The 72089-nt window shown below is 39.1% G+C and overlaps 1 protein-coding gene across 2 annotated transcripts; it reads right to left on the bottom strand.

Annotated features, from left to right (window-relative positions):
* Positions 1–27230: 27230 nt before the first annotated feature.
* Positions 27231–57168, bottom strand: LOC127029701 (uncharacterized). Of its 2 annotated transcripts, none has more exons than XM_050915476.1 (3): positions 57096–57168; positions 28299–28862; positions 27231–27757 (listed from the first exon to the last, which is right to left on the bottom strand). In XM_050915476.1, exons 1-2 carry the CDS (start codon positions 57152–57154, stop codon positions 28301–28303), a joined length of 621 nt encoding a protein of 206 aa, XP_050771433.1. In that variant the 5' UTR covers positions 57155–57168; the 3' UTR covers positions 27231–27757; positions 28299–28300. The 2 variants fall into 2 exon arrangements, with proteins under 2 accessions (XP_050771433.1, XP_050771432.1); XM_050915475.1 differs by having other exon boundaries at positions 28299–28937.
* Positions 57169–72089: the final 14921 nt, after the last annotated feature.

The following is a 72089-nucleotide window of genomic DNA, read 5'->3' on the forward strand; positions in this document are numbered from 1 at the left end:
TGTTTTCTTCTATTAAAACAATAGAGCTGCAGCATTTTTGTGACCTGTTTGTCTCAGCAGAAACAAATGTATTCATAGGGACTAAGGAGACAGTATTTTGTGAACTATCAGCAGCAGTAGGTCCTTCATATTAGGTACCAATACTAGCCAAGCATTTATCTAGATAATGAAATAAACAGTTCAGTCCAATCTAATAGCATCATTCACATACTAGCTGAAGGCTACAGTTCTCATAACTCATAATTTATTGTTCATAGGATTTGAAGAATTTGTTGAGTAAAAATTTTTTTTTTTTAAAAATCCCATCCCCCATGAAGAATGTGATTAAATTAGGAAAGTATTTAGATGACAGTGATTTTGATCTTTCTGAAGATCAGAGAGATGCTTTCTAATGCCGGAAAAAATTACCCTCTCTGCAGAGTTAGTTAGAATATTTAGTGGAAATTAATATCTCCTGGATATTATTCTCAAAGACATTGCTGTTATCAATTTACAAGCTGACACGCAAATAACGGATTTGTTATAAAAAACAGCAGGAAGAAAAACAATGTGTGTGTGTGAGGGGAGATTACACAGCCAATTTTTGCTGGTAAGTAAAAGTCTTTATGGAATAAAACATTACAAGAAAGGATTCACACAGGGAGGGGAAAATTGTTTTAAGACTAGTATAGGGCAAGAGTAATATATCAGCTATTCTCTGTCAGTGTTTGTACCGTAAAAGAAAATTGAGGATTGTGTGGAACTCCTGATGCAGGGCATGCACAGGGCTGGCAAGATCAAGATACCTGTCCATATAGGCAGCCATAAAAATTGGCCCTGTTTATCTCTGTAGCTTTTTTCCACAGAAATACATGTGAACAGATAAGATTCGACTCCCACAATTTCCTCCCTCATGAAGAGCTACTGTGTTTTTTTCCTTATGAAACATTTTCCCACCTTCCGCTTCCAAATTCAAATGACTAAATGTTATCCTAAATCACACTCTTCCCAGGCTCTGTGTCCACAGAATACACTATTCGATCACTTTCTGCCTAGATTTACATGGATCAATACACGTGCACAAGTTAGATTCAGGACATGAACTCTTTGGAACAGGAACCACCTCTGAACGTTGTATTCCTACCAGGGCTTCTGGGACTAGTTTTCGGTTGGGTGCTAGCTATAATCAAAAGTAGTGAAGACTATACTGGCATACATTTAAATCCCAGACTCGTGAGGAAAATTTGAGCAAGTACATGAATGAGACCAATGATTTAACCAGTAAAGATATATAGCATATCAGAGTGAGCTACTGTGTGAATTTTTTCCCCAGATTTACTACAAGGCATGAGCAAGAAGGTTCAAACACTGACCTGTAAGAATCGTATTAGCACTCGATTACAGTCACCTCTTTAACACAGCCATAAAGTAGATTTACCTATGAAGACTGACTTTAACCTAAAGGTGAATAAGGAATATAAAAGTGTTAATTTACTAGTTTTATTTAAAAAAAAAAAAAAAAAAAAAAAAAGAGTTGCCAAACTGATAGCATTATCTTCTAAGCAGAAGTGTCTGGTCTGATTCTGATCTCACCATATAAATGAGAAGCGCCCCCACAGAAGGCAAGAGAGCTATAAAATCAACGTAAGGAAGGTCAGATTGAGACCCTCCTCATTTACCTTTAAGGGTTATTTGGTCAAGGCACTTGTGGTATTCCGGATCGATCGTCAGTTAGTTGTGACATTCTGTGCCTCACCGAAAACGTGTGCTGAATGAACACTGGAAGGTTGACAGCTTAATATCTGGCAGCAGTTAGAGAAAAGTCAGGCCATATTTTTCATTTCCAAAAGCAATAAACAAAGGGCCATTCCAACTGCTAGGAATCATTTCAGAAGATTCCCTTCACATGAGAACCTGGCAGGGTCACAGCACCAGAACCTTTGCCTCAATGAGGGGTGGGAGATGGGGGTTGTTTGTTTGTTTGAGGAGGTTTTTTAATTGGTTTGGGGTTTTTTGGTGGTGGTGGGTTTTTTTACAATAGTACTTACTCATCAAAGTACAGCAGAGAAAAGAAACCAATAATAAAAGTGGGAGACATAAGTGGGTGACAGGGTTTCTGGCTTGCTTCTTCCTTCCCTCCCTTCCAGCCTCATTTGTCTTGTACATTTAATTTCAGAGTACACATTTTTGCATTATATTGGCTCCTTACCTAAACGTCAAGTTTGAGTTTCAATCACCAACCTTGCCAAGGGTAAGAGTGAAACTATCTTTGTACTGAGACTTGTGTCATCTCTTCCATTGCAGTAGTGGGAAATGACAGCTCAGTTTCTGGATCCTGCTTTGCCTTCCTGCACTAAACTCAGTCCTGAGAAACTCCCACCACTAGAACTTAGAGAAAGACAATTTCCTTTTCCAGGTTATCCTTCTGACAGTGCTACTTTTAAAACCTATAAAATATCTTCTAGCAAATCCTCACTTTGAAGTGTAATTCCTTTATTGTCAATAACATGGCTGCAAGTCAACAATGTTAAAAAATCAACATAACCCTGAATAAATAGCAGATCTCTCCCAAAGAAGATTTCTGTTACAGTCAAGATACAGAAATGGGAACTATTTCTTACCATCCTGTTGATCCCAACCTGGCTACTTATCTTTACCCAAAGTACAAATTTGTATGATTAAGGAAACAAAAATCTGCTACAACACAGTCAATGTGCAAAACCGGGGCTCCCTCAGCAGGCAAATATATGTGAATTAGTTTGAATCTACCATATCAGGCTTTACGTCTCACATTTCGGTAGGGCAGGAACTGTAAGAACCATGTTGGCCTAAGCTTTTGCCCACATTGCCTAACACCCCTTGCTTATCGCCTCTGTTCTATGAATGCAGCTGCATGTGTTTCTGCTCCTCAGCCTGGCTGTTCCAGCACAGCCTGGGAAATTACAGTCCTCATGCAAATCTTCCTAAAGCCTTGTTTCTTCTGAAGCTCATGCCTGAGCATCAGCAACAGTAATATTATATTAAAACCACAAAATGTAAAATGTCCTCCTCCCTGAAACATATTTCTCCATCTCTTGCGCTTTCTGTGTATCCCACCTCTTCAGTGCAAGGCAGGGATTGTCTGTTATGTTTTGTCTCAAAATGTGCTCAGCACAAATTTTTTAATGCTTAACCGAACCTAATCTTTTGGATAAGTGAGAATTTAGCATACAGTCATGGATCAGTACAGTACCCTTTTACTCTAACTGAAAGATTTTCATTTCAGCACATTTCTGTATAATAACAAACTCTGTCTGTCTAGAGCTTGCTTATCAGACTGAGGTTTGACCAGATATCTAATAATTGAATCAGAAAGGTCAATTACATTTCCTGAGATCACTCTTCATGAAGACAAAACAAGGAAGTAGGAAGTAGAGCATTTGATTCATTTTATTACACTTCAAATCTGACTGCTGTGGGTCACTTGTAGGGAAATTATTATAAAATAGCAGTTGTTTTGCCTTGTCAGGGAAAACAGTAAACTGCTGGGGCAGCTATACTGAGCTGCGTAATGGCACTTCTGCAATGAGCAGGCTTACAACCTTATCAACAGATTTAGAGTTTGAATGCAGCCTAAGAAATCCAAGATCCAAGGCTTCTGCCTAAAAAACATGAGGTCACTGACTGATCTGGGCTTCACTCATTCCAGAAGGGAAAATTTCTTATCGTGCTCTCCCCTCTAAGGAGAGGTGTATAAATGAAGATCAGCCACCAAAAGGAGTCAGATACAGATCAACAACCAAAAGTTTGGATGTTTATATGAAATAGTAGAGGTCTTGAATCAGCAGTGTTGATGATATTTTATCTCCATGGGCACTGTTTAAAATTTTGAAATGTACACAGGAACTAGAAAGAAAATACATTTAAAAAAAATAAAAACAAACCTCATCCATAATCAATATCAGTTCTTTTCTCTAATTATTTCACAGATGAAATCAGACGTGCTAGATGACCAGAATGTTCTTTTTTTTCCCCATACATTTGTCATGACAAAATTTATTTTTTTTAGCAGAAAATAAGTTTAAAAACTTCACAAAATGCCTAAAGTTACAGATACTCATAAAAAATACATTACTTCTGTTTCATCAACTGCAACTGCCAGTGAAGATTTGCTCAATTTAAGCTAAAGCCTAATCAGAGTGCAGATATGTCAGCCTACACAATTTAATAGGGAGACAGAAACAGAAAGCACTAGCCAAAACTTCCTTTACCTACTTGTAGAGAAGGGAGGGTATATATTACTGCCTGGTCTGCCCTGGAGATGAATGTGGTCCCCGGAAGCTGCATTTGACTGAGTAAAGCCAATGAGTTAAAAAACTGTGCACAAGATTCAGTGGTTACAGTTGCCTATAGATGCTTATAGCTTCATCAACAGAGAGGCATGATCGAGTTTTTTGGCTAAGAAACGTGCAAACCCTTTGAACATAGGCAGTACAGGATTTCGGTTACAAACCCCCAAAGCAAGAGGTTTTCATATGCTCCTGGAGTTCATTATGAAGGTGAGAAGTATGTACATCATTACTATGAAAGATGTTAAAATGACAAAAGGCAAACAGGACATCTATATGAAAGGACAGCAGTGGCCAAATTTTGTAGTAGGTAGTTTACAAATTACTTGCACAATGTACTTGTAGAACACAATGAATCAGCGATAGGAGTGAGGACAGACCAAAAAAATCCTGGATTCCTTATCCTTTGCTATAACTATTCAACTACTCTCCTCTGTGTTCAAGACAACAATTCCTGCCAGGTCAGTCACGATGTTTCACACACCCTTGCTTGAAAAACATTTCTCAGATAAATATTTTCTTTTATAGTGTATTACATTCTCCTTAAGAGATCAATAAACCATAATTATACCTGTAATGTCTTTGCCCAGATTGTTTAACACCTGAAAGTGCACTGTACTGTTTTAAGATTTGGGGCTGTGTGGGAGAAGAGTGGGGAGACCAAATGTTTGCTTGGTTTTGGTTTTTTGGGGTTTTGTTTCATTTGGTTTGTTGTTCTTTTTTCATTTAGTTTGTCACAGAAAGTCTTGTGATTGATTGGGGATTAATAATTGTGACATCAAGTTGACTGTAATACACTCCTTTTCCAGGAATGTCATGTTTATTGCCTCGAGTGAGCTGCATCAAATTGAAAGTCCAAAAAAATTATGTGCCAAACGTTCCTGTGGGCGCAATTCGTCACCCGCCCTTTTCCAAGCCACTGACATGCAATTAAAATAGCATCATATAAATAGATAGGGAAAGTTTGAGAATATTTTAATTCCTCAGAGAAGAGCAGCTTGGACAATACAGTAAATTACTTTTTATTACCCTTCTGTTTTGTGCTATCATCTTTGGGTAGGACAGCATACTGAAGAAAAACACAAATTTGTGAAGTTTGGTAACAGAAACTATCTCACTTTTTTTTTCTGACGTCTGAAGAAAAAACAACTAGATTTTTCAGAAACTCTAATTTATGTTGTTCTATTGAATGCAATGAATAAAACTATTTCTTTTGATGCCAAAATCTAGATTTAGAACATAATGTCAGGCTTGATTTTTAGTTTACCTTTACTTTGCTTGAGTAACTATAACACAGAAGTCTAAAATAAGCCCTGTGCAAAGCTCCACGCTTCTCAAAGAAGGTTGAAACAGAAAAGATTTTTCAAAATGTATAACATTTTTAAAATTATAAATATAAGAATATGAAGAGACTTATTTCTCTTCAAGTTAAAAAATACCTACTTTCTAATTTTTTTGCCTTGCAAAGTAAAGCAAGAGGGTAAGAGATACTGTGATCCTTCTCAGATTAGCAAAACCTTGGAAGAGAATTTGAAATTCTGTCTGAAAGTAAGAAAATACTTTGCTGAAAATTTTCAGGTTATTCTAAATTCACCCTAAGATTCTTTTAGCACAACAAGAAAGTTGCCTGTGAATAACCTTGTTAGAAAAATGTCCATTTTCTTCTCACCTGCAAGCGTGGCTCACGATAGGTACCAGGATGTCAGAACCCCATAAGTCACAGTTCAAAAGTTGCTTCAGCCACCACTTTGTTTCTAGTGACCCCCAAATTTAATTTGTTAGGTGATAAGACCCGCAGATGATGCTGGATGTGGTAACATTTTAACACCTGCTCATCAAGCTTTGTGCAGTAACTTGTCTCATACAATGGGAATTTAGCAACCCAACAGGTTAAGTTTTCTGGCATCTGCTTAAATCAGCCAGGGGCATTAGACCTCTATATATTCCTTCTGGGTCATGTAGTTGTCTCTTACTCAGAGCTGGTTTTTGCAAGACCATCTTGAAAAAAAAAAATTTTATTCCATATACAGTGTTCACTGCAACGTTTTCCTTTCTGATGGTGGTTCTTTTGCTAGTAACTACATCAGAAAATTTTTAATACCACTTTTGTATAAAATTTGCAACATGAGTATTGTGCATGCCTTTTGTTAAAGCAGATTCTGCTGTTCTCTGCAGACAAGTTATACTATGCACTTCCCAGGAAACAGAAATATCATGTAAGGTTATTAAGTCAGTTTTTATAAGAAGTGAATTGCAGCTTCCGATATAAACCCTCCAACTGTTCAAACTAAAGGTAAATGCTAAAACTTAATGGCTGTTTTCAAAGACCTTATTTAAAAAAATATATATATAAATTACATCTCCTTAAGTATACAGGCACCGATATAGCAAATAATTGAGCTAAACCAATGCATTATTTATGTGATAAAGCTTTGCATCACTGCAGCAAACTCAAAGAAAATACAGTATTTAGCTACCTAGCCAGAGGGTGTAGGTCACACCAAAGTGATTGCTAGGGACTGTAAGGAGGGCAAAGCAACTAGAGTGGAATAGTATGCAAGCACATAGCAAAACCAAACTGTGCCAAGCAGTGACTACTCTTAAGACAAGTAGACTGATGTCAATACCTGCATGAGCAGACTGCCCTGCATAGGATTGCAAAGGATTGTAACTGAGAGGTTGTCTTGTACTGACCAGGCAAATAGCTGATGTTCAGGATGAGAAGAGCCCACACCAGCCTGCTAAAGCAACACCTCCCCACTGCACACAGCAACAACCAGACAACCCAGAAGGCAGGCGTCATCCCCCATCTCCTTCGAGGCTGTTCTCTTATGGGGTGACTTGCTGCTCCGTGGACACTTGGAAAAAAACATTTTTGCCCAAGAGCATCGGGCATAGAAGCGGGCACAAGCGAGCAAAACCACGCTGCGTATTCTCTCCATTCAATCCGGCTGTAAACTTTCAGAGGAGAGAGATTCCTGTAACTGAGCAAAACTTCCCCAGTCTTCAGCAGAGGGGCCTATTTTTAAGTTTACCAGAGCTAAAAGCAGACACCTCACCCACAGGAGATTGATGCTTACAGCCAGATTCAGGGTAGAGAGGGAACAAAGTGCCCACACTATAGAGCCTTCCAGTTACAAAGATAGAAAGAGGGCAGGGGAAGGGCGGTGCTGAAAGGGACTAAATGTTTCTAATAAAACTGCATAGAAATACTGTGGTTTAGCTGAAAATATGTTGCCTTAAAAGTCCAATTTTACTATCATTGAGCTGCTACTTAAACATTACATGCTGACTGCCTTAATGGTAGGAATGTCTCTGTTTAGCAAACCGTGTTCCTAGGGGAAGTGTAGAATCTTTTTTATTTGCTTCTATATTTAGATTTCTGGATAATGCCTATCAGAAAGCCTTTAAAAGCAAAAGACCTGGCTAAACATATCATGCATAGGTCATGACAAGCTCACAGACAGCTAAGAAAATTTTATCTTCTATGCATAATTCATTCTGTTTTTCCTGCAAAGGCCAACATTGAATAGGTGCTCAGGAGGTGTGAACTGAGTGGAAATTTATACACCTATTTTTTCAATTTTTGTGGACAAAACCCCACAAAACAGCGTAGCTTACCCCATTAAAAAGAAAAAAAAGAATCCCAAATCCTTTTTAGACTTTTTGCATTTTACCACTGAAAGAAAACAAGATTACAAGGACTGTCTTATATTTACTATTATGCTGGGGAAAACTGATAGATACTAGAAAAATGTCTTTGATTTATGGGCATTTGGAGACAACTGAAAGTGGTCATTTTGTGAACTGACCATCATGCCAGCTACAAGGAATAAATTAAAACATGGTTATTACAGAATAAGATAGCTGAAACAATAAAAACACACAAACAAAACCAATATAAGTATGCCTAAAGAGTGGAACCCTACTTATTTTTTCCCCCAAGGTAAAGTTTCTGGTTACAAGACCACACTATTTTTAACATAGCCTACAAAACAAGCAGGCTGAAGTCTTGATGGATTACAAGAGCAGCACTAGTGTGCCAAACAAAGACCAATTTATCCCAATAGCCTGCCTTTGACAGTAGCCAAAAGTGGATGCTTAAAAGACGTAAGGAAAGGGCAAGGTACATATCAATAGTTCCTTAAAATACTCCTCCACCAATTTGTGGTTAGGCATTTTTCATAGACATCAGAGGATTTCTCTGTTATGAATTTGTCCAGTCTCTCCTTAAATTCATGTTAACTTTTAGCACCAACAACATCCTGGGGCAAGGAGTTCCACAGATTAAATAAATACCATTAGTGATTAATTTTTATTCTGAACCTGGCACTTGTTAGCTGCTTTGGATTAATCAGTTTCTCTGCATGAGAAAAGGACAGGCAAGACCCAATGTCTGCTGACTGCTTGAATTAATAGGGATCAGACCTTACATGAAAAAAAGATCCTCTACACTAAGCCTTTTTTTGCCCATGCTTTCAAAGGGGGCAAGGAGAAGAGAACATAGACACCTTCTCAAACATATTTTATAATAACAAGAGACAAGAAATAAAGCTGTAGTTGGCAAACCTGACAGCTCTGGCTCTCCTGTCATCTGTTCTGGTTTCAGCATTCCTAGAACACTCTCCACATTGAACACATCTATACAGACAGTGCATTAATGAATCAGGCTATATCAGGCAGTCAGAACTTAAAGTCTATAAAGCATTACCTATCAAAGTCAACCTATTTAATTACATCTAAAAATTAAATTAAATTCCATGTGTTGTAAATACGAGAAATGTGCTTCACATTCATACTTATCAGCAAAGCTAGAACAACGATTGCTGTTAATAATCATTTCACTATTTTCACTAAGTCATCATAATAAATCTCAACACGGGTTTCTGCTTACTTCGTGACAGCATTTGAGCAACTGTGCTTTTCTAACCAAGAGTAGAAGAAGCTGCAACATGAATCACAAAGCCATGAAAGTCCCTGCCTCTCTGAGGCATTAATGGGAGAAATTAGCTCCTTTAGCCTCAGTGATAAATCTGTGTCTGCTGGCACAAATCTGTGAAAGTTCATTTCAAAGTCTCATGAGTCAGGATTCGTGTCAGAAGTACTTGAGCAGTCACCTGATCAAGGAACAGACAAAACTTCTCATGTGACTTGTTCAACCCATCACAGCTAATCAACAAACCTCAAAGCAGCAACTATCAATCATAAAATGCTGTCAATAATCACTTTAAGAGAGTGCCCCAAATGCATAATTAAACTATACACCTGAAATAATTGTCTGACAAATTATTCTGTATTCAGATATTGACTTGTCATGATTTGATGCAACCTATTGATGTAGTTCTGTCACCACATAAGTGGGTGGCAGCAAGACAGAGTGTGAATATTTCATTGCACAAGGCACTAAACCTGAAAGGAGTAAAATTTTGTTAACAAAATGCATCAAGACAAAAGTTCAAAATACTTGTTCTTTGAAATCAGAACTTTTTTTTAATAAGCAGACCATTTTTTGGAAATTTTTTGAAGTTTCAGTGTAGAATTTTTAATCAAAGTATTGTCAGAAGTAACCATGAACTGTGGGGAAGCAAAATATAAAAATGAGTTCAGGGTAGGTTCCCGAGCTAGTCCAACCCTCTGTCTCCCCTCCTTCCCTCAAATTCCCAGAGAGACTTTAAAGTCTCATTTTCATCCTGATTAATAAAATGCCAAAGTCTCTAAAGTAAAAAAATCTCAAGTTTTTGTTGTTGCCCTAATTAAAGTCTGTTACCCTTTGGTTTATGAGATCAAGGTCCCTATCTCAAACTCTGTGATGCACATCACTTATTTTCAACACCTCGTTTCTCAACAAACATGGAGGTTTGTTGACAACGAAGAACGTTTGGAGACATGGTTGTCGGTATCTGCAGCAAGCTAAGGTAACTAGAAAAAAAAGAAAAGGGGAAGGGGAGGGAAACCTGTACTTGAATAATCAACCACTTCTAAGGGTGACTGAAATTTCCAACTGGTATATCCATGATAATGTATGCTAGAGATGAAATATATGAGTCACTAATGATTAATTCATATTGCAAATGAAAGTCACAGATACAAGTGGTATGGCACTCAAAGAGCTGCCAGTCCTTATAAAGAATAACAAATACAAGCACCAAAACTAGAGAAAAATGTTGTACCTCTGAATATCCCACAGTGCCACACAGTAAACTCTCTCTGCTTATCAGGATTGAATTTCAAACTCAGTTTATCCCACAGCATAAGATCAGATTTTATCTTACCTAATAAGAAACAACATCAGTGATCATAGTATCAGCCCTTTTAAAAATGGAGGCACTTGTGTCTGTGTGACCTCTTGCAGGAGTGAATGCTACAGGCTAAAACATGTTTTGAAAAGATGATGACTTCCTTGTTTGGATCCTAATTTGAGCTAATATTAACCTCTATGATCAACATGGCATGTACTCATAAGTAACCACCTTACCTTAAATATAAAATAACATTATTCATTCTATCTCACTTCATTTGTTTAGAAACAGCACACACTAATAAAACAAATAGGGCTCAGTAAACTGTTTTTACTCTACAGTCAAACTGATTCAAAGTTTTGAATTCAATAGTAAAGTTGCTCCTTTCAGGCTGAAATGGTCACAGAACTCGTGGTTGCTTGAACTTGCAGGCTCAGGAACTTCTCAGGACATAGACAATTTCTGCTGCCATATGTGAATACGTATAGCACTTTTATAAGTACAAACTGAAACATTTTTCTTTTTTATAAGTACAAACAGACCTTTTTTTTTCAAAACCATTTGTACTTTTGCTTTGTACTTTACCTTAACTAACAGTTAAAGGCTACATTTATATGTTGTCTCTGAACTTGGGCTTGTCAGACAGGTTAACAGATGCTTGACAGACTGACAGACATGGTTTTGCACATCCTTTCTGAACAAAATATTTTTTATTTTGTTTTGACTTTTTTGAGAAGGGCAGAGCATTGATCAGCCAGAGGACTTCCTGGAGCATTGAGAGTTTCCAAGTTTCTTACCCTAAAGATGGATTGAAATGTAAAACTGTCCAAAGGCTGGGTTTATATTTGCAAGCAGTTCTCTTTATGCTCCACCACTTTCATCTGAATAACTTTTGGGCAAGTAAGCTAACCTTCCTGTACTCCAGCTCTTAGTTCTGTAAATTAAGGGCATCATAATTTGACCACCTTAATTGTCCTTACAAAGGACAGAATAAACTTACAGAAGCACAAGGTTATTTATCTCAATAGAAGTCCTGGTAGTTAGAGAGCTACTAACTGAGTGACGTTCATGCCCTTGACCTTATGGGTGTACTTGTTCTACTGCTCCAACTAATAAGTTTCACCCATGAAGGTATGTGATCATAAGTATTCAAGTTAGCTACATGCTACAAAGCTAAAATCTTTACATAGTGAATTTGAAAGGACAAGGTAATATCCAATGACACTGTTACCAAAAGACTTAGACAATTTGATGAAGGGCCCCTTTGTGTAAACTTTGTACAGATAGAGCAAGCAGGCTTGCATACCAGAGATGAGCGAGTCTGCGTACCAAGGACAAGTAGGCCTACATACCAAAGTTTAGCAAGTAACAATACGCAATAAAAGGGCAAGATGTTCCTCAATGTTGGTATTGTACCCCCCGGCTCTGCTGACTGAATTACAAAATGAGCCAAACCCGGAGAAGTCCTTCATAACTAGGGGAAAGGTAAAAGCGGCAGGGGGAAGCACGACCACCGACTCAATTCAAGACCGAAGAAACTTGCCCCCCCACACCCGTAAGGAGCATGCGTGCTAATCTACATCACAAGCTGAGTTAATTTAAATACGACTGACCAGTAATGAATGAAATGTTTATCACTAGTCAATGAGTAAACTTAGGTGTGTTTTTACTAATTGTTACCAATTAGATAACTGGATATAAACCCTGTAATTTTCGTATGCAGCATGCACGTTAGGTGGAGCGATCCCTCGTGCATCCAGTGCTGTAATAAAGAGAATGCCTGCTTCTTAATGCCACATTGGTGTTAAGAGGTTTATTCCTGATTTCAGTGACAACACTATACACTGGGCTAGCTGGTCAGATAGAAAAGGAAATCCTGTGCTTTTCAGTTTGTACCATATACAAGATACAACTTATATCGATTTCCTGTTGAATCACTTCTGAACTTTTACTTTTTTTTTCAAATTATTTAACTTCCTCCTCTTATTGTTAAATTAACATACATCTTCCACTAGTATAGAATAAACACCTTTCCAAATATTCACCACTCTAAGGCAGCAAAGTAACAAAAAAAGACCTGAATTCTCCCCACCCTACAGAGATACCCCCAGGATTCTTCCACAAATCCAGTGTTTCTTGGGGTTTTTTGACTTACTAATTTTCCAATAAGACAGTCCATACATTATCTGCATTGCAAACTTTGCAAAGTATGTGCAAATAACCTGTTACTTCAGTTATTCTGACCATAGATCAGTTTGTGTCTATTCAAGTTTTAAAATATTGCCAGAATTTTATTTCTATACTCTGTCTATGCTAGTCTTCAAACATGAGATGAGAGCAATCTCACCTCTCTTAGAGATGCTTACGTTGTAGCTAACTCACCTGAGCTAGTCTTTTTAGTCCCCCTTTTTCACCATCTGAGAGGAATAAGCACTTATGGAACGAATTTTAGAATGAACAATGGAGCAACTAGTCCTGGAAACCCTGTTCAAAACACAGAAAGGACAAAAAGGTGACTTGGAGTAGTCAGCATAGATACGAATGGGAAATCATGCTTGACCGACCCAACAGCCTTCTACAATGAAGTGACTAGCTTGGTGGATGAGGTGGGAGCAGTGGGTGTGGTTTACCTCATATTTTAGTAAAGCTTTTGACACTGTCTCCAATAACACCCTCATAGACAAGCTGACAAAGTATGTGTTAAGATTAAGTGCACAGTGACATGGATTGAAAAAATGGCTGAATGGCCCCAGCACAGCTGTTGTGATCAGTGGCACCAGCTGCAGGCCCATCACTAGTGGCCTAGCCCAGGGGTCCATACCAGGGCCAATGCTGATTAGCATCTTCATTAACAACTTGGACACTGGGATAGACCGCACCCTCAGCCAGTTCAGAGATGACACAAAACTGGGTGCAGTTGCTGATACAGCAGAGAGTTGTGCTGCCATTCAGAGGGACCTCACGAGGCTGGAGAACTCAGCTGAAAGGAGTCTCATGAAGTTCAAAGAGAAATGTGAAGTCTGGCACCTGGGGAGGAATAACATCCCAGGCACCAGTACATGCTGTGAGCTGACCAGCTGGAAGAGCAGCTCTGCAGAGGAGGACTTGCGGTTCTGCTGGACACCAAGTTGACCATGAACCAGCAGTGTGCCCTCACGGCAACGGCAGCCAACAGCCTCCTGGGCTGTATGAGGCATATCACTGCCAGCAAGTTGAGGTAGGTAATCCTTCCCCTCTGCTCAGCACTGGTGAGGCCACAACCAGAGTGCTGGGCTTCCCATCACAAGACAGTTGTGGGCTAACTGAAGCAAGTCCAGTGCAGGGCCTCAAAAACTACTGAGGGTTTGGAGCATCTCTCCAAAGGTTGAGAGAACTGGGATGTTCAGCCTAGAGAAAAGAAGGCTCAGGGGAGATCTTATAAATAAATACTTGATGGGAGGGAACGAAGAGGAGGGAGCCAGACTGACACTCAGTGGTGCGTAGTGACAGAACGAGAGTCAATGGCACAAAACTGAAACACATGAAATTTCATCAGAACATAAGAAAACATTTATTGTGAGGGTGGTTAAGCACTGGAACAGGTTGCAGAGTCTCCACCTGTGGAGATATCCAAAGCCTGACTGGACACGGTTCTGGACAACCTGCTCTATTTGACTCTGCTTGAGCAAAGGGGTTAGAGTAGATGATCTCCAGATATCCTTTCCAACCTAAACTATACTGTGAATTGAGCCTTAAGGGGTGGGGAAATCAAGTACAAGAATTACAAACAAGCAAGCAAATCAGGATTGGCAAAACCTTGAAGTGTTACCAAAAAACCTTGTAAGTTTGAATAGAACTTCAAAGTAGTTGAAATGACAAGGATGATAAAACACGTTAGCTGTAGATAATTATAATTCAGAGTAATTAGACATAATTAGCAAAAGTACTTTTTAGAAGTGTGTATTGTACCCACATTTGTTTTTCTATTTATTATAATCTCAGACAAAATTAAAAATATTTTGCTGGGCATTTAAGTATTGTTCTGACCAAAGTCTGCCACAGGATCAAGAAGTCAACTATTTTGAAATTATTTTTTCAAATTAGTTTCTTCCCTGTTGGAGAATCTGGGGACACAAATTGCATAACACCACAAGTACGACTTAGGACAGGTCAGACAGAATCTTCATTAGCTTTGATCGTAGTGACAGAACATTCAGACAGCATTTTCCCCTCTGCTCCCCTGTTCTCTGCCAAGTGATTGCAGAGACCCAACCTATATACTGTTTTGGAAAAAAAAAAAAAAAAAAAAAGAGGCGAGGAAACAATCATTTCAATGTTAAAGCCAGGTATCCACCTCTGGGAAGGATGGACTCCTTAAGTAGCTTGCTAACTGCCACGCTTCTAAGAAGTAATAAAACAGTAAGTAGGGTAACAATATGGAGAGATGGCTCTTGGTGGAGCCCATAGGAGTGGCACATCCAGTATTACCTTAGCACAGAAGTGGGCAGCTGGAAACAATCACAGACTGTTAGCTTTCAGTCAAAAGGAATGTTCCTTTAGTTAGGATAAACTTCTTAGCCAGACCTTTCAAATCTTAAATATTAACAATTTTACCACCACAACCCCAATGAACTAATAGAGTAATACAGGAGAGAGAAAAGCAGTAGAGTATATGCAATATATTAGACACACACAAGCTATGACTGATTCTTCTTTATGTGTCCCTGGCAAATAAGTCCTCAGTTGCTTCATTTGCTTTAAATGACAGCTGTGCAGATGGATGCTTGTAAATAGTAATAAGGCTAGAAAGAAAATAGGGCTGAAGGAAGCAGGTAGTGTTTATGGTAGAAGCAACAAAAACCAGCTTGTTCTTTACAAGACAGGAGCAATTCAACCATCTTCTGAAGGGCCGCTTGCAGGTGGATGATAGAAATGAGTTATTTGCTGCTCAAGGAATAAATTAATTGAAAGGAAACAAGACAAGATGCTCAGAGATAAAGGAAACAGTACCTTTGCTAGGCCAAAATGCCACGTTCTAGTTCACCATTATGCCAGAAATGTATCTCCACACTCTTCTTTCCAACAAAATGTGGGTTTGATTTGCTTTTGTGAAGTTTCTACAGCTCAACACACTAATCCCTTTCCTTCCTCATCTAACAAAGGATCAAGCCAAGAAATCTAAAGTAGATCATTTTGGAAGGAAAAAAAAAGTTCTATCATCTAGAATATAAATTTTTTTGTTTTGTTGCAGAAAAAACTTGTTTGATCACATATGTGCCCAAAATTCAAATATTCAAATGAGTTTAAATAGGTTTTTTATTCAGTACTGTGTATCTTGCTATGGTCTATACCAAGTATCAAGCAAAGCTACTTCAACATATAATTTATTATCCAAAATGTCCATTTAAGTTAGTCCATCTTTGGACTAGTGACAAAAAAGGAGTTTTACCTAGACCTTCATTTGCAGTTTGGTGAAGAATAAGCAAGACAAATTGTGCTTGGACGTAATGAAGCAAAGAGCTTCTGTTAGTTCAGTTTGGGCAGAAACCAGAGTCTGCCTATTTTGCTTACTCTTTATGTACCAGTGTACCGTATTACAAGACAGTGTGTCTGCAGGTTTTCCAATCTTGCTGAACAATGATAGCAATAAAATGGCAAATGAAGACAGTGTTTGAAGGGTTCACCATCCTTTCAGTTGTGGCCTGCCCAAACATCTGAAACACTCCAATACCAATGGATTTACCTCTAAAGATGACAAACCAATGACAACATTGTCGCACTTTATCCAGAGACAACTAGGAACAATTACAAACTTTGATTACAAGCATGCAATGGTCTCCTACTTCTAAAGAGCAGAATAAAGAAATCTTCAATACATCTGGGCAGGTAACTGAAGCTGAGCAACCAACATAAAATACAACAAAAGTACTTTTTCCCCAGGCTTGTTTCGCAGTGTAAAAGAGGCTTATGTAATCATCACATCTTTCGGTATTCATCCCTTTCTCTTAAAAGACTTTGGAAATCCTTGTGTATTTTCAACTAAACTTGGCAGAGACATTGCAAAGATTTCAAAGATATTTAAAAAAAAGATTTATGAAAACAGGCTGCAAGTAGAGGCAAGACTAAAGTAAGTGCTTACAGGGAAGAAAGCTATAGCAGTAAACTCAATCTCATTACTAGGCACTATAGAGTACATGGAGAGCCACAACAAATCAAGCTCCATAAGTTCTGTGGTTCAAGAATTTTAGTCTTTGTGTGACTGTATGAAAATTAGGAAAGAGTGGTGAAAGTAGGTGGTCACCTGCTGGGAGCTAAAAGGCAATGCTGTGCTCTTGTGCATCGCTTTGAATCTATACAGCGAAGTTATTGAAGTGCTTCATTATCTTGATAGTGAAGACAAATGTAGTTACTCAATAACTAAAAAAGACACGAGAAGGAAACTCCCCTAGAGAAACTGTTAGATATTTGGCACAGGACAACTTTCATATGAATAAGAAAGAAAAAACCATAAGCTAATTATTACAACAGTATGCAAGCTCATCCCATTACACAAAAAGAAGCCTCCAAGAGATTTTGTGGAAAAAACAAAATGAAGAAAGAAGACATCTGTAACGTGACTTAGCCACTAATTGTCCGCAGTTCCTAACATTCCCCCCAAGCCTGGACAGGTGAACCACACATCGGGGGCTTGGTCTGTACTAGAAAGTACACCTTGTCAGAGCAGAGTGAAAACAGAAATCCCTCTGCTCATGTCCATGTAAAGGTACTCTAGGAGCACCCACAATGGTGATCAGTGGGCAGCTGCTACAGATATCCTTGCTTACTGGATGCTCCTGAGTTAAAAAAAAAAAGTTTTAATCAACCCTATAGGCCTCACCTAGAGGTGATTTGCACTATGTTACATTTGGCCCAATGCATGGACAAAATCTTCTTCCTCATAACAAATACAAAATATTTTGTGTCTCCTTAGCAATAAAAGCAAAACAAATATTATGAGAAAAGATTAGTAAAATTCACCCTTTATAGGAGTACTTTAATGAATTCTGCTTATAATATGCATCACAGAAAAATATCATCCGTATACAGCTAAGTAAGGTTATCCAACAACATTTCCAGAAGAAATGGGTCACCAAAATATTGAAGCAGATATCTATATTGGTAAAAGATCATCAAAAGAAGCATACAAAGTGACAAAATGCCTGTTGCTAATGGTATTTTATACTCCTAAGGAAAATAAATCAGTAGTCCTTAGTAATGAGATCAAACTATCCAATGCACTTCAAGCTATTGGGGGGGTGGGGAAGTTCATGAGAAACATTTTCTCACTGAAATAGCAAGAAAACATCTTCTATAATGTATGTGTTCAACTATCCAAAAGCATTTTAGAGTCCTGTTGTCAAGGCAGGGAGAGAAAGTATATACAGAGGCACAAAGGCCAATCTTGCAATTTCCATGTAGGTTTTGAATTCAGATATGAAGCCTGTTCTTCATTGTGCTATACAGTTTTCCATTGATTTTGAACATAGGTTTTTGGTGTGGGTTTTTCCCTGTAACTACATCTTCAGTTTAATCATCTAAATAACTAACTGTTTCAGAATTTGAAGGTGCTTAAAAATTATAAGAATTAAACTTTGAATTCCTCTACCACTTTTCTGGTTACTTAGCTTCCTCATATCTAAAAAAAAATTATTTCTATGTAATGTTAATGCTTCACACGGTTTTGTAAACTTCATACAGATCTTAACCCACAGAACTAAAATGCTTCATTGAATAAGTGATAATAATAAACTTTAAAATTTGACATGAAAGCAGAAGTGCATATTTTGAAAATTAATTAACTTTCTTAACATAAGCACACTAATAGAAACTACAGTTCTATTACCTCACACACTATGCATTTCTTAAACTTTTTAACATAGCCTTTTTAACCACTAAACAAGCCTACATTCTGTGACAGAAAGGAGTACTTCTGTCCGGAAGGTAGCTATGTTTTAAAGCATAATCTTAAATGTATCTGTGGTTATACCACAGAAGGGAAAAAAACAATTTTCCAATAGTATAAAAAAGTAAAATAAATATTTAAAATATTAAGGGCAATAGAATACAATCTGAAATTAACATAGCAAGAAATACCAAACCCAACCTCCAGGTGAAACCAGTCTTCTGAATGCATCAGTAGCAGTTGAACTGGTGAAGCAGGCAACTGGAACACCACAAGATGGAACAGGAAATGAAATTGCATGTGAAGCTAAAGTGCCCAAACTATTAAATATTTCCAACTATTAACTTAGAGCTGGTTCATCCAAATCAATTTGCAAACTGTTCACTTTTTCGGATTTAAGAACCCTTCAAATTAAAAGTTGATGGCAAAAGTGTCCTTGAAGACCGATTCCCATTTAACATTCTGTAGCTATTCAGACGGAGTGATAAGATTACGTTTAGCTGCAGGTGGGTGCACTGAAAGATGAGGTTTACAATTGTGGCTTGGTATTAATCTGGTTATTTATTACATCCCCAAAAGCAACAGGGTAAAGAAATAGATATCATGTATACAGTGTATTACTACAACAGTTTAAAAATTTGATTTTAATTTATTTTAGAAGAATTCAAAATTAGGAAACTTGTTATTATGATTCTCTATCTCCAACAAAACATCTACAGAGCATTTTTTCTGTGCTTATAGTTTCTCTTTGTTTTCTCTAAACAAGAGAATTTAGAAGTTGTAACAGTGAATATTATTTTGCTGCTGCTTAAAGGTCAGAGGCTCCTTACTGACATGACCATGTTAGGTCTCAGAAACGGTCTGGACTTTTCTTGGCCTGGGATGTCTTTTGCCTGTTCAGCTGTGATAACAATTAGCTACCAATCAGGCAACTCTCACTCAAGTTTAATTCAGTTTTGATTTGGTTTACAGTGATAACAGGCAGTTATTCTGTGTGGACTCCAGAAGAAAATGAAATGTGGAAAAATATACCTGCTGTGCATCAACATTTTTGATGCTTATGAGTAGTTTCTACAGTTACTGATTTAAAAAGAAAAAAGTTTTCTTAAGTTCTTCAGTGTTGAAAGGCTTCCCAATGCTTTTGTTCCATTAACATTTAGACAGAAATAATTTGCTTTACACATTCCTTTGACTCTTACGATGATGAAATGGAAGACATTTTTTCAAATTGATGCATTTTCATCAGCTACTATCAAACAAAACAAGTATTTGATGCCAGTATATTTTTACTTAGAAAGACAAATAGGTGACTGGGTTCAAACTAAATCCTTTGATAACACAGAACATGCACAACAGCACTCGGAAATTTGGCCACAAGTTCACTTCTGAAGCACACGGCCAAACATGATGTCCATCACTGTTTGCCTTTGGTTACCTTCTCTCTCCTCCTCCTCTCACTGACACTATGACATGACTAGGAAACCTTCAGCATTCTGAAACATTTGCTCCATTAGTCAGTTTTCCACAGTATTTGCACTTTAACACCTGAACACCCTTGCTAGGATCATTTTTCTTTATATTTTTGTATCTATTATTTTAAGTTACCTTTCTGAACACCACTGAATTACATTCCTTCTATTCTGATGCTACGATATGCCCTATTTAATACCTTAGTTTTGCGAGCTACGCAAGATAAGATACAGGCAAACCCACATATTTTAAAAAAAAAAAATATAAGCAGAAGTACATGGTTTCACACCCAAACGTCATTCTTTTTACCTAAATTTTTTTACAAGAGTAGAATACATGAAAAAATGAATTTAAACAAAAAAATACCAGACCAATTACAAACAATCCGAAGTCAAATGGTTTATCTTGTAGCAAGACATTAGCTTTACTGGTGTCACCAATGCAGTTTTGGCATCATTACTCTGGAACCTGCCTGATGCCAGGGGTGACTCCGCAGCGTTTGTGCGCTGGGCATTCCCCTGCACTGCTGGACAGCCGCTCAAGCGGCGTTTGGGGCACGTTAGGTGGTGCAAAAGAAGATCAGCACATGTGCAGCAAGTCCAGCAAGTCCCAGACTTTCCAGCTTCACTTCTCACACAGGGAAATCTGTGCTTGTGCAGTTGCCTTGCTGCTCTTAATACCAGGTAAAAAGAAGACATACACAAGAGTGTAACTCTCCCACATGGCAGACACATAGGAGTACTGCTTTTGAACCAACTGTTGGCAGCAATCCTAACCTGCTTCCTCAGGAAAGCAATACCTCCTTAGCAGTCTGAGGAGTTACACAAAAAAAAAAAAAATCACAACAGGTTACGTAACTCCAATCCCTCCTGTCTCAGGACTTTTATGATTTTACATTTTTGCATGCCTACAAAATGAAAAAGCCAACTGTAAATGAAAGTTTTCTTCCCTGTCATTGAGCAAACCAAGAAATGGAGCCTATCTTGCGATTCTAAGATAAGCCAGAAATTGAGCTTTTCCCAAAGTGTTCTCACAGAGAGGCAGCCTGGTAACCATGCCTTAGATTTCCCCCAGCTGTAAAATAGCTTTTTTATTGTCACAGGAGCATGCTACATACCAAAAAGTGAGTACCAGGGAAAAAAACCATTAATTAAAAAAAAATAAAATCAGTTTTATGAGTAAGTGTTAGGTAAGGTACATCACATATCAGAAGTTTTAGTCCATTTGCTGATAGATTAATAATAGAGGAAGGCTAAAATATTGAACAGCATAGAGTATGGCAAAAGACCTCCACACTTAGAAGTAGGGGAGAAAAAGCACAGAGATAATAAAGATCTTCACTCTGGGAAATTTATGCTGGCAGGCAACCGTTTCATGCTTGTAAACTGCTTTGAATGGGCTGACAGACAGCACAAGTCACATCACTTAAATAGCCTAGCTGTGCATTTCATCTAGCATGGGGTTACTGAGAAGCAGCGGCCTAGATCCTTCTTCTAGGAAGTCTTCTACTAAAAGCAGGTCTGACAGTTAACTAGAACACCAGCTTAGCAGATCTAAGGTAAGACGAAGAATATTATTACTAGATAGACTTCTGTTAATATTTTCATTAGAAATAGGTGAGTCTGCTCACCACCGGAAAACATATATTTTTAGTTATTACATAAATAAATTAATAGGTAAGGAAGAACTGATGGATTCATACTATGGCAGAAAAATTATAGTGAACTTCATCCTCAATTGGGCAGCACTACTTAAATCAAGACGCTTTTCATAACAGATCCCTTGTACTCTCAGGACATGACAGGATCACCAGAGCACACCACCATCCCAGCAGGGCAGGCACGGTATGCTGGGAGTAGAGGTGGCACCAGCCCATAGATTCGCATCCTGGAAACAGAGTTCCCAGCAATTCATCTGTGGTCCTTTTGGAGCAGCAGCAACAGATATGAACCACAGTATCTCTCTTATGTAGAGAAGGTCACTCATGCATGTCATCCTCACCTTATGCATATTAATCCATCCTCACACTGTTTCTTTAATTCCAAGGAAGAGTTACAGGAAAAAACCCAAACAAAACAACAACCAAAAAATCCAACACAAGCTTAAAGTCTAATGAATTCTCAGATCTGAAAACAGCCTGCAAGGTCTGCAAAACCTCAGACTCCATGAGATTTAAACCATTGCTGAAATCAGTTAGCTTAATTTATGATGCACTGTGTAGCCAGCATCCTAATTAAACAGCAACTTCCTATAATCCCAGTAAAAAACAAAGCGCAGCAGGTGACATTAGGTCACCAGCCCATACTTAAATATGGGCCTTCCCAGGTTTTTTTAGTTATGCTGATTTTTCAGAAGTCAATTAAGTGGGGTAAAATGGATATAGATTGAAAAAAAAATATTGTTTACCATATTCACTGCCCAGAAAGCTTTAGACAGATACTAAAATTGTTATCTAAAAAATAAAAATAATTTTAGAGGAAAAAGAAAAATTCACTATCCCCAAGCTTTTGTTTTCACCTTTATGACTTTGGAAGGCCTAAAACAAGGCAAATAGGTTAAACAACTGCAGCTTCTTAAAATAAAAATCGTCTTTAATAATTCCTACAGATACTCCTTATTAAAAGGACGATTTTACAACTAAAGAGGCAATTTTGTAATTGCAAAACAGTATTATTTAGTTTGATGGAAGAGCTAATGAAACATCCTTAAAAGATCCTGAAGTGAAATTTTACACAAAGTTCCTCTTCCACCTTCTCAGTTGGGCTCTAGATTGATCTTAACTTTGAAAAACTGCCTTCATAGTGCAGAGAAAGAATTAGACTACTGAACTAAAAATTGGTGTAATCGATTCAATTCTAAAATTATAGCCAGATAATTCTACTCATACTACTACATAAAAACTGAAGACGACATTATTTTGCCCTACCTACTTTCTTCAAGTTTATATTTTTTGGAGAACAAAGCAAATCAAGAGTTACTAAACAGTAATCACATGACATCACTAATGTCATATACTGGTTACCTTACTTAGAAAACTCTACCGGGGCAGATAATACTGCCATCTCTTTTCCCCCCCTCCATATTTTTGACAGTATGCAGACAATTGTTCAGTCCAGGCCTACAAAGGCTTGGTAATCTCTAGCCTGACCAGTTCCTTTTCATCTGAACTGCCAATAACCCAATATTCCCTTGAAGATAGAGTACCATTCCTCAAAACCCTCTCTCATTCCACTTTTTTTTAAAACTACATATCTCCCAGTTATTGAATAACTGGTATGAGAAAGTGTCATGGTTTAACCCCAGCCAGCAGCTAAGCACCACACAGCCGCTTCCCCCTCCCAGTAGGGTGGGGAGGAGGAGGGAAAAAAGTAAAACTCATGGGTTGAGATAAGAACAGTTTAATAATTGAAGTAAAATAAAATACACTACTGTCCTGGTTTCGGCTGGACAGAGTTAACTCTCTTCTTAGTAGCTGGTACAGTGCTGGGTTTTGGATTTAGTGTGAGAATAATGTTGATAACACGCTGATGTTTTAGTTGTTGCTAAGTAGCGCTTATCCTAAGCCAAGGACTTTTCAGTTTCCCATGCTCTGCCAGCAAGCAGGTGTGCAAGAAGCTGGGAGGGAGCAGAGCCGGGGCAGCTGACCTGAACTAGCCAAAGGGGTATTCCATATCATGGAACATCATGCCCAGTATATAAACAGGGGGGAGGTGGCTGGGAGGGGCGGACCACTGCTGGGGCATCGGTCAGCAGGTGGTGAGCAATTGCATTGTGCATCACTGGGTTTTTTTCCCTCGCGCCCCCCCCCCCCCTTTTTTTGTTATATTCCTTTTCATTGCTATTATTATATTTCATTATTATTACTGTTAATATTATATTTTACTTTAGTTATTAAACTGTTCTTATCTCAACCCACGAGTTCTGCCTTCTTTCCTGATCCTCCTCCCCATCCCACTGGGAGCAGGGCTGGGGGGAACGGGGAGTGAGGGAGCGACTGTGTGGTGCTTGGCTGCTGACTGGGGTTAAACCACAACAACTACTAACTAAGAATAATAATAATATAATAATAATAGTAATGAAAAGGAATATAACAAAAAAAGAGAAATAAAACCCAAGAAAAGACAAGTGATGCACAATGCAATTGCTCACCACCAGCTGACCAACGCCAGAGCCACGATCTGCCCCTCCCGGCCAACTTCCCCCTGTTTATATACTGGGCATGACGTTCCATGGTATGGAATACCCCTTTGGCTAGTTCAGGTCAGCTGCCCCGGCTCTGCTCCCTCCCAGCTTCTTGCACACCTGCTTGCTGGCAGAGCATGGGAAACTGAAAAGTCCTTGGCTTAGGATAAGCACTACTTAGCAACAACTAAAACTTCAGTGTGTTATCAACACTATCCTCACACTAAATCCAAAACACAGCACTATACCAGCTACTAAGAAGAGAGTCAACTCTATTCTAGCCAAAACCAGGACAGAAAGACTCCATGAAGTTTTAGTAGCATCAACTGCATCAAATATCTTTTCTCTGGTAAGCATTTCTAATTTTTCTTGGTATTTGCTCTAAGAGCAGAGCACTGTAACTCTGAAGACCTGGAGTCTGCTGCCAGCTTTATCAACAGCCTCCTGGATGATCTTGGCCAAATCTACTTCTAGGCTTTCTCTTCTTCACCAATTCCCCCTCAGTAAAACGGGAATACTGATTCTAAGAGCATATTCAATACTACCATGCAAAGGATAGGGTGTTTCACATGATTTTGTGTTGAGCTTCTAGTAGGATGACATAAGCAACTGAATGTCTCTTGTTTACATCTTCACTTCTTCCCAGGTCTGAAGCAGAAAGGATGGATGCTCAGTGTCTCCCTATCCAGACTGCTATTCCCTAAGCACAATCCCTTTTAGTAGCACATCTAAAAGCCTCTCTCTTCCACTAGCTAGTATCATACTCAAAAGGCTAGTTCTCTTTCTACCAAAACTTTTCTACTAGATATTACTAGCTTCAAATAGTCAAACCAATCTTTTGATACATATTCTAACTAAGACGAGGGTGGGGGCTGGGGAGAATATTAGCTGATTGTAACAACCAAAGACTCGGGAGGAAACACTTCAATTATTTCACAGAGGCAGAGAGTCATCCACATGCAGTGATGCAGGGTATTAAGCATGACCGCTCTGCAGTCAGCCTCAGCCTGATCTGCGGGGCTGCTCTGTCAGCCGTTGCTCAATGGTACCACCTCAAACAGGCTGACAAGGAAAGTTTACATACAAGTGATTGCAGATATTGTTTTTCACTCATCATTATTTACAACCTGTAGGAAAACATTTGGCATTGGCCTTTATATTTATCTGAAAACATTTTCACATCTATCTGAACATAGTTAAAAGATTTCGGGGCTTTGTAATATGTCAAGTAGAAACATTACTGATAAGATAACCCAGGAGTATTACAATTCATGTTTGTTTTACCAATACAGCACCAGTTTAAATGGAAAATTCTTCTCTTGTCTCCTTTCATCATTTTTATGGAGTTGGAGAATTGAAAAGGTTCCAAAGCACTGGTATTTATGACTGCAAAAGAAAACATGGTTTGCTGTAGGAGAACCCACTGTTTCAACTTTGACATTAGACTTGAAAAGGAATGGCTTGAGTTGAAGTATGTCTATTTTATATTCTGCTTCTTGAATGAATGCCTCATCATTTTCTTTGCTAGAGCTGTGAAAAGTAAATTCTTCCTCAGATCAGATTCAGAATAAAATACCATGCTCAGCTGCATTTGAAATAAAAGATACCACTTGAAAAAAAGGAAGACTCACCTGTAGCATTTTTGGTGGATAAAAAGCCTAGGTTTCTTAACAAACAAAGAAACCAACTGGCATGGCTAGCCTGTTACACAATCATCAGTGGTAAAAAAAGCAGGGACTAAAATACAGAAAGTTTCTTTGAAACTCCTAGAAAACTCCTGAGGAGCAGCAACATTGCAGCTCTCGCAGAATAAACTATAAGACACAGCACAATCATGATACAAAACTAATGGCTACTGCTGTCTCCCACAGTTTTAGCAGGACTGCTTGGACCTCAGAAATAGAATTTCTACCAAAGCTGAGTTTTGTTTCCCTTATATCTGAGGTATATAAGGGAAAATTGCTGCTTTTCAAAAGGCCTCTTTGCCTTTTGGAGGGTATAGGGTGGACAGGAGTCAGTGTTCTTGAAATCATTATAGCTTTGACAAATGCTTTACCTCATCCAGAATAGTTTAAGCATCACTTCAACAGGATGCATTTGCCCACAAAATTTGGACAAAGAACGTAAAATTTGTTGATATAAATTGCTGTACAAAGCAGGGATAGAACAAAGTGTCAGAAGAAAGTTAAGAAATGGCCAGTGTAAAAAAAAAAAAAAACAGCACCCCCCAAAAACCCCAAACCAAGCAAAAAAATAAAACAAAAAAAGTTCTCTAGTCAGATCAGCTAAAAGGCTGTTTCAGAAAGAAAAAAACACAAAAACTTACAAACTAACCACATTTCTAGATAACATACAAGATACCATAGAATTTACACCATTTACTATCTTCCATGGTTGAAATCATCCTTTTCACCTTTGTCCCTCTTCCCTTCCTTTTTCTTATTTTATTTATTTGCATAAGGGCAGAAGAAATAGAGAAGGCTAAGGTGTATGCCTGATTCTCACACACTCAAAAGCAGGAATGTACTTTGTGCAGGAAACTTTCTCCTTTTGAAACGGGGTGCAATACCTCATTTTCCTCTGTTTTCCTTTGCTCAGCTCTGCTGTAATGCCCTTCCTGTTCTTCTGCCCAGCTCTGCTGTAATGTGAATACACATACATGGAATACAATACAAATACATGTATATATGTATGCATATAGAGCGATACACACAGAGACAGTGTATATACATATGTATTTTCATGTAAGAGTAGAGTAGACAGGCAAGAGCAATGTGACTATTTAAAAGGGAGAAGAGAAACAAGAGAATACAGTTGAAGACACTTTTCAGTTTTTCCATTCCAGATGTTAATACTGACAGTTTCAGCTGTTAGAAGCCAAATTTCCCCAATAACTGTTCATAGTTATTTTTGGTTTGCATCCCTAAATTACACTTCTCTGTTGAAACAGGTCCTGAAGGCCCAGGTATTCCTTTTCAAAGTGAGGGTGAAAGAGGCCTGTAAATCACAAACCTTCCAGGGCTAAGATGGGGGGGGGGGGGGGGGAGAAAAAGAAAGAGAAGAAAAACCAAAAGATTGGTGGGAAGAAGATAAGGGATGAAAGAGGTTTGAATGTGTAAAGCAATGAAGAGTAAGGACCTAATCTGCTAAAGCTCAAAATGAACAGAAATAACTCCTGACTACCAGGTTCAGACCAAGGAGTTTGAAAAACAATGCAGTGGGAAGAACTGCTGAACTCCTATGCAGCAAGTGTCTGCTCTGATACAAATACATCCAGCAACTAAAACAAGAAGAGGAAAGAGTCAAAGTGTAATATAAAATCAACACAGCTATCTCAAGAAGAATATTTTGCAGCATTTCCTGCAAATTTAATAAATACTTTCAAACAGCTGCCATTGTACTTTGGAGGTATTTCAGGCATATGCAGGAATATGCTTTCCACTTAATGTGATCATATGTGCTGGGTATTTTAAAATTCTGCAGTTCAAACATGGCTAAAACTGAGCCTACTAAAACTTCATATATTTTAATGCAAAAGCTCTCTTGAAAGCCTCCAGAGATTTACTATCATCTCAACCATATTTGCGTGGCCATACATTCACACTGAAACCCTCGGCAGGACCAACACACTGAGAAACCTGAGGAGAGAAACAAAGAATGCAATGACCAGGCAGTACTAGCAATACCGTTACTGCAACAGAAAGCCAGACCACTGAGGGCTCAGGTTGTGTCAGTAAGGCAGCAACCTGAAGCTTTCACAAGAACTGTACTGTGGACAAACTTGAGAAATTCCAGGTTAACCTTTCTACAAATCAACGTGCCACCAATCATGGCAACTATCATTCGAGACAATGTTTTGTTTTGGTTTTAAAAAAGGAAGAACATTGAGCTAAAAGAAATGGGAAAAGACACTCCATCCGACATTATCAGAAAAGTAAATGCAATACATCTTCCAAGTTTAACTTTTTACCGCACTTGGTCTCAAGAGATACTTGGCACTTGCAACATCCATTGACTTCCAAGGACTGAGAGAGAATCAAAGACTCTCTCCTCTCAGGAAAGACTGTTCTCATTTATAAATATTAAGCGATGAGTATATCAGATTCTATCAATTTAAAATATCTTTCTTCATACTTAACCCCAGAATCTTTAATACCACATAATGAAGTCGTAACTTACTGTCAGATCAAAGAAAGCATCACAGAAAGAGGAAGGTTCTCCTCAAAAGTACGCGGAAGGTTCTCCTCAAAAGTACGCGGAAGGTTCTCCTCAAAAGTACGCGGAAGGTTCTCCTCAAAAGTACGCGGAAGGTTCTCCTCAAAAGTACGCGGAAGGTTCTCCTCAAAAGTACGCGGAAGGTTCTCCTCAAAAGTACGCGGAAGGTTCTCCTCAAAAGTACGCGGAAGGTTCTCCTCAAAAGTACGCGGAAGGTTCTCCTCAAAAGTACGCGGAAGGTTCTCCTCAAAAGTACGCGGAAGGTTCTCCTCAAAAGTACGCGGAAGGTTCTCCTCAAAAGTACGCGGAAGGTTCTCCTCAAAAGTACGCGGAAGGTTCTCCTCAAAAGTACGCGGAAGGTTCTCCTCAAAAGTACGCGGAAGGTTCTCCTCAAAAGTACGCGGAAGGTTCTCCTCAAAAGTACGCGGAAGGTTCTCCTCAAAAGTACGCGGAAGGTTCTCCTCAAAAGTACGCAGAAGATGGCCGGGCTTATTTATACTACAGTTGCAATGTGATGCTTTCAGATGCCTGAAGTTTGTTGCAATAGCATTTATAATCAGGAAATAGTTCAGCATCTTAATAAGAAGCATTCTGAACTGTAGCCTAGAAATTAAAATCCAAAAGCATGACCCGTACATACTATCTGTTACTGTTCCACCACATGCCATCTGCTGCTGAAGCGAGCTATGGCTACCAGACACCTATCGTTACAAGCCTAACAGTGAAGCAGGGGGCTCCTGCGCACACATCTATAAGTGCCTCCTTTAAATAACAGACTCTGAAACACACAAGCAGCAAGATGATTCCTTGCAAGGACAGTGCATTTGCAGGCAATAGCCAAAGTTTAACATTTTAAAGAGTGCGTCAAGAGCACTTAGACATTGAGATAGGCACTGGTTTATAGCGCAATATAAATGAAACTAACGGGGAGTGGGGGAAAGTAAAAAAGAAAAAAGGGTCAATACTTATACAGACCCAGTGTTAAATTGCCCATGCTTCCTGGAACACACAACTTCATGGACTTCAACAAGAACAAAATGTAATTTTTTCATTAGCTGCGATATGCAAATTTATTACAGCAGTTTTATGAAAAACATACCCTTGCAATCTACATAAAGTTTGCCTTGACCTATTGCTTTATTGCAAACGCAAAATTAGCTTATATTATCAATGGACACCAAAAGAATATGCAGCTCAAAGCTTTCCATGGTTTGTGTATGACACAAGAAAACGAACTGAGTTTACACCTGAACCACAATATTAGATCCAACTAGGGTGTGTGCTGCAGAGAGCGGGTGGAAGGAAGTGAAAAACCAAAACTGAACAAAAGAATTTGCAGAGAGTGTGGTGGGTCAACATCCTACCTCCCCAGCAGCTGCAGGCTGAAGGAATTCAGTTAGATGCATACATTTCAAAATTTTCCAGATCACCTACTGAGTAGACTGAAGTGACCGAACTGTTAAAAGGAAAAGCTAGTATAAAATAAGCTTAAATGTGGTTCCCCCTCCTCCACAATTCCTCATGAACTGAACACATAATTATTTCAATTGCTTATTAGCAATTATCTCAGGGCAGGGGAGAGGAAGCTCACAGATTTGAGACTAGCTTCTGCATCGCGTCTGTATAGGTCATAGACACAGTGTGATGAACTTAGTGTAGAACAATCTTTGATTTCTTTTTGGATCCTTCACGTAGAAAAAAGGCAGGTTTTATCTCAAAAAACATCAGTCTAGAATCTCAGAATTCAGAGTTCAACAAGTCGAAAGAAAACCCCAAACACTAGGGCATATTTTGCACTTAAGATACAGATGCACAGTTTTTGCTAGCTCCAAGGGGACCCTGCTTATGTGCAGGCACAGGACACAGTCCTGAGAAATCCCACTCTAACAGAAAGGTTCTGAGCCCTCTCTCAGAAGGAAATATTGAGCAGCATACATCTTTCATCTTACACCACGAGTGTACTTTAAGGGGAATTTATGCAGTTCTCATAAGGTTAGTGAGGAATACATTTATACCCTGCACTGAAGGGTATACATACGCACAGAGTCTAATCCTTTAAACTATCATCTCTCTTATCTATTTTATATTAGTACTTCAAAGTATTCTTTGCAAGTGGCATTCCTAAACAGTAGCCAAGCACATTTGGAATAAAATTATTCTTACTGGCTCTACAGCAAAAACAAATACATTTGTGTACAAACTGCATTTGCAGCTATTCCAAGGGGAATTAAAAAGCACTTCATAATGCAAAAGGAACATTAATCTTAACATGCTGTTTAAGTATTAATTTGCTTTCAAACTGTATATGCCATACCTCTGGGCATGACACACTTCACTGTAAGAAAAAATAATAATAATCCAAGAAGAGCTACGGAAAGTTGCATATGACTGGTGCTTTAGAGCATAATTACCTAGAAGATAGAAACAATCCCTGTAACTCATGCTCGGTGGATCAGTCTCAGAAGGAGAAGTGATGGATGGGGATAGTTGCACTATTTCCCTCTATTATATTGGCAAACTCACCAGCTGAGCTTCCTCTCGTACTTAATGGATACAGTAAATACAGCAGTGTCAGCAATCAAAGAGGGTAAACTGGGCAAACTGAGTACTTTTAATGAAAAAAGACCAGCTCTTAGATTCCTGGAAAAGCTAATACTCTTCTGTGTGGAAGTGTTATTGCATGCTCACACTTTGCTGTCCCAACAGTCCATTTCAAACTCACAAACTATCTCGAAGAATATAAACAGAAAATCCACTTATTCCTTATGCCCCGGTATCATGCCCTAAGGCACGATAGAGGCTGCACAGGTAGGAGCTGCCTGCATTATTCATCTCGCTCCTGGTCCAGTTGACTATGTCAACAAAATGCACTTACTGAAGGAATGGAGGATGCAGTAGTTGAAAGGCATGTGTAAAATAACCGCATACAGAACCCATTTCAGATCAAAGTGGCTTTAGCTTGATTGTTATACAATCGTATGGTTATGCCATGTACTGATTCAACAGGAAAAATCCTAAAGCCTTTAAACCCTCAATGGCAACTAGCACACTAGGTTTTTCAACCTGTTTTACATCTCCTAGGTAGATTTGAGATTCTTCTTTTTTTTTTAAAGGAGCAAGATGTTTATGGTTTGATACATGGCATTTCACTTCACATTACCTGCTGCAACTCTTCCTCATTTCTCCAAGGGAGGGTTTCCCCAGCCCACTACTGCAAATGAACATAAAAGAAGCAGGGACAGGAGTGGAAGGACATACGGAGAGATAGGCCTTCCCTACCACTATTCCCTTATTATGCACAAACGTGACGTATGTCCAAAGCAAGTATTCATAAAATATGACTGAACAGTTAAAAGTTTATGAATTATGTATCAGAGATAGCTGGTGAATTGTTCTTATCAAGTTACACACACAAACTTGGATTAGATGATATACTGTTCACTATGGAGATGGAAAGGTAGTTAGCCTCCAGATTTGCCTATCTAACAAGAAATACCTGGAGATGGAGCAAAAGCAGCAAGTAAACATCATATAGAGAAACATTTTTGACCAAGACTGGACAGAGAGCAACTAACTGTGCTCCGAGATGCTCTGAGTTTAGTTACCTCTACATAACTGAGTTTCATTCTCCTATATGAAAAAAAGACACTTGTTTATTTTTAAATAAGAATTTTCCCTCATTTCTGTGAGGCTGGATTGCACTTTAAAGATTGCAACACACTATTGGAGATCAGGTTAGATGGAGCCACTGGCATTTAAAATTCAATTGAAGGCTAAAACTATCATATAAACAGTGATGAAACCTAAGAGTTTCAGGAAATAGGGATGAAATCCTTTCCATAGCTGAGGTTAAAATAGAACAAGCAATTAAGAGCTGGAAAGGATATTCTGCAAAGGCTTCAGAAATCTAATGTATTAGTCTGACACATATTAAACAGAAGATCCTGAGCCACCGACTGGAGCCAAGGTTCAACTGTGAGACTTCAGAGCAACAGCTCCCATCGTTTGTGCTTGCCATAGGTAATTACTGACAGCCCTACCATATCCCAAAGGGCTAATGAAGTACCATAATTTAAGAGCCTATTACTTATTCTATATGTGTGCTTGATCTGCAGAATTTATTTCAAAACAGACACGCCCGAGTTGTTCATCAGCAACACAAACATTTGATTCTCTTCACTGTGGCAAGAGACAAACATTGCATACACAATCAGATGAAAAAAATTTGGGTGTGAGGAACATGATGTATGGCTTGCAATGTTTCCACTGCCAAAAGCTCCAATTGAAATATATGCTTCTGAAGCTTTGCACAGAAAAAACAATACTGAAAATTTACAACTAAGTTCCACAACACCATATAATCTTTGATAAAGTGCCTGACAGCTTACAAAGTGCATTACTGGCTTTCATTATAGCAGCAGATACTAGGGAATATGATGGATATCAATTCCCTCCTTTCTTAAAGCTCACTAGGCATTTGAATTTTATCTGCATCCTTCTCTCCAATTCAGTAGCAAAAGGCAGTCAGCAACTTTGTCTTAGGTCTTGCAGACCACACACGATAGTGGTCCTGGGTAAGTTTATAGCATAGATGCAAATTTGCCCCAGAACAACAGGGAGTTCAGAAACCGTGTATGGTGAACAGAAATACCAGACTAGGAAGAGGTGGCGATCATCAAAAAGAGAGATGTAGAGATAGTATTTTTTAATATTTCCACTAGCACGTGACCTAGGCACCAAAAAAAAAAAAAAACCCCAAAAAAAACCAAACCATTTTGAGATGAAGCTGTAAGTTATGATCAACAGAGGATGGGGAGAACATTGCACACAACAGATGGGATGATCACAAGGGCTGGAACAGAATTTATTTTCATACATCAAAACGTTAAATCATGATGTGACCACAAACTTCAGCAAAACAGCAGGCACTCATCAAATGGAACAAACTCAGGTTGAGGACCCCCAAAACAGAATTTCATACATTTTCCAGTAGTGTTCAATCTGTTGCAGTGGTGGCAGAGACAAACGAGATCTTGTCAACTATCTTATCGTTATCTCAGAGACAGGAAAAGAAGTTGCCTACTGCACAATACACTGGTGAACCCCACCTGGATGAGTGCCTGACGTTCCAGCCACCCAACCACTCATGTTCACAGAAGAAACCAGAAGGTGCAAAGAAATAGAATGGAAAGGAGATTTAATCTCTCATTTATTTAACCTCACAACACAAAGGTTAAAGGGGCAGTTTGTAGCTGCTGTTCGTACAGGCAGTTAAGTAAATATCACTGGACAAGCAAACAGAAAGGAAAATAGGAAATATACGTTTAAAAATAGACTGGGTTGAGGCATCTCTAAGAATAGAATAAACCACCAGAATTACACTAGTACTTGAAGACAACTTCTACTTCCTAGAACGATGATATTCTGGTATAAGTTTCTAATTGAAGCAGAAGGGGCAAAAACCTAAATTACTTTTAATATGAAAATTCATTCAATGGCAAAAGGTGATTGTATTGATGTGGTGCCCAGAAAGCAAGGCACAGCGCTGAGCAACCAAGGAAGTTGCGTGAATTGTATAAGCTGTAGCACATTACTTCAAAAAACACCCCCAAAACCAACCAACCAAAAAAAAAAAAAATCAACATACAGGAACACTTCAGAAGCATGTCAGGAGCACTAAGCTTTTAGCTTGCTATTGACCATTGACAGGGGCTTCAACAACAGCTACCTATTAGGAAGTGCCAGTGCTGTGCCACGCTCTGACAGAAACAGGTTGCTGTCAGAGTGCAGCAAGAGCAGAACTCCTGAGAAATACATTGTTTTTTCTTGTTTAGAACAGAACTCAAGAGCTCTGCTTTGCTTTGATACTGTACAACAAAACACAGACAAAAGAGGTATTAGATGCATAAAGGCAGGTATGCTGCAGCATTTAGGTCTCCAAGAAAGAGAATATTTTTCAGAGATATGAAGAAAATTGTTCTTAGTGAGTTTCTGGAAATCTATGGTTTATCTATGAGCAGAATGATGATGGCTCCAATTAAATCAATCAGTTTCCATGGTTTAGGACCTTTTTAAAGGGGAGAATAAGCTTCACTCCATCCTTCCATGAGCACCTCCAACAGTGACTCAAGTGGGAATTGTCCTCAACATAACTCCCTGATGAGGTTTTTCTTTCTCCCCAGTAATATATACGTGGGCTTTTTTTCCTTATTCTTTAGGTTCTTACAGACACCCCATTGACTAACAGTAACATAGAGTCTTTTTAGCAGGCAAGGAAGGAAAGGTTATTCATGGCATTGCACTCATCACTGCACTGCTGAAGCTTACTCACTCTCTTGATGCTTTTATTTAAATACTAAGGAAGTTTAAGGGATCTTCTCTTTGACATTTGAAGGCGCACCACCACCTTGTCACATGGCCTGACAGCACTGCGCATGAGCTATTACTTCAAAGTCATTTTCAATTTTCTCCCGCTCTAGTTCAATCCCATTAATTTGTATTCATGAATTTATTTTGAAGCCAAATGTGTATTACTTTCCACTTGTAGACATACAATTTCATTTGCTCTCTTTGAGATCACTTAAATAGCAGATCTAAATCAGTTTTGAATTTTACCTGCTGTTCAGCAGTGACCTCAGTTTTTTATTTTGTGGCATCAGCAAATTCAATTAGTTTATTTCGCACATCTAGGTTGTTGATGTTGGCTGGAAACAGAAGAGGTTAGAGCACTGACCTCCGTAGAACTCTCACTGCCAGCCAAACCTGCCTTCTCCGTTTTCTGTTGTATAATTGGGTTTTACTCATTTTTATCAACTATCTCTAATGTCTGAACTTCACTTGCATTGAAAAGCAACCTGCCAACTAAAGCTGTCTCTTTTTTGAGCTGGCAAGAACATAATTTCATGAAAGTAAAAATTATCACTGTTCATATTTGCTAGACTCTGAAAGAAGAAAAAAAGGAGAATCCAAACAAAGCAAACTAGATGGAGGACTTGTTTATAATTATTATATCGCAAGGTGTCAGTACCAGAAAAGCAGAAAGATCTATTTAAGTAAGAGCTGACCGCTAGAACAAGTTACATTCAAGAACGCCACTTTAAAGGACTACTTCTACCCTCTCTGCTATAGCTTATGAAGTCTTACCCTGACCCTCAGCTGTTTGGAAGTCACAAATTAACTCAGGTTGGAAGGGTTCTCTGGAAGTCACCTAGCCCAACGTCCCAGCTCAAAGCATGTCTATTTATAACAGGTTTTTCATGGCTTTGTTCAGTCAAGTTTAGAATATCTCCAAAGATCGATGTTTCAAACCAATTTTGGTACTTGCTCTGGTGTCTGACCTCCCCCACGGTGAAAAATATTTTTTCTTATACTGAGCTGGAATTTCTCATATTCCAATTTGTGTCTTCTGCCACGTGTCCTTCCACTGCGCACCTCCAAGAAAAGTCTGGTACCATCTTCACTAAAACCACTTACACCCTTGCCAGCTCATTGACTGCCTTAAGTCAGGTCTACATGTTACATTACAGGCCAGTGGAGAAATACACAACTGAAAGTCAGACAGAATGAAAAGACAGAGCTGTCTCTAAGACAGTGTACCACAGCTATGCTTAAAAGCTATGCGAATGACTCTGCCTCCTACAAGACTCACCCCCAGCCCCCTCCAGAGTGAGCATGGCATTTCCAAGACTGGGGTTTCTTATGGAGCCAGGGCCCTAAGAGCTGATGGCCTCCTATATCAACAGTCAAAAGACAAATGCTCCCATCATGACTGGAATATGGAGAGATTTTCTTTTGTTACCTTTTGGCATCACACCTTTTTTCCACTTTCCTTTTTTTTTTTCCCCCCATCAACTGAGTTTCTGCAGGTACAAAGCTTAACAACAGTCTCATGATTTCCACCTCTATTGAGTACATTACCTTTTACTTAAAATCATGGCTAAAGGAACACTAAGTTGTAGATTTATTTGGGCTTGATTCCTAATAGAACCTTTGCAAAAATTATTTAGGATTCAATGCTTTAAGTTGGTCAACTCAGAGACAAGTCCTTTTCATTCTGAAATTCCAAAGTAAAACAGAGGTGTTACACAAACTATAGGAAAGATGGTTAGAGGCCCCAACATGCCATTAATGAAGGCCTACCTGAAGATGGATTTGGAAAAAAATCTTATCCACTAAATTGTCCAACTAAAATTTTTCCTTTAGGAAAAAATTAGTAGGCATCATCTCCTACGAGTCTGTGGAGCAAACCCAGACAAACTTGGCAACAAGATGATCATTGATCAACCACCAGCTGACGACTTATATACTCCAACACTGCAAGCTCACTCTACATCCATTATAAAAAAGCATTGCACGTTGGGGCTTTTTCTACCATCTGTTTATCAACATAAAAAGAAGGGGAAAAAAAAAAGTTAAGATGAATAGATCCTTTGCAAAACAATGACGATTCAGCCTTGGACAGTTTCCAGTAAGCTGACCTTGCAGACAGACTACCTGTAGTAGGTAAATGTAGCTCTGGGAAACGCTAATTTTTAAACAAGCCTAATAGTTGGACGTAATACTGGAAATTCTATTTCTGGTTTATCAAATTGTAATTAAAAAAAATTGAGGCATAGATACCAATAAGCAATACTTTATATTGATGTAGTCATTGAAAAGACATTTTTGAAGCTATTATGCATAAGTCACATCCCAGTCATCCTAGTTCCAATTGAAAAGTGAAACGAAACAAAAGAGACTGACAAAAAAACAAGCAAAAAAATCAATAAAACGCAGCTAACACTTGGCTGGAATGAATCACATTCTCATCACTTTCTGGGTATCTCTAGATGACCATAGCAGTTGAAGAAGAGAAAAAAAAAAAATCTGGAACTCACTAAGTTTGACTACAAGGAGACTGATTTTGATTTAAACAGCCTAGTAAACCCCACAGAATGCTTGACTTCCTAAAACTGTGATTGCCATGAGTCAGGTATTTATTATTTCACCAAACCACAATCTCCCCACCTAAAAAAAGTAAATATGGCTATCAGTACTTTGACCAGTCTTTAAGTTTTCTAACTACTGCATTTACAATGATCACCTGGGTTCTATCTCAAGATAGATCACCTGAATTTTCCAAGGACTTTTTCTGAAACACACTGCTAAGCAGATAGGGCTGCAATTTTAAGAGAACTTCGAAATTCTTCTAGTTCCTTCCATGTGTAATGCAAGAGGCTTTCTGAATTGTGAACTGTAGGCAGGCATTTTGCAGAGTTCGGCTAAACAAAGGAGCAAAACAGGGTACCTGCATGCTAAGACCCTGGTCACTGCTCAAAGAATTTCACTTATTCCTAGCACTAGAGCCAAGGCTGATCACTCCCCAGTGAAAACGGCTACTTCACAAAATCTTCGTAGCAGCACATATTGTTGGTACTGTTGTTAAAACCGTGGTCTTCAGATTATTCCCTCTGTTTTCACAAGACTTTCCATATGATTTTCCTTGCAGCTAGCTCATTTGGCAGCATGCTACATGTTGGCAGTCTGCAATAATATGAGAGAAAAGTGAAGGATTGAGACAAATAATAAAAATACTTCTAAGCAGAATGTACAGAGGAGGGAAGAATAATTGTGCAAAGATACCAGAAGGTAGGGATACAGGGAATTGTCAAACTGCCAGTGGAAAACTCACCCTGTTAACCATGACTATAGCACCCCCATACTAAAAGCTCCACAGCCAAAAGCAAGCAGCAGCTTAGCCCAGGAATTAAAACAGGCCCTGTAGGCTTAGGCAGTACTCCTTAGACAATGCAGGAAGACTTTATGTGTAGATGGCAGCATGATATGGTCAGGTACACCAGCTTGAATGTGCATCCCTAGCAAACTGCCTAGACAACTAAAGTGCATGCTGTGCAATCAAAGCAGAAGTCTTGTGGGTTTTATCTTTATATTTTTCCTAGTCATCTACTATCAGTCACCTACTTTCCTAAACCTTCTTTTGAAATGTTTTCAGCTCCTTTATTCGTTTACAGATTAAAAAAAATGCAGCATGGGGTTATCTGATGACAACCCACAAGCTAGTATAGAAAGTCAATTGAACCTAGTCTTTCTCTTTCCATAAATGAGATGTTTCTGAATATTATGCGTAGATCAAAGAACACATTCTTTCTTTCACTAATAAAAGTCCTAAATAAGGTAATGAAGGAATTTGATCCAGTTTAAGTTACCTTAACACAGATGCCTTTCACTGTTTTAGTCTCCAAACACTTTTTGAATAGGACATCTTATAAGTAGTTTTCTATGCAAATCTAAAACCTTTTCAATTTACAATTGCAAAGTTCACCGCATCCCAGGCGGCTTTTTATGTATCAAGAAATTGTTTGGCTATACAAACCACAGCAGCAGGCACTGGCATTTGAAAGCTATGACGTAAGGACTTTTCCTTCATTGTCATGCAGAACCATTGGCCAGTGATTTAATTAACCCAAGCATTAAGAAATTTTATTCTATTCTCTCTCAAAAAAACAGATGAAAGTTACAGAAGGGTTTTAAAGAAACACTCCAAGATCTAGAAAGAAATATAAATATTGCCAGGGAATGGATGAATATGGAGGAAATTAAGGGCACAAAGTCTTATCTAATGCAAATTTAGTTGCAATGCAAGAATAAAGTTACTGTAGTCTTCACCTAGACAGGTAGAGGATGCCAACATTTATCACAAAAGCAGTTACAGAATTGGATCTCCTATCACCTACCAAAAGCTGAACTTCATTCCTTACGTAGTTCTTAAGAGTTTCAAACAGAAACAACAAAGGAAGTTCAGCTGAATCTAAGCAAGGCCAGCAGAATCCAGCACATATGTGCCAGTTTTATTGAGATGATAGTAAACTTCCAGGAAAATCTACATAACAACTGTTAGCAAGTGCTGGTGTTTTTTGTGCTGCAAAAGTGCTGCATCATCTCTTACATGTGTATAATCATCCAGGTTGCATCTTCTCACATGATTAGACAACAGAGGTACTGAACAAGCCATCTCATAGTAGTAAAACATTTCCATCTTACTGTTACTTAGACTGAATTATGACTGACTAATGCAGAACAGAAAATAATTCCCTTAATGTACGACTCCTGCCATCACTGATGGTGTGCCATAACTGACATACAGATTTGTGTGCCATCACACCAGGACAGACTGCATGCTACAGTTTCTCCAGGGACATTTTATGAGAGCTGGTATGAAATATTCTAACTCCAAAGCTGTGGTCTGTGCTGCAGTTTTACCCCTCCTGTGACAAGTGGTAATTCTTTGTGCATTCAGAGCAGATCTCTTGGATTCCACTCTCAGAAGGGAAATTAATCCCTTTTGATCTATTTGAATCTAAGAATTCCTGCTTACTCATGCTTGCTGGAATTAAAAAAAAAAAAAAAACCAAAACCACAACAAAAAACCTTTTCAAACTTCAAAAAGGCTTGACACACCCATCTGTTCCAGCTAAATTCTGCACAAGAATGAGAAAGAACTCCACATAAGGGATTTGATCTCACATGTCTTCAAACCATTGGGAATTTTCTCAGTGACTTGAATGGGAGGAAGATCAAGCCCTGGGAGCATAGCAGGGCAGCCAGTTGGTCACAAGGTATTGATTGCGAGCCCTGTGTCCGTTTTGAAATAGTATGTTCGACCCTCAGGCTAAATAGGCTGGCACAGATGATCTACACTGAATAGAACGCTACTAACTCAGGTATTCATTGAAAGACTCACAAAATCTGGCATTTCTCTTCCTCCTCGTGTGCAGACTCCCATACTATGTGGGAATCTCAGTTTCAGTATGAAAATGTTTTTAGCCCTGAGTTATAGACAGCTTGAAAAGTCAAAGCCCTAAAGGCTCAAAAATCAGAAGGCATGCCAGTAACAAATCTGAGGCTCACCATTTTTTTGCAGACGAGAGTTGTGATTTTCAAACCTTTAAGACAACCACCATTAAAAATTCAGTAAGTCTTTTAATCTTTGATTTTATCTACTAAAAATAGGAAAGCATAAAAGTAGAACTGTATATTACTCTAAGTGGGTAATAGTTATGCAAGCCCCTTAACTCACATATGAAAAAGTTAGAAAAGTTATTTTGATTAATAGGAAGCTAGAGTATTCATTACTTTAGAATCTGAGATTTTGCAAGTGTTATAACTACTGCGAATGCCTAAACACACCACTCCAAATGTTAGGTTAATTCTGACACACTGAAGAACTGCTCTGAATACAAGTATAGAAAAGCATATCCATATGAAAACACAGCTCATGGAAGACAAACACTCCTTCTGCAACACTGCAAAGACTTTGTGATATAAAGTCTAAAACAAAATTATAGCCATTAACTGAATGGGGCCATAATTTTAGTTAACATCAACAGTTTCAGACTGTAGCAAAAGTCTGGTTACTTTGGAAGCTATAAAAACCACATTGCACTAATCAATAGAAACAATGCCACACAAAAATTAGAGTGGAAGAGTTAAAAATAGCTTGGAAAAAACCCTCACCTTAGGGCAACAACAGCAAATTCAGCTTTTCAAAATTTGCTGGAGGGGGTGACACATTTTCATGAACAAGTTTGTTCATTCTAAAATGCCTTTAAAAATAAGAATATAGGTCAATTTTTTTTCCTTCTTGCTCCAAAGGGAATAAAGAAAAACCTGAGAAAAATATATTTCAGACAGAAAAATTGAAACACTGCTGTGATAGATGGTATATGATTTACACATTTTAATTTACTTTGTGTCATATTCCTTTATGAAAGATGCAGCTGGTCACTACAGAAAAAGGTGTCCTCTTTACTTGCAAATTGGGTCAGGTAAAGGGATGGGTTAAACTTTCCCAGAGCACAGACAACACAGGCAGAAAAAAGAGAGAAAGTCAGAGACACCCATTCAGTTGGACCCTACAGCATTAATCTAGGCTGGGAGAGTCCTTTGAAGAGCAGGAATAAAATTCCGTCCCCTTGTGTCCTCACATTGTAGCATTTGCAGCACTCGAGAGCCACTACCAGGTAATCAGATTGAGAGGAAAAACTGGCAGAAAGATCCCCTCCCATGAGGACAAAATGGAAAGGAAAGTGGATTTGTTTGCAGACGCCTACTGTTCCTGTCCTGTGCAAGTGTTCCTGTCATTAAAAGGTCAATAGTCTCGTTTATCTTCCAAAATTTAACATCCTCTTACTGTTTTGGGGATGCTTACTGAAGAAAACTGTGTAAACAGAACCATCAAAAAGCACTAAGCAATTTGGAGTCCTATCACTCTGTAAAAATGCAGTGATGGAGGTGAAAGTGACTGTTGCAGGAAAAAACTGCTCAGCTCACGTGACTTAAATCAAATCAGGATCAAAGGCACTTATTGATTTATTAACAACATGTAATTAACTGGGAAGCAGAGAACTATATATTCAGAATCAATATCAACAATACAACAGATAAACCACAACACTAGACACTTACAAAATGTTAATGAACATCCATAAATGTCTAAACACCCTTCTGTAACCAGTCCCAAAAAGCTGTAATCACCTACACCCATGCACACCAACCCTGTGTGCTACACACACACACCCCTTCCCCCCCCCCCCCCCCCCAGGGTGCACAGGTTCCTTCCTGGCACATCCTCCCATGGGCAATGTGGGTGCTGCAGCAGCACAGCACCCCCACTGCTGCCCGTCCCTTCACTGGGTGCAGGCTGGGCACAGCATCCGGCAGGGAGGCTGCGCTATCTGGCCTAAGCACAGCCTAATTACCAGGAGAAGGCCACATGAACTTCCCCACAAGTGATTAAAATCAAACCCCTGAACCCTACAGGCTAGAAAACCAAGTGCCTGCCTTATGCTGTCTTCAGAAGGTCTGTGACTAATAAGATCATAGGGTAATTCAGTTTGTAAGGGACCTCAGGAGGTCTCTAGTCCAACCTCCTGCTCAAAGCACGTTCAGCTGTAGGATCAGACCAGGTTGCTCAGGGCTTGATCCAGTCAAATCTAAACCCTCCAAGGCTGGAGGCTGCACAAACACTCTGGGTAACTGCTCCACCTCACTTCCTTGAGGGGGGGATAGTTTTTCCTTATATCCAGTCTAAACTGCTCATTTCAAATCCTGCCCATCTCTCATCCTCCTGCCATGCACTGCTGTGAAGAGCCTGGCTCCATCTGCTTGATGACCTCTCCATCGGTATAGGCAGGCTGCTCTCAGGTCCTGCTGAGGCCATTTCTTCTCTGAGCTGAAAAAGCCCAGATATCAATCCTGATTTGTCACCACAGACACAGACCACCTCTACCTGAGTGCTCTAGGCACTAGGATACATTTTCCTTGAGTTTTTCATAATTCTCCTGAAAAATAATTCTTCTAAGACATGGTCAGTAACACACAAAGCCAGTGGTGCAGGAAACACACTGTCAGGATGTTCTGCTTTACTGAAGACTGCAGTTCACCATGGGATAGAGAAGCAGCTACAACTACCCAGGTTATCTAGAGATAAATGTATTATGCAAGACAAACTGAAAAAGCCTCTCCCAGAAACAAAGAATATAGACTTTCCAGTGGCTTAGAGTTAAAATGGCAGCAACAAGATTACAAAATAGAGGACTTCCACTGTCAGCAAAGAACCCCTACTAACAGTATAGTCAAGTCCCACTGAACAATCAAAATTAAAGTTGGTTGACTCTTAAGAGAGCATTAGGCCATAAGTTGCCACTAGCTCTGATCTCTGGTTGCCTTCTCAACAGAGGACACTTCGAATAGCATTCTACATTTAAAAAACAAAATATATTTAGATACTCTTGAAGACTGATACTCTCCCAAAGCCCTCTGAGAAGGTATGGGGAATCTACCTGGCCCCCTGGAGTAAGAGAGAGAGCAAGTAGCAGGATTGGCCTGCAGGGTGTTAGAGAAAGGCAATCTTACTCTAGTCATTTTTGGAAAGTCTGATCAGACCCTGGCGATAACATGGTTGAGCAAGTCCTCTATGGACACAAAGCACTAGTGGACCAAAGAAATAGCAGAAGAAAGTAACAGTGACCTCTAAAAGCACAAGATGCTACTTTCTCTTTCAATGAGGGCCTGCTGCTGTTCAGAAGTGAAAGACTCCTAGGTCTCATCAAGCCTAGGTATCATCAGCAAGCAAACCACTCAGTTATGCACACGAGTTCCCTTTTATCCCACCCTCGGCACACCACGCTCTTACAGAGGCAGTGGTCTTCCACGTCCCCTGCCTCGACAAGATTGTAAATTCCACCTACTTAAAAAGCAGGGATCATGCCATTAATTCTCAGCAACAAAAGACTCAGAAATCCCTCTGGCTCTGACCTGCCATAACACAGGCCACATACCAAACACCTGTGGTTCAAAGGCAAGCTCTATAAAGCATGCTTAGCATCCCAGCAAAATCCCAGGGTGGGTGGCAGTACATTCTAAATAGTCTCCTCTCCTCTGAATGACCTGGACAGGAAACGTACTGCCTAGTGAATTTTTAAGGCTTTACAGGGATGCAGTTAACTTGTCTCGTCTGTGAAGGCTTTATAGACCAAAGATCTTAACCTCTGTCTGTAAACATCAGACAAAGCAAGGGTCCATGAGTCAGAAATTAGTCCAAGCTGTTTAAGTTCATACATGCAAGGCAAAAGTACGCCTTAAAGCTAACAGGTGAATAAAATTTGATGTCTTTTGTAGATTTCAAATTATTTCAGTGATTATGCAAAACAAATCCTGTCTCAAGCAAAAAAGCAAGTGTTTGAAACAGGCCTGTTATCTGACTATTCCCTTTGTTAATCGATATACAGAAAGGATGTTCTGCTTCTGGCACTCTTCCAATCTAAGCAGCATGCATGTCCTTCCATCATGCAGCACTACGGGGATCAAACCAGAATGGTGTCAACATACCATATCTTTCCCCAGCACGGTTTCCAGCACAGATATTCAGCACTACAAGACAAATGACTGCTACAAGATGACAAATGTACAAGGCTAAGTATTAAAATTAGCAACTACTGGGGAAGGGGCGGGTGGGATGTTAAACAAAAAAAAAAAATAAAAGAAACGACACTGAACAAAATGTGTCAGAGAATGAAAAATAATCTCACCCAAAACTCAACAGTCCACTAAAAATCTAAAATTGAGATGCCAGTGGGGGTCAGCAGAACCTGTAAAACTCAGAAAAGTTCACAATCTGAAGTAGAAAGAACAAGATGCACTTACCAAATAAAAATCCTACTTTTTAACATCAGTGTTCATTCTTAGCACTCTTGGAAACATTAGTAATGTTTTCATACAACCAAGACAGATACATGCACATTTCTCACCTGCAAATACCACATCCACCACTGATTTTACATGGTTGAATTTATTTTGTTTTATTTAGAGAAACTTCATATCTTTGTACCATTGTATTATCCTTGGACCCTCAAAAAGGGAAGCCATCATTTACACAGACACAAATTCATCCTACTAAGGATGCAGAACAGCTTCCATGTGCACATCTTAGAAAGCATCCACAGGAAAAAAAGGGAAAAAAAAAAAAGCTAGATTCTCAAAGTCATCAGACAAGCTTCAAAAGCAGAGACAGCTGTTGATTTAGTCCTGAGAAAATGAGCATCACATTAAAATCTCTCTGCCCACTCTTGTCTCAGCAGCTGATTCTATTTCTACAGATGGCCTGCCTGCTTTGAAAGCTTTTCTGCAGCACCCTCTGCCAAAAACTGTCCCTGGAATGTCAGCAAGCGAAAAGAAAAAAAAACACACCACAAGTTGTGTTCAGATTTTTGCAGATCTAAGTGTCACAGTGTGAAGCCTACCCAAAAGCACCACCCAAATAAATGAGACCTTGGCTGCATCTGCCTGGCTCTGATAGTACAGTATATGCTGGAAAACAAGGAAGCAATAAATTAACATATCTACCTGTTGCAAAATACACGCATTTTGTAACACGTTTGGGATGGGAGACCAGAGGGCAATGGCAGAGACAATCCTCGGTGGGGGAATACTTAACCCAGGCACCTCACGCCATGTAAAAGGCTGCACCTTACAAAGAGGTAGGGACAAGGCTGGCAGCTGGGACCCTGCATGTCAGCTGGGCAAACAGAGCGAGCAACTCATTTCCCAGGCCCCTGGCCTCCATCTAAACTGGACCAGAAGGCAGGAGCCTACATTGGTATGAGTGTGTGAAGTGTGTCATAAAATAGAAATTGCTATCCACCCACTATACCTGCCTTTACTAGTAAATAAATTTTAGGTTACACGTCACCAAGTGCTGAGACATTGTTCTTGTGGCCAACTCAAGCTCCCCCATGACATATGCGATAATCACTTCCTATTTCATTTAATAGGTAGTGATTTATTTAGTGGTTCATTTAATAGGTAACTCAGTACTCCAGAAAAGCAAAGGGGTTTTTTTGTCTAATCTCTGACATCATCAAGTCAGAGTTTACATGGCTTCTACAGGAGAAGACACAACAAAGGGGATGTGTGAGGTTAGGCACACCACAGAAATGCACAATTAGAAGATCTACCAGACAGCTGAAATTACCTGCAGGGCACTGAAATAAGTTTTATTCTCCCGTGGAAACAGAAGTAGCCACAATGCTGAAATGGATTTTGAGAGCAGAAATTAGCTTGGAAGTTAATAGCTAAAATGCTGCAACTCCAGCTACTTCAAAGCAACCACAGATTTACAGCAGCATATAGAGCTCTTGATCCACCCCACCCCTCCTTTTTGTAACTTTTTAAATAGGATAATTACTTCTGCAAAATTAAATGGATCTCTCTCCCCCTTTCCTGAGAAGATTGATTCCATGAAATCATTTAACAATATTCAAACTATTATGTCATGCATAATTGACTAATCTAAGGTTTAAAGACATCAGCTATTATTAATGAAGTGTTTTAAAACACATTTTGCTGATGTGGCCACAGCTGGAATTTATAATGGAGCTTTACATGCTCACAGAGCAGTGTAGCAATCTTTTGCTGGATTGCTACAGAAGCGTTACATATAATCTATCCCTTGTGGGGATGGGCAGGGGTGAAGATGGGGCTAAAGCACAGAAATTACACATGAAAAATATTTCTAAAATATAATGTCAAAGGCAGCAGATACTTGAAAGATTAGGTTTATGCCAAAATTTTAGCAGCAGACAGACATTACATTGATTTTTTTTCTCCTACTGAACAGGGATTTCTGTGTAAGCTAAATTTGACAAACTAGCCCTAGAAGGTACACATCCATATAGAAAAGGGAAAGGTTTAGGTTTTTTGTTCTTGAATCTCTATAGCATGTGCATGTTTTTGCAATCCATGACAAAATTCTGGCCCTGTTTACATTATGAGTCTTGCCACTGCCTTTTGCATAGAGGGAGGCAGCCAGCAGGAAGAGGAAGAGGAAATCGTGGATATCAAACTTTACTTCTTTCAAATGAAAGTAATCCACTGGGTGCTTAGATGTATAAACTCATCAGTATATCTGGCCCTTACCTGTGGCAGGAAGCTTACAGCTTTTCTAGAAGCCTGTAGAAATAGCCAACACTAAATGACACTGGACTAGACATAGCATAGCTCCAATGCAGCCTCTTCCATTTCTGAGTTGTGTCTTCAGGTTGCCTCGGTTTAATTTACCCCACAAAGAGGACAACAGGCTGAATTTTATTCAGATATCTATTCTGATGCGCATGCACAGGACCTGATTCTTTGGCTGCTTACTCAAGTTTTAAAACAATGACACTTCATCAGAACCACTTGCTGTTTGCAGCAGTAGAAAGCAGATACTGAATCAAATCTGAAAGTTTTGGCTTCTTGCCATTACAAATACTAAGATCAGCATTCAAGAACAGCTAAGTAGATAAGACACCATGTGCCCCTCTCATGGCAATTTTAATATTCAGACATCAAAACAGCAGCAAAAATCACTGACAGGCAATCAGCAAAACCCAAAGCAGCGATGAAGCCATTTTCCACTTTCATGCTATACTGTTTAGCAATTAACATCTGCTTCAAAGTTTTATAGGTGCTTGGAAAGTTAAAGACATTGTTGATACCCTTCCAGTGGTGCCTGTTACATTTCTCTGGCCTGGAAGATGAAGACAACTATCCCCCAATCCCAAATCACCAAAGAACCTTCAAAATGAAAGTGCAAGCCTGTGAAAAAAGCTCCAATTTTAGTACAGCAAGAGGGTGCGGTGAATTTATACAAGTCCTCCATTTGCAGAATGAGGACCACAGATACACTGCAGTTATGCTTAGGCAGGCCGATTCATAGGAAAACTAAAATCTAGGTATATCTGCCAGAGTAATACCACATCCTATGAAGACTGGAGGTGCACCTCTCCAGAGGTGCAGAATCCCACCGTGTCCTACAGTAGGATGCAAGTGTCACCAGGGCAACACCACGACACAACACAGCAGTTCACAATTGTAAAAGTTGTTCTGTCTCCAATACCCAAATCTGGCTGTTTTTTTTTTAAAAAGATACGAAGTTAAATTGCAGACAGCTAGAACATTACCACTTCTAACTCAAGGATATCTAGGAAAATGGGCAGCGGGGCCAGATGTACTTTTCAGAGTCTATATTTTAATTCTGGGTTGTGTTTCTTAAAACCAGGTTGTCCCAAACTCTTCTTCACAGAAGCAAGGGCCAGGACACAGATCCAGCCCTCTCCTTAAAACTTTCAGTTGAAGGCATTTAGAAAAAGACAGTTCCTTCTTCAGCAATGTGATTCAGCTATGGTTGTTTTCATAACCATGGCTGTGCACATCATAGCACAACAGCTTGCCACTGGAAGATACTACCATCAATGAGAACTAGAGGCACAGAGAGGAATTTAGCATCCTGTGTGCTTGGCTTTTTACAGATTATCTGGTTGAGCCCAGTCATGTCTGCCACCTGTGAAGGTAGATTAAAGGTAGTAATTCTGGTATCATCTGTCCTAATGTGAGATAACATCAGTGAGGCTTAAGCAAAGCTGTCCTAGTGTGAAGTCAGTGAAAGCACAACTCTCTTTGATAGTTACCACTAGCAGAGGTGTGCTGCTGCGTCTATCACACACGTTGTCTTCATGCAAAGAAATTTCCTAAGATGTTCTCACAGACACAAAATTTAGAAGCAGCAGCAATCAATGTTCCTGCTGTTCTCAATGCTGGTCTAGGGAGAGGTTCTCCATCAAGAATCGTTTCAATCACTGTGACAATGAAATCTCCTTTCAGAAGAATTATAACTGGGTGGTAAAAACAAGATATCAAACAGTTCCTTGGTAACCAGTGAGTGGGAAGAACTATTCTGAAACAATCCAGGGAGTAAAATCAGCCAGAAGACTACAATAAAAAACAAGCACACACTTCTACTGCAAAAGGAGAGACAGCCTGTAATCTTGCTGATACTAGTGTCTTCTTTGGTCTTGTTATTTATCATTTGTTATGTGGGAGCACTTAAAAACCTCAGGCCTGAATGAGGTTGCCATTAAACAAAGATAATAAAAGTATGCTGCTCCCTCCTGTTGAGCAAAACAACTGTTGTTAAATTCTTTGGAAAACATTGCTATGGAGATATTTCTTCCAACAGTCCTTTTAGATACATTCAGGTTGAGAGGCAACAAAAATTCTATTAAAAGTGCTCATAAAAGTTAAATATGTCTTGATAATACTGCATTAAATACATCTACCACATGACCTGGTTTTGGTATTTCCTCTCTCTTTCCTGTACATGTCTTTTTTTTTAAATTGAATCTATCACTTCATGTTATTAAAGAGCTAAACCAAAACCATATTCTATATCAGTAATCCAAATCAGAATTTGTACATAAATGCAAAGATCTATCCTCCCAAGGATAAGATGGTGGTCAGCCTTTAAGCCACATGCCTAGGTACATTTGAGCCGAGTGATTATTTCATGGAAAATAATACACAGTTTTCTATAACACAACCATTTCTTCCTTATTTTATTTTGAACATTGGATACACTTTTGCACACAGCGCTAAAAGTCATTAGTAACCTTTAATGGCACAAGATCCATTAGATTTTCTAAGTAGTAAATGTTCTCTATTGATTTATCATTAAAATTGTGATATAATTTTAATACTGAGTTCAGTAGCACTGTTCTACTATAGCTTGGCTAGTTAAGCAGAGGAAGGCTGGGTTTCAAAGAGAAGCACACACTTAACTTTTTAAGCATTTCCCACTTTGAAAAAGTTTTATCTACAAGCTCCATGCATAACTGAATCCTAATCTAAAGCATCCATTATTCAGCTAGCATTCCTCTCCTCATCTCCACTACAGGAGGTGGAATGAGGATTATATGAGATTAACATTTCTCCTCTAAACTTGATTAATATCATTTTAACTGAGTCTTGTTAGCAATTAAAAAGAAAAAAAATCTTTGAGGAGCAAGGTTCTTAAAGGTGAAAGTCTATCAAACTGTTGTGCCATCTACTGTTGTACTGTATCCTTGCTACCCTTCTGTAACCCTTCATAACTTGCACATGGCAGAGAAGTGTTTGCTGCTAGACTGCATTAAGTTCAAATAAGCAAGCACCATTCTTCAAGTGTCAAAGGCACAGAGCAAGGTGCATGAGGTCAAAACAGAAGCACTGGCAGAAAGGCCAGAAGCGACATGGAACATGTGCAGGGACTACAGACCAAGAAAGACATTCCTTAGAATAAACTTTTGTGGGAAGTGTCTGCCTGAAAGACTATTTCACCACCATTGTCATTGTTTGTTGCAACTGTGAACTGTCCAAACAGTATCAGAAAAAGCAAAGTAAATAATAAAGATTTATCCCCTATTTGACATCCATCAACTAATTCCTGATTTCATTCTTCTAATCAAGGCTGACAGCCAAAATCTGCTTCTATTTTCTGTTAGTAGAAAGTGATTCATAGGATAATTTGGATTGGAGATCTCTAGTCCAACCTCCCACTGAGACCAAGGTCAAGCCATAGGATCAGACCACATGGCTCAGGGCTTGATTAATTTTGATCTTGAAACCCTCCAATGCTGGAGATTGCACAACTGCTCTGGGCAACACCTCACTGTCCTCATGGGGAAAAAGTTTCTCTTTATATCCAGTCTGAACCTCGTTTCAAGTTGTGTCCGTTGCCCCTCATCTTCCCACCTTGCACTGCCTCTTCTCTATAGCATCCACATAGGTAGGGGAAGGCTGCCACTATATACACCCCAAAGTCATCTCTCCCCCATGCTTAACAAGCCCAACTCCCTCAGCCTCTCCTACAAGAGAATTGCTCCAGCCATTTTGGTGGCTGTCTGCTGAACTCATTCCAGTAGCTGAGTTATACTGAGTTACACTGCTACACAAAGCTGTGAACGAGGTATTTCAAGTTGAGATACACATTTGAGTTTAGATAGACTGAGAGCACTTCAAAGATTTAACAGACAAAAAAAAAAAATCAAATTACAAGGAAAATTTCAACCCCCTACACTTGTTCTATGCAAGTGGTTTAAGACGTTTAATCATCAGATCTCAAAGATGACATATCGTAATGTATTTCTCATTGTTAGTCCTACAGCTACCTGATGTGAGGTGAAGGGAGAGTAGGAGGGAGGGAAGATGCAAAGGGAGAGAGCAAGTGCTATCAGTAACATACACTGTAGCTAAGGGACAAATCTGATGTTGATTCATGACCGGACTATGGCACAGTTTTATTCTATTCGGTGACCTACCACAACACACTTGGGGGCTCTGAATGTTATGCTCCATATTTCTTCTACTATCTGAAAGAAGGCTCTCATCTGTTAATGTTTCTTAGAAAGACCTGAAACTTCTCAGCAAATCCAGAAAAAATCTGCATAGTTGTGCTGCCTCTTGTTGCACAGACAGCTGGATTTGTCAAGTCACTGGTCTCAGAACCACACGCAGCAGGAAGTACGTGATAACTTTTTTCCCCAAAAAATTTTGTTAGAAAAATGCTGAAGATGAGTGTCTTTAACAAAAGATTGATCCACCTGCCATAAACACGGGGAGGTGGGGAGAGAGGGAAGGGAGGCCTCTGTTTCAGGCCCCAGGAGTCAAAACAAGCATACTATTTCTACTTTGGCCAGTGAAACATCAGCCTCTTATTAAAACCTTGAGTAACACTGCATTTCTGCAAATAAATAAAAGCCATTTGATAAGAAGTCTGTTCGGGTGCAACTGGGTATAACTAGAATTGAAATTCATTCTAAATCCTAAAAAATTAGGTAGCTGGTTCAATATAAGAGTTTTGCCTAACTACACAAGCTCAGACTTTGATCTGAAGAGTGCTGGAAATGGTGAAACAAAGGGGAGATAAATACAAGGATTCCTAGCCCCTAATCACTTATCAGATACCCTCTTGGAACAGAAGTAAACTTTTGCTCGCATATCCATTCCATAACCTTTTCATCAACACCGGACGAGTCAGTCTCAACAGCTATCTAAAGTATGCCCTAAATACTATCATGAATATCGTAGCCTCAAGTGAGCATATTTGGCATTAAATGTAAACTTTAACAAGCAATACGTAGGAGTTAAAAACTTATCCCTGCAGCAGTTGAAACATCACACCATGATTTCATTTCCTCCCTAGCACAACAGCAATGGCTACCGGGAGAGTGAGGGAAGGAATAAGTAGAAAAAACTGAAGGAACAATATTTTTAAACTGCTCTTTTTAAAGAAAAATAGTAGGGAGAAAAAATTACTATAAGCAGTAATTACAGATCACAATGGGATGTTCTTTCTTAGCTCTCTCTAATAGAGCAAGTCTGAATGCAGACAGTTTCCATTCCTGAATACAATTTCTGTTCAGCAAGAATTAATGCAAAAGGGAAGATTATCATCACTTGTTCTAAAAGGCAAACTTATTAAAGTTAAGTACGTAGGACAAAACAAATATATATATACATGCACACAAAACAGCAAGACAGATTTGCTGAAAGGCAACTGAAAATTTCACAGAGACCATCTATTAATTTAAGCTTGACTAGAGAGAACAAACAGGGCTGTTTTATAATAAAATTAGGATGTCCATTTTGTAATCCAACTTTAAAGTAGTTAGTTATTAAAAGCGGCTTCTTCATGGAATAACTGTGTATGCAGCAAAGCTATTACAAAGACGCAGCAAAGCTACTACAGTAACTACAATGAGTTCTACTGCACACGCTACAACTCCTGCCCTACCCTTGTCAAAGACATGCCCACACCTCTGCAGCTACTGGAGCTCTGTCTGCAAAGCCAAGCCACAGAGATGAGAAAACATTCAGATTTCAAAGATTCATATTCTGAAGTCAGGAAGAGACAGAAAATTAAGGATACCTTCAAACTCTAGAGCCTGCCCTGTCCCTCCTAAACCCCTTTCTAGCTCTCCGTTTTGTGCCTCCTTGAAGTTCCCATCTATCTCCCCCTTCTCGCCTTCACCTTTTTACCCTAGCTTCTCACTCTTGCTTCCAAGCCAGGCGCCATTTGGAAATGGTGTATACTCATGCTTAAGTTGCAAGGCAGCATGCTTGCTATGGGACATCCCCACCTGCGCAGCGGGGAGACCCACTTCCAGAATTCAGGCAACTAGGTCATGAGTCTATGCAAACAAAGCATTTTGTCAGATCACACAGCTTTCTGTTGCTGAAGAACTGAAAGGAATTTCTTCTTCCACAGAATTCCAGTATCCTGCTTCAGTGCACAGCAGTCTTCACAGACACACCACGGAAACAGTTGTATGAATTCTCCAATAAGATGGGGGTGGGAATCCTTTTATCTCTCATTCCAAAATATTTTAACCATTTTAACCCACTTTCCAAATATCACCAGCTGTGGCAGACAGCATGACCAATAAGAGAAAACTGCTTCGGGGAAAGGGAGAATTGCACTTTCCACAGCTGAAGTCCCAATTTCTGTGCTTCTATGTCACGGTTGTAACGTGCATCTCATGAAACTCAAAGCCAGACTATTTTGGAAAACATTTTCCCTGTTTTCTGGTAGGCATAAACCGTTTATTACTATGCTCTGCATGGAACAAACAATAAAGGAATGGTATGTTGCTCAGTACAGTACTTGTGGTGTCTCCTAGAAGAAATGCTAACATGCAGCTGCAGTAACCTTAGATGCTTTTAGTAAGCCCAGTTACCGTCTTCAAGAAGTTAACTGCTTGCTAGATCACAAGTGGAAGTTCCTTTTCCAAGCACCTTGACAAATTTCACTTGTCTTCACAGGATGTATAAGATTTTCTGCGGTTCCAAACAGCGATCCACCATTTAGTAAGTACAGCTCCAATGAGCCATAGCCTCTTCCTTTAGTGATGATTTATTATGTGATTTTCCCACTACTGCTCAGTTTTTTTAGATCATGACTGTGCAGCCAAGATCCTCTAAATTAGACTCTATTTCCTGCCAACTTTGTGATGTTTAACCCGTCACAGAGGAAGTCAGTTACCAAGCAGATTTAAGAAGCACCTGGAGAAGGGAGTGGAGGTACACACAGTCCAGTTATACTGAAATTTTTTTGTGAAGAGAAATCAGAGATGCTGAAATTCACTCTCAGACACTGCAGGTGAGTCATGAATAACTGGGCAGTCGTGGTGGGGGGAGTGAGGTGAGCTGTGTAGGAGCACTAACAAAAACATTAATAAAAGCATCATCATTCCCCGGACTGCAGAGATTTAAGACACATCCACAACTAATTTTCAGACTATAGGTTAGAAGAGCAGCTATTTGTGGTCCTTCTTCTGACAAACAGCAGGAAGATATTAGAACAATTTGAACTGTGGCTCATCTTCTTTCCTCTTCACCCAAGCATTCACTACCAGAGGATGGCTCTAAGCATGTTCCTGTAACATAAAAGGACTTTGGAAAGGATTCAGAGACTATGATTCTTTCATTTGGTCTCTGCATGATTGTAAAACAACAACAGAAAAATTACTGCCAGGTCACATTTTTTTTCCTCCCTCCTTTCTTTAGGACATCAGACAGGCCACGTAATGTCAGCAAATACATTATCTTCTACACTTAAAAGTGAAATCATTTTTTGAATGGGATATTGTATCACTGGATCTATAACAAGGAAACATTCTAGCTGCCCAGTACGCAATATTCGCAGGAGTGAATAAAGTAAGTAAAAAATTGTTTGACAATTTGTAGGAGTTGTTCTTTCATATCCAGACTTTGACATACTCAGACATACTCCAAAGATGCGAACCTACCAATTTCTCTTCTTTACTGTAGAAAATTAAGAAAGGGGTACCAACACACATTAGTCTCAATGAAATAGAATGAAATTATTTGGGACCTTTCTACATAATAGATTTCTCATTTCTGTCTGATTTTACACAGCTACTACATGAGGAATACCTCACTGCATATGCCATCTTCCACTTGAAACTACAAACAGAAGGGGGGAAAAAAGATTAAGGGGGGAGCATGCGACCCTTCATTTCATATTTATTATCCTTGCACAAAGGAAACCAGCTCACTGATGTGTGCATCCTAAAATACTGCTCTGAACACCTTAAACAGAGGAGTATACCTGCAGATACCAATTCCCTGCCGCGCCTCAGGAAGCTATTAATGCTATCTTACCCAACTTCACCTACCCTAAGAAGATTACTAAGGTCTATAAATTACCTCTTTACAGGAATTACTGGTAGTATGCACCTTTGCCCTTTGAAGCCCATAAGAAGGAGAATTTTTACTAAGTTTCCCCTTTACTGTTCATTTCCTATTTGGGGCAGGAAGGCTCATAGCCTTTCATTAGTCACAAAATTCTGTTCAACTCTTTTTGGATTTGGAAACTCTTTGCTTTTGGTTCAAATCTAGATTTTACACCTACCAAGTTTTCAGCTTTATAATTTAGGTTCTACTCTCTGTAATACTAACAAAAATATAGCTGTTGTATAGTCCTTTTATCACATACTAGGAAGAAATTCTTTACTGTGAGGGTGGTGAGGCACTGGAACAGGTTGCCCAGAGAGGCTGTGGATGCCCCCTCCCTGGAAGTGTTCAAGGCCAGGTTGGATGGGGCTTTGAGAAACCTGGTCCAGTGGAAGGTGTCCCTGCCCATGGCAGGGGGGTTGGAACTAGATGATCTTTAAGGTCCCTTCCAACCCAAACCATGCTATGATTCTATGGTAATTTTGTTGATATTAACTTTAATACTAAAATTAATTTAGAACATGAATTAACTAAAAATGTGACAGCATTAGCATGATATAACAATATATTTGTTTTTATCTCTAAAAAACAATTTTTATGGTTCAGTAACAGATTTACTTAGATACAGAAAGTACACAATACCCTCCATATACAAACTACCAGGCTACTCAGAAAAGGAAACAACTATAAGAGAGTTGGCTTAATTGTACTTCAAGTCAGCAACCCTTAAAATGCTCAGAATTACCTATAAAATTCATTAATTAATATTTAATAATCTGCTTCTAATAAAAATCAATATATTAAACATAATTCTGTTAGTGAGACAGGTAAATAGGTTTTTTTGATATCTAAATTCTCCCATTTGAATTCCTGTAAGTATATACAGAGAATAATAAAACAACCATTATCTTAACACTTAAGCACAGAGCAAAAGATGGCAAGTAATCCACATATGCTATCTAGCGTATCAACAGCAGGATTCTAGTTGCCAATTTTGTTATAAAAATGGATGTATAAACAGCACAAACTATATTCTCATATATCGAGCATCTAGAAATTAAGTACATACATACAGAAGACTGCAATTATGGATTGAAGAATGCGTCCGATATTTAGATGTTTATTAGTTTTCAAACCAGCTTTCCAGAGCTTCTACAGATTTTCTTAAGTTGCACAGGGCTCAATTCCAGACTGGTGGTGTTAGAGGGAGCTTTTTCAGTAACCCTAATGTACTGGTAGTATCTGCAAAGGCCTCTAGTAATTAAGCAACACAGATGTGAGTTTCCTAATTACACACAGTTCCCAGCAGAGCCAAACCCTCAAAACTCTCAACAGCACAATACAGAATGTCCCTCTGAGCCTCCACCTGGCTTTGCTCTCTACCAGCTTCTGAGACAGCACAATGTGCTAAAAACATCCTCTACCACTTTACGTTTTCCCCTCCATGTCCCTTCCTGAAAAGAAAGGGCTGACTGAGTGCACCAAGTAGCCATTTATCACTGTCATCGGAGATCTTTAAACAAAGCAAGAGTGAAAGGAAAATATAAGTGCATTCATCTCCTCTAAAATCTAGTACAGAATTCAAATATTTGGGATTTTTCAGGCTTGAGTTTAAATGAAGGGGGTTTTTTAAGGGATATCAGAAAGTAAAAAGGACAACTTAGTAAAAAAAAATGAAGAAATGAAAATGCAGACACTTCAGAGCAACACAAGCTAATGAACTGCATAAACCACAAAAATGAGCAAATAGAAACCATCATTCAGGTCACTTGTTAAGAGTAGGGCTTTAGCCAGTATACCTTAGCATTAAACCAAAACACACAACCCAGCCTAGAGACATGTTTTTAGCCAAATGAGAGATCACACTGGAGTACCTCTACAACTGTTTGCTTTTCTTGGGTTCCTCTAAATTCTTCACTTAACCTGCCCATAACCCTACTTCACTCCAACAGTTACCCTTAAGACTCAGCCACCATATCGTTTCTGCACCAGCAGCTCTTCACATAGCCAAATGCAGACTGGTATCACACAGGCATGGCACAGCTTCCCTGTGCTAGATGTAAGCAGCAAAACCCCAGGTAGTGCATGGATTCCCTTGGCAGTCCCAGGCAGAACACACATCTGACCCTCCGTCAGCCATGTCTTTGTTCTCACCTTGGACCTGACGCTGCTCTGTCTCTCTCCACTTCTGGAAGGCAAGTCACTGCCTGCATCTCTCCGCTTCTCCCACAGCCCTCTTCCCAAGCATTTCCCTTCCTGATCACAGCTCAACAACTTCTGTGAGCCCTTCTTTTCTATTTATAGAGGGTGGGGCAGCACCTGCCACTACTCAGCTGTAGTTTAGGCACACCTGGTCCATCACCCTATGGCAGGATACTTTATTTTGTGTTGTATAAATCTGAAACCATGCAGAGAAGAGAATTAGTACATTTGTAATGTTTCACCTGAATTAAAAACAAAAAAACAAACAAACAACACAAACAAAACAGCTAATGTCACCTAGAGCAAAACAAATATGCAGTACTTTGGTAAGCCTTGGATGCTATTTTTGTATTGGCATAAAAAAAAGAGCAACTGAAGACACTAGAGATCCCTAGATAGCACAAATGAAATCAAAACCTTTTCTTCGTAAGTCCTATACACCTCAGATTAACAAAACAGTTAATTCAAGTCAGAATGAACCAGGGATAGATTTGTCTCTGTCCTTTAAAATACAATTCTACAATTAGTCTGAAGAAAAGAAAAGGAGTCTGTCTTTCTTGGCTTTCAACTCATTTGGTGCTAGGAACAAAAGGTAGTCAGACTCCCTTGTGACACTCTGTAACTCCAACTCCTAACATTGCTAAAGGCTGAAAGGTTCAGGAAGATAAGGGAACATAAACAAAACAAAAAGCAGAAGTTAAGTAGTGAAAGACAGAACACCTTAAAGACGTATAATTGCTGAAGACTCTGTAATACTTTGTAAATACCCTACCACTTTCTCTATGTCTTTTTGACAACAGAGAAACAGAGTGGCAACCTAATGATGGGGTTACATTAGTCTTAGTTTTGATAAATCGCTTTGCAACAAAGAAAGCACCTGTCCTTAGATTTTCAGCTGTATAAGCCCCAAGGGGACACAGACTTTATAATGTTTGGCTGAATTTTCTTAGGCAACTTTCCCTTTAGTAAAAACATAACTTGCAGACTAATTCAGTAGAGGGAAATAAGAGGAAGAGGGGAGAGATTCCTGCTTTGCTAGGTACAAACAAAACAAGGGATGGGAATTCTTCCTTCTGCCATTTTCACCTGCACTAATTTTTGTTCTCACCTAGGGATGCTCGTGCCTGCCATGTGAGAGGCTGCATGGAAAGCCAGGTCAGCTTCAGAGTGTGAGAAATGCGATGCTAAGCACACACAAATCTCCAAACCAGGATCTCTTAACAACACTGAAGAGAAGGAAATTGCCTGTAGATTTCTTAAATGTTTGAAGAAGCTTGCTGAATGCATGTTATATTAGAAGCAATCACGTGGAAAGATGACCACATTTTTATGATGAAAAAGTTGCTTGTCTGGTGCATGCATGATATAAGTGCTCCAGGACTATACCATGAACTCTTTCCATTCAAACTTCTGTAAAGTCATGGCTTGCCACTGAAGTGCCTAAAAACATTGTATTTGTGCAAGAGTCCCCAGTTAGCTCGAACAGGAGTCAATAGATGATCAGTCCAGGTGGAATTAAAGGAGGTTAATGGGAAGCTGGAGACATGAGTAGAGCACCACCCAGCAGCTAGAAAGAAGTCAGCAGCACAGGAATGAAGAGGCTAAGGCAGAGTTGCCTGACACGTCCTAATACAACAATGTTAGGCAACAATAAAGTCACACTGACAGGCTGCATTTTTAGGGATTTTATTGAAGTTAAAGCAATGCATCTTAGGAAAACTGACAGAAAAGGAGAGTCAACCACATCTTTTAGTATCCATTTTCTACTAATTTAAAATAGAGAAAGGGAGAAAAAAAATCCTTTGCCTTCACAGAATGGTATCTCTGAACAAAACAGACATGAAGCAGCCAGTTGTCTGCCTGACTGCTGTCATCCTGGGGATTGATTTGCTACAGATGACACCCTATCTGGCTGATAGCTGCAGAGAACTGGGGCTTCAGCCACTGCCAGACACCTACGAAACACACACTGTTCTTGAAGGTGTTTTAAGTGCACTGCTGTCTTACTTCCCATGCTTGTTAACAAAGTCATGGGTGCCAGAGCATCGAACTTGAGAGTACTGTGCACTTGTGAGATGGCGTATTATGCTTAAAAAGAGCCAATCTCTCTCAGGACATAAGGAACCATGAGACTGTGGACCTCTACACACTTAAGCTTGAAGACTCCAGGGAAGTTTCACGCCAGAAGCCAGGTATCGCAGTCCCTTTCAGGGTTGCAGATGCTGGATTTATGGCTGCCTTGCATCACCACAGCAGCCACTAACAGTTGTAAGGTACCAGTGAATTTGGTCTTGAAGCCTTATTTAATGTACTTACTTTCTAAATCATAGTAAAATGTGGGGTAATGGAAATCTTGCAAGTCCCCCTAGCCCCTACCATGCTATCCCAAATTATTTGGTATATCTGGAAAGAAGTAAATGTCAAAATAAAAAAAAGAAAAAAAAGAAATTTCCCCCTCCTTTACTACCATTTACACCTCTCCATAGTAACTATATCCTGAGTGGCCATGTGATTTTGCAGTGTTTGTATGCAACTATAAATCAGGTTCCATTTACTACTGGGAATGAGAAAGGCAGAGCAGAAGTGAGCATTCAGACATAGAAGAAGCCATCCATTTTAATAATAAAGGCAATTACACCAAATTTTCTAACAACAATATACAGCACCTTCTGTTCAGGTACTCTATTGACTTACATCCTGCTTAATAGGTACCTCAAATATTTTGCTTAGTGGAGTATGCCCCAGCAGCATCTGATATTTCTGCATTCATCTTATTCGCATTTCATTAAGATGATTGCCTAATCTGCCTCTTGTAATAATGGCAGCACATCACACATGGCATGGAAGACCAGCCTTTGAAATGAAAACAAGGCTGTGGGATATTTGTTAGCTTCGACTTACCCTTCCTGCATATAAAGACAATTTAAGGTTAGTTCAATGTAGGTAGGAACTTCTGAAACGTCTGATAATTTGTTGGAACTTCCTAGTTTTCTAGCAATAAATGATAAATTATTTTTAATTGAACACATGCCTACAGCAAATGAAACCTTTTAAATATTCTTAAGTAATATTTTGTTTCAAGGGTAAGTGTCTTGTTATTAATGAAGACAAAGAAAAACATAGCATTGGACAAAACCTCTATATTTCTTCTCAGTAAAGCAGAGCTTTGAGGGTGGTATAATCTTCCACTCAAATTGCCTCAGTGTCTTTGACAGAAAAAATATTAATGATTACATCAACACCAGCACTCTCTAACATCAGGACTGAGCCACCCCCTAGATACAACTCACAGGATTACTCAGATTGCATGCATTTCTTGCACCTGCTTTACAGTCCACTGAAAGAAATGATCCTTCACATGATTTCATTGGGTTTGGGATCAGACTTTAAACCTTTCACCTCAATTAAGACAACACGTGCGGGAAGCAAACCGAACTGATGTACTTACTTCAATGGCATGCACCACACTCCAACAGACAGTGGGCTGAACTTGCCAACTCAGTTCCGCACCATGTCCTGTACAACCAACAGAGAGTAAAGACTGTTGATCTTTGCCAGCTTGGGCCTGATTTAAATCGATGGCCTAGAACTGACAGACTCTGCATCCATCAACATATTTCATGGTGCAGAGAAATGGTTACATATGCATGTGAGAGTAAATGACTTTAATTTGATGAAAACACCTTCTTACCCCCTGTTGATGTTGATTCCTTCAACTCTGCAGAAGGAATTCTATTGCCTGCTGATGAAAGATAATATACAAAGCAACAGAAGAAAGAAAAAAAAAATCCCATTGGCATAGACTCTCAATTCACTGCATGGTGCTTTACAGTCACAAATCCTATTAGCATTAATCAAAGTAAGATGATGGGCTTTCTAACATGTTTGGTCTAGAAGACAGAACCTGCACACATCTAAGAATTGGAACTTCACAGAGTGGGGAGGAGGAAGGAGGGTGGGTGAAGACCTCCCCTATCTACCAAAATACTGATCCACACGGCATAATGAGGGAAAGACTGGAGACCTCATTTCCTATACTGACTTCCCTAAAACACTGCACACTAATAAACAGCTGTCACCAAGGTGGGTAGAGCAATAAAATCCCAACAGTCAGGCTGAACTGATACAGTCCATTACCTATTGAATCATGCCCATACAGGTCTCTCAACTGAATGATTACAGCAGTACCAATGGGCTGTGCACTGCAGTGTTGTATTACAGCTCCGGTTCATAAAATTTTACAATGTATAAGTAAAAAATTAAATGCTACTGAAGACATAAACATTTCTCTTTCATACATGCACCAGACATATCCAACGATGGCTGAGGTTTAAAATATATACATGATGAATTTCTAGGAAACTACTCAAAATCTAATACAATATGGCCACATGGATCTCCTAAAATGATATCCAGCAAAAGTCTTGCTTTTGAGTATTTGCAGCTGATACTACAATTACATAGCTATCACTGAACTACTGTTTATCCTTATTCTTTATTTTGGAAATAGTTCAATGAGCTTATCAGCAGATGAGCCCGAACCAAAATACATGCTTGCTGGCATGTATTTTGAAGCAATCAACTTAAAAAAGAATATTCCAGCCAGAGCTGCATAACTGGAAAACTACACAGTATATCTAATTCTGAATGTGCACAAAATCTAAATGCCTGCCTTATTGACACAGTATATATTTTCTGAAAACTAGACTTTTGTTCAAATAATAATATCATTGATTTTTAGAGCTGGTCAAATAGTATTCTCCAAATAGTGATTCTGGTAAATTTGGGTATGCTTTTGTGTTGTGAAACATTCACAGACCATCCCCATTATTTGCACATCTTCTTGGAAATACATGAAGAAAATTACAAGCAAACAGTCTTATCTGTTGACTGTGCAGAAGGTATCGAGCAGTGGTATTTGCTACTTGACACGCTAGCCTCAAAATTAGTTATGTGATTAATCTGCCTGCTAAAATAAGTACACCGTATCAAAATACCTAGATTTGTTCAATTTGTGCTCTTTACTCTAGAGGCTTTTTTTGAAAGATCAAGCATGGTCAAATAACATTTCATCTCTACCCCTGTTGTGGTATTTATGCTTTCCTACCCTTGGGCAGCAATGCTAGGCCAGCTTTGTAAAATGAACTCCAGCATATCCCCATATTTGCTCATCACGGCAAATCCCAGACCAGATTTCCTGCTGATATAAGTGGGCTTCACCTAACAATTTTCACTCATTTGCATCAGCAGATAATTTGGGCTGTAGCATGCACAAAAAATATGAATGTACACTTAAAACTGATTTCTGGAAGTGTTCCCATTGAGAACAACATTTACCAAATGTTGAGATCCCACTGAAATTTCTGAAATCAGTGAGATTTAAGCACCTGCTTTAATCAACTGGTCCTTTGAACAACAAGGAATTCATTGATAACTTTTGCTGAACAGGATGTTAATAATAATAATAATAATAATAATAATAACAATAGTAATATTGTGGCCTTATACCAGTAAGAAATAGTGATATTAACCAATTAATTTTCTGTTGTTGTATCTACATAAATGTAAAACAAGAGCTGGGCAATGAGAAATCATACTCCTGAAAATTAAACAAGCATCTACTCTTGTATCAATCCTGTTGCTAGGTTGTAATACCCAGATATGCATATAACAATTGAATTATGATGATCAAAATATTTTCTAACTGCCACAAAACATACTGGGAATAGACAGATCAGTTCTCGCTTCACCTAGATACGCTTGCCCCAGTTCATTAAACCCACTGTACTTGAAAGCACAGACTTCAGAATATGCTGTAAGCAACCAAGCTGTGTGAACTAACTCTTACAAAGAGGCAAACTCTGTAGCTACAACTTTAGTCAACTGTTCTGTGTGTCTAAGAGACGCAGCTACAGCTTTTTGGCAGTTTTGGCAGGATGCTGACGCTTGCACCCTCCTCAAGTCTTTCCATACACTGCTGGAAAGAGCATTCCTGTTTGTCTCCAAGTTTTCAAACTATGGGAATTGCTGACCACTTTGGATAAAGTCGCTCTGCACACAAAAGCAAATATTCACTCCAAAATAAGTTGTGTTCATCACTCACAGACTGCACACATTTATTACTAGTATCTTCTGAGTACATTACCCATACGTCCTTATGTAATTTCACTGCCTTTATGGCTTACACCAGTTCAGGGCAGAAGCGCTACTGACATAATTCTGCTTGAACGGGTATTTGGTATGTGGAAATTTGGCATTAGCCTATTGTTAATTCCATATGAAAGTCAGGCTGTAATTGTTTAGAAACTGTTTCAGAAACTACTTCACATTAAAAAAATTAAAAGCTGTAGCTACTTACAACGAAGCTGTTTGTTTCTGCTTTTGTAACGCTCTATTTAAACTTAGCAAATGGTACACATGGCAAACAAGGAAGAAAATATAGACATTGACGAATAAATATATGACAAAGGATCGTCAAGTAAGGAAAATATCTCATTCAGGACAGCAATCACCAATTAAATAGCTTAAATAAAAAGACCCAGACTGTGTATCTCTGGATGCAAAGAATTCAGGAAATCTTACTAGCACTTATTGAGCCTTAAGAGGTTTGGAGACCTCTATTACATAAACATCCATGTCACTGGGCAGGTATATTACTGTTTGTTTTCAAAATTGTCTGCTCAAATTCCAGCCTTACAAAATACAAAAATCAACAGAAGCACTGGGAGAAAATTAGGGACAGAGTGACTAGTGACTCGAGGGTACTTGTAGTGGGACATTGAAGCAGTGCAAATTTTGAGGCTGCAGAAACTGACTCCCAGTGTGAATTCCCCAAAGAGAATTACACAGTTTTTTAACAAAAGTGAAGTTTCTTTACAACATCAACCAGAATATTTACGTTTTAAATATAGAAAACAGTGAGCAACAAAAACAGAGATAGTTTAAATCCAGCTCTCTCTTCACATGCTTGCATCCACGCAGACAGGTCCTTGCTTTTACAACTGCTTTCAGTCACTCAGTGATTTTCAGAGTTGCAGCAAACTCTAACCAGTCCCCTCTGGCTCCAGTGAAGCCAGGGCTAAACTCATACGAAAAGAAAGCAATGCAACAGGTTCTCGCACAAGTAGTCCTGACTAGACTGGAACAAAAATAAACAGAAAAAAAGCACATTTGAAACAGGCTGACAGTTGTCTGATACGACTACACTGTCTATGTAAGTGTAGAAACAACATCAAACAGCTGTGTTTCCAGAGAAGTCCCTGCAAGGACTGTTCTAATGCTAATTAACTTTATCAGTAGTGACTTTATTTTCTTCTGGATCACTGATAACAAAGCTGGCAAAGGAGAAAGACTGGGAATAGCTAGTGAGAAGGTGAAGACAGGATTCACAGTAACTGAGATTGCTTTGTAAACTGGGACACAACCAAAGGGTACGTACAGCAAAACGTCAGGTTAAGTATCCGAGTACTAAGAGAAAGGCTTTCACAAGGCTACCTTTACCTTAGGAGACTAGTGCATGCTTTACTTCTACAGCTAGCAGAGGAAGATACTTCCACAGAGGAGGATTCAGAATAACTGCTCAGCCTACCTAAAGCTAAATTGACCTATGCTGCTTCTTACAGTTACACATATATGTTAAAGTATTACTCATATTTGCATTCTATACTTGATGGTTCTCATGCACTACTTCCTATATAATCCTACATATACAAGAATTCTGAAAGAGCTGGGGTTAAATGGTAGGTCAATTGGCATCAAGCCTTCAAGAAGGATGATGAAAAATTGGTGGACATTCAGAGAGCCATGAAAAGAAACATATATTAAAAAGATGAGCATAGGTTAATTGAATTTATCTTGCTTTTCAAAGTTAGAAGCAGGGATGATTATGGTAACTTTTATGTTACTATTACCTAATCTGATAGCACAGTCCTCTTCAGTCTAAAAGAGAAAAGGATGAACAATGTCCAAGGCTTTGAGTTCAAACCAGATAAATGTAGATGAGAAATAAAGCTCAAATCTCAACCTGCAAGCACAACGAATCACTACAAATTACTGTTTAAAGCAGCTTCTCTTTCATTGCAACTCTTTGAATCAATATCAGGTTTTTCAGGTTTTGAAGGGGTTCTGTTCTTTTTTGTTGTTTCTTGTTTTGTTTTTAAAGATCACCTAATTTAGCCACAGTTCCTAGACTCAAAGCAGGCCATGAGACTTCTATGACTTCAGTTGCTGTCCCGGTTTCGGCTGGAGTAGTTAATTTTCTTCTTAGTAGCTGGTACAGTGCTGTGTTTTGGATTTAGTGTGAGAATAATGTTGATAACACGCTGATGTTTTAGTTGTTGCTAAGCAGCGCTTCTCCTAAGTTAAGGATTTTTCAGTTTCCCATGCTCTGCCAGCAAGCAGGTGTGCAAGGAGCTGCGAGGGAGCAGAGCCGGGGCAGCTGACCTGAACCAGCCAAAGGGGTATTCCATACCATGGAATGTCATGCCCAGTATATAAACAGGGGGGAGTTGGCCGGGAGGGGTGGATCACTGCTGGGGCATCAGTCAGCGGGTGGTGAGCACTTGCATTGTGCATCACTTGTCTTTTCTTGGGTTTTATTTCTTTTTTTTTTCCCTTTTTTTTTGTTATATTCCTTTTCGTTATTATTATTATATTTTAGTAGTAGTAGTAGTAGTATATTTTATTTTACTTTAGTTATTAAACTGTTCTTACCTCAACCCATGAGTTTTAGGTTTTTTCGATTCTCCTCCCCATCCCACTGTGGGGGGAGAAGGAGCAAGCGAGCAGCTGTGTGGTGCTTAGTTGCTGGCTGGGGTTAAACCACGACAGTTGCTAAGGTACACAGAAAGTCAGACCAGCTGGTGTGGGGAAACTTAAAATTTATAAACCTACCACTCCGCTGGCTGTGTATTCTGCTTATGGTGACAGACCCTCAAGCAAGATCAGAGCCACACCTGATAATCTGCATAAACTTTGGAAAGAAAGTCCCTGTCTCAAACAATTTACAATCTCCACAGACAAAACAGGTTTCATGTTGCAGGGAGGAAGATGCACAAAGACAAGAGATGACTTTGACCAAGGTGAGTCCCAGCTTTCCCAAAGACACAGTCCGCCCCAAAATATGAATCAATTCACTGTTAACACTGGTGTCGTATTACCTTCTATTTTATCAGAACTAATTAGACAACCTTAGGTTGTGGTTGGCTGAATCAATGCTATGCAAGGACAACAGAACCTTCAATGTCCCTTTGGTATCAAAGCCTTACTGATACAGCAAAGAAGAAAAGAAACCAACACATGCTACATACAGAACACACATAGAAAGAATTCCCTTCAACTCAGATTTCTGGTCTATGTGTTAGTAGACGAAATTTTTCCCAAATGCTCATATTGCAACAGCTATCGTTTTCAGACATCACCTTCCAGAAGCTTTCCCAGAATTCATCTGACAATGCTGAAATATGCTACATGCATCCACCTTACTGTCTGAACAACTAAAAATACCGAACAACAAACCCCCCCACACACCTTTTAATAGAGCTCTACAATTTTGAGCCTCAGTTTGGAAAACCCATGTCCAATATTTTAAAAGGTAGAATTAATTGAACATAAAGTATTGTTTTAGAAGTATCTTTTTACCTATAATCCTAAACTGTCGAAAATCTTATCTCTACCCTTTGGCAGGGACTAGAACAATCTGCAAATATCATTTGAGATATCCCATTGCATTGGGATGTCAAAGGACAGTGGATCAACTGTCTTTTAGGCCAATAGCCTACATATTTCCCACTCGAGTCAAGAGTAGAAATTAATGATTTATTTCTCTTCCAAAACATTTATGTTCACAGTCAAGGAAATAAGATTTGTGGTGCCAAAATCCCAATAGCATAGTATAAATATATTTATATGTTCTTGTAATTATGTTTATACTATACCTGAGGGATTCCAAGTCTGCAAATAAATCTTGTTATTTTCTACATTATGCAAATAAACATTCTATAGTAGAAATAAATCATTCGTCCCACTACAGAATCCTTTTCCTCAAAAGCAGTAAATTATTCTATCAGTACCAATGGTCTGTCAGCCAACAATGGTCAAGTCCCACCAAACTGTGCCAAGTTGTAGCTTCCCATTAGCTGGCTATTGTAGCTTACTGCAGGGGAAAAGAACAGGAAAAAGAAAAAGCACTCAGTGAGCAGTGGGACTGGTGAACTGTGAGTATGCTCCTAACAGTAGTCTGCTGGGACATGTGCAGGGAATTGCCAACATTGTGCATTGCAGCTTAAGAACCCTGCAGCTGACTCTGCCCAGGCGGGTTTTCCTCCACTGCACAGTGCAAATTCATCCCAGCTCCTGAAGGAACAAGACATACAGCATAATTTCTGTAGTTAAATAGAGAAGGGGTAGACAAGGCAGTTTACCACTACCTGAGTTTGGGCGCAAACAAGTTTGGGAAGTGTTGATTTTCTGCCACGCAGTATTAATCTTAATAAATTCAGCAAGGCAACTCTCAATTTAAACATACATAACTGTGAGAAGAATTAATCCTGAATTTAATTTAGTTTACTTTCTTTAGTGGCATCACTTCGATAGTATCCGGGCATCCTGCATTATTTAATTGCATTTATCCTCACAACAGCCTTGCAAAGAGGAAAACACTATTATCGCTGTTTGGCAAGTGGGAATCTGAAGCACAGAGAAACTAAATGACCTATTCAAGGTCACAGAGAAGTCTGTTTCAGCATAAGCACTAAATCCCAGATTTGCTGAGTCCTTTGACAGCACAATCCACAAGGACTACCTGCCTGTGTCATCTGCTTACTGGTACTTGTGATTCTTCCTGACAGGACAAATAGTATTTGCCTTATAATTGCCATAAACTATTCCTTTGTAGTCAAAAGAAATTAGGCAAATGGGACAAATCAAAAATAAACTAAGAAAAATAATTTGACCTGAGATATTCTACATAGGACTATAAATACAAACAAAAATGAAAAGAAATCACTTTTCTACTTCATAAAGCCAGTATTTTCTTCTTTCAAATATAAACTTCCTGATGACAGCAGTGCAGCATAAACAAAAAGATAAAACACAGCATGCCTCTTGTACTGAAGAAAAAGGATTTCCTCCCTTTCATTTTTTCCTTTATGCGTATTTCATCTTCCCTCTCCTTACTTCTCCTCCTCCTTTCATTAAGGAAGATAAGTCATAGCAATGCAGTTACAGACACCTGTTTCCCAGTTAATTCTTAGTAAAGGCATTTTTACCATTTCCCTAAGGATGATGCAGCTCAGACTAAAAATATTTCATGTTCAGATAGGTAAACCTAGCTCTAGAGCTGCTGGGACATGCTTTGCTCAGACCTACCCTGTCTTCAGAAGGATGTCTGTTCACAAAGTAGTGTGGACTCACGGGAGGATTCTGGAAGACACCTGAATTACACATTTTAGGGAAAATAATGTGAATAGCAAAGAAGGTAATTAAAAAGGTAACTAGGTATGTGTCTCAGGGAAGGCAAACACATACAGAGGCAAGTTAATTTACTGAAAGGTCAGAACGGAATCAGACTTTTGCTCTCCTTGTGCAAGCACAAGGAGAGCAGATACCAGGAGAAACATACAATGCCAAGCAAATAATTTGCATGATAACTGCTGTAAAGAATTGGTAACTTGTGCAAAAACGGCTGCAAAGGGAGCATGGAGGGCAAAGGGGAGATGTGAGTTAGTGAATGAAGCATCAATTTGAACTGAGGAGCTAGAGACTATATGCTAGTTTACCAATGCCCATTAAGCTATTCTGAACACATTGTTTCCCTCCCATCCTTCAATTTCCCTACTTGTAAAATTCAGCACAATTATTATCAATGCAATCACAAAATAATAATGATGGCATGGCTGTGGATCTCCAAGCTGTGGAGCACTTGGATTTCTGCCAGCAAAAAAGCTAAATATTATTACTTATGAAGGAATATCTCTAGGCATCTTAAATTTCACTCTAACGGAAGAGAAAAAAAAAAAAAATGTTGAAAAATAAGAAAGCCAGTGACTCCCCCTCCAATGCTGCATAGTTAGTGTTTCTGCTCTCTAAGATCCTTGCATATCCCAACACCACAATGTCAGCGTGCTTTCACTGAAGCACCAGATGTTGGTTTTACACAGACCCTCCTCAGAAGGGAGTTTCTGAGCACTGTCCCCACAGCAGAGCAGGTGCAGCTTGAAAACAAGCTTGAGATCCCTGCTTCAGCCCAGGTTTGTCATAAACTGGCAAGGCTACAGCCACAACCCAAGTTCACTCAGCCAACTGCCTTTTGACAAATGGCCTCTTCAGGACAACTGGCAGCTGCTACTGCTTAGCATTTTGGGGCTGCTCTAATCAATAACGGAACTGGTCAAAGAATTGGCCAGAATGGGCCAGAATTTTCTGACCCAAGAATAGGGTCAGAAAGCTGCAGCCTGTTCTCCAACTTCCCCAGCAGTGGTCAGGATACAATGGAAAATTGTATCTTACTGGGTAGCACGTATTTTTCTGAAGCCATTTCAGACTGCTGTTAACACCAAGGTCGTTTACAAAATTGCCCGATTCATTCAAGAGAGAGAACACTCAGTTTAGCAATATTAGGTAAAAGGCCTGACAGTTTATATGTTTTTACTATGATATTTTAAATATCAAATGATATTCTATAGTTTAGGAGTACCTTACACAGTGACAACCCATTTTCGACAGCTCTAGTCAGTCCGCCTTAATCATTTTTCAATGCCTAATCACTTTTAGTGCAATTGTACAAACCTCCCCTAACAGCTCTTCCGATCTCAGTAGCATCCCTCACATAAGTAGGGCCCACAAATGCTGCATCTTCATATGGACTAGAATGGGTGACTTTCTTGACATTACTGTGCACTACAGGCCATCTAAAACCAGCTGAAACAGAGGTATTGTCTACCCCACCTTACGATCTTGGTCAGTAATATCCAAGGCTTTTTAATTTTCAAACTTCCAAAAGTTTTCCGGTGGAGGTATGAAACCAGAATAGTGGATTTAAACTTCCTGTTTAAAAAACAAATCTGCCTGATTTGCTATACCCCTTTTGTGAATGGCTTTGAAATAGCTCACAGAATTGAGGAATCCATAAATAACAGATTTAAAAATTACGAAATCCTAAAACACACCCCCACAGTATCTAGATTAGCTTTATTAGAAGAGTGGAGCAAATAATCTTTCCCAAGGTCATTGCTACAAATTAAACTTGCAATTTGTTAGAATGATTAAACTCCCCAAGGGAAGAATATAAATCTCTCCAGTATATGGGACATCCATGTTAGCTCATTTCACACTGCATATTTTCATTAGCTGGCACCGTGGAATGTGCTCCCTGTCTCCATATGCTCCAATTTTCAAACTGTCTGCAGATTTATGCAACTTTGGCAGGTGAGCGATTCAGACCCAAATTTGGCAAATCTTTCCCCTGATGTGACATCTTGGTATCAATTCTTCTTCATTGCTTTTGTCAGCAGACTTCCCTCTGGGGCCAGCAGGAGACCACCCTGCTGTTGCATAACACTGCGCGATGTGATTTTTACCTTAAATTGTGCAGAAGCCAGTCTATGCATAGGTGAGAATACTACAGTTATTATTGCATTCATCTTTGTGCTGACCTTTAAGCTTCTCTTGTTGCAGTATGCACACTCTTTATGCTCACTGAGCTTTCCTTTTGAATCAAGAGGTGAAACCTTATGATAGAGGTTGCCTAGGTATGTCAGCTTTTGTGAAAAGAAAACATAACATTTACTTTTTGTATTGGAGCGATGCACTTGGGAAACGGCCATCACACTCTTTAAATATGAAATTCCTTTTGCCCAAAATTGCTGTTGCTGCTCTCCAACATACGCTCATTTTCTTACGGGGTTTCTTTCCAGATCCTGCTGGAAGGATAACTGAACTCTGAAAAAAAACCCAAAACAACAAGGAGTAGCAAATGCTGCTTAATAAGAAAAACAGCTGATCAGCTAAAATGGTACAGAACTTTTCTTTCTAAGCCTGAAGAGAATGCAAAAGAATTAAAAGAGCAGGCAATAATGTATGTTTTGTGATCTAATTTTTATGAATCAAAATTGATGGACAAAGTGCATTTGAGGGAAAAAAGAGAGAGAACAATACAGATGCCAGATCGTACTATCTTTCCCTTTAAAATTGGTAATCCAGACCAAAACCAGGTAGTTACATTTAATTTTAAGCGAATTCATAGAATAACACTCCATATAACAGACAGGAATGACCAAGCTTGATTAGCCTGTGGGTCAATCAGGGAAGAGGAAGCTCAGTTGTCAGTCAACAGAATACGTGAGAGGTCCCACCAGCAGCGGCCATGCAGAAAGGCCAGCACTGATGCATGGATTGGTCACCATCAGGAGTTAACCACAGTTCCAGGGCTGAAAGCAACTCAACAGGGCCTTGTCAAGAATCGGCCACTGAAACGTCTTTGTTGGAAATTTGACTAGAGCAAAAACGTTGCCTGTTTCTACTTTGCTTTGAAATCACATATTTTTGCAACGGAGGAGTAAAAAATCTTGCCAGCATTACCTTTCACACCAGATGTACCTTACTAGCTTGCAACACAAAGTGAATTTGTAAAAATCCATCAATTTGTGAGTTATGAGTGAAATAGTTGGAACTCATTTGTTTTGTTCGTTTTTGTTGGCTGGGGGCAGATGGAGAGAGGTGTCATATTTTATCCCTTCAGAGACCCGAGCGTCTTTGATCCATTCCTGTGTAATACAGTTTTCCAGTAAAGTAGGACCGTATGGCAGAGGATGCAGGATTAGTTTCACAAGAAAATCTAGGAACATATTGGCAGTCTTAGAAAGCAATGCTGCATTAGAAGAGTCTGGTACTAAAGAAACAAAAAAGCTTTTCCAAAACCCCACAATATCACATGGAGTTTAGAAACTT

The sequence above is a fragment of the Gymnogyps californianus genome, chromosome 1, assembly GCF_018139145.2.
Source record: "Gymnogyps californianus isolate 813 chromosome 1, ASM1813914v2, whole genome shotgun sequence".
Taxonomy (NCBI): Eukaryota; Metazoa; Chordata; class Aves; order Accipitriformes; family Cathartidae; genus Gymnogyps; species Gymnogyps californianus.

Bases quoted from the DNA above. Each gene is read 5' to 3' on its own strand.
- LOC127029701 (XM_050915475.1), bottom strand. From the start codon at position 57,154: ATGCAGGCAGTGACTTGCCTTCCAGAAGTGGAGAGAGACAGAGCAGCG. The intron at 28,938-57,095 runs GTGAGAACAAAG...TTTAATTTCTAG, and splicing joins AGAGCAGCGTCAGGTCCAAG to GCTACAGTTCAGAATGCTTC.